Genomic DNA, 53,575 nt, shown 5'->3' with positions numbered 1-53,575 from the left:
GAGTCACGTTGTAGTGACCTGACTCTGGGAAACGGGGCATCCCCTGGGAATTGGCGGTTGAAATACAAAATGGCTGGCGCCTTTGTCTCTTAGTAACGTATGAATTATTTTACAAAATTCAGTAATTTAGAGAAATTAGTCTTCATTCAAGTTGTATTCATACATATTCAATAGTATTTCTGTTTAAAGTATCAAGAGTATCCTAAATTGTCAGGATAATGAGTAAGTCACCATCAGTCGTCACGTCACTAGCGGGACTAGTCTCAGCCGCGGAACCATTTGGGCGACCTTAGGTCACAAGGGTCAAAGCTCCATATTTCTGGTATTTCTCAAAGGTCAAATAGCCATTTTGTAATCGGAAATAGCTCTTCCCCAAGGTGCCTGTGTAATTACCTTCAGTAAAAGAATCCAACCAGCTGGGTCGTTCAGTACAACATTAGTTGGTCAACTTAAACCCTACGAGTAAACTTAGTATGCCAGGTGTAGGGATACCCATCTGGGCGACTGTGTAGAGCAGAGCAAGGGAAGAGCAGTGTGGAGAAGGCAACGGCTCGGGAAGGTGACCACTCCACTCGTCCCGAAACCAGCACGACACCAGCTGGTCAGCTATAAGAGGTAGAGTTGCTGTAAGTTTGGTATAGGCAATTAATTCATTTCATGCCTTAAGACGGAGTGTTCAGCCAGGGAGTGCTTTGAATTAGATTTTGTTTTAGTTTTTGAATAAATCAGTAAATTGCCTTTACTAATTTCCATTTTATGTTTTTTATTTATTGTCCTGGACACGTGGCTCCCACGAGGCCGAGTTTCGTTGGGCCGCAGAGCCTAACGCCGATTAAGAATTCAGTATCCCTTTGATAATATTTCCACACTTAACAGATTCAACCATTCATCCCTCCTATTCCAACTAACTGGGGATCAAGCTCCAAGGTTTATTGAGAGCATAATCGATCCAGACCTCTGTTATTGCTCCCAGAGTTAATGGTCTGGTGGTGGCAGCGTAAAGAGATTCTAGAGTGTGCTAGGAGCCTAACTCCACGTCATAACAGCTGTAGAATCTTAGTCGGTCAAAACGGTTAAGACCCGTGGCGTGGGATTCGGCTTGAGTAGCTGCTCTGGGGTCCCTTGGTTTGAAGAGAGTTAAATCAGGATACAGGTCGAGAACAGAGTCTAGTGTCGGCAAAAGTAGGTTATAATGGAAAAGAAATTGCCCAAGATTTTTATGAAATGGATTCACAATTCTAGCCTATGTGGTAAGGATCATGGAAAAAGTGGGAATTTTCTTGGCAAGACCCTTCAGGTGGGGGCAACTAGTGATACCCATCCTAATAATGAAGGGGTAGCAGCACCAGCAAGAGACAGGGAGGCACAGCAAGGGGCAACAGAGTGTAATGGAGATACAGTTAACCCTATGGACTCTATTGGTAGTAATTCAGAAGAATGTTTCCCAGAATTAACAGGTAGGGACTCGAGAAAATCAGGAAGAGTCATACGACCGCCCGATAAACTCTACCCCTACAGGTTAAGTCTAATTAAAAGGGGGAGGAATTTTGGGATTGAGTACTACAGATGTTGGAGGTAGCATGTTTGGAGCAGCTGCTCTTGTTTATGATCTTGTAAATAGTAATTCATGTACCTGATAGTTTTTTTGTTGTTGGTCGAGAAAAAAAAACCATGTGGACAAAGAGTGTTTCTCTTCAGCCTTCAACCATAAGTTCTTACATTCATGTACAGACACTAGCACGCATTGCATTTCGGGCAAGTCCTTAATTCTATGTTCCACGGAATACGACTGCCAAATCTTTCAACAAACAGGTACCCATTTTACTGTTGGGTAAACAGAGGCTACAGGCAAGGTTTGACACTTAGTAAATCTTCCCCGGCCAGAATACTGTATCAGAAAGCAGTACTAAATATAGTAGAAAAGTCTCCGGCCTTCAATATCCGAGGCCATGCTCACCAGATACTACTACACCAATGGCCAGCACCCATCTATAGACCCCGTCAAGCCTAGAGAAACTACTCCAATACCGGCAAGCACCTGCTCCCCTCACCGATCGTGAGACCTGCAGGTCAACCAGCGCCAGGACGTGACCCAGGAAGGTCAACACCGGCCCCAGACCACTCTTGTACAATGGAAACTACAGATAATGAAACCACAACCTTGGAAGACAACTTCGTTACCGCCTACCTAGTCAACAAACCCTAGAATGAAGATCTCGCGTACCCTATGGATCACATTTGCCTGTCAGGGGGAGTGGACAGCGCTTCAGGTTAGTAGTCCTGAGGTTCTGGGTTCGATCCCCAGTGGAGGCGGAGACAAATGGGCAAAAAGCTTTTCACCCTGAAGCCCGTGTTACCTAGCAGAAAATAGGTACCCGAGAGAGAGCTGCTATTGGCTGCTTCCTTGGCGTGTGTAACAAAAAAGAGGCCTGGCCGAGGACTAGGCCGCGGGGACGCTAAGCCCCGAAATCATGATAACCAAGATATACCCACGACGGATAAGACGACATCCCATCCGGAAGGAAGTATTACCATAAACGTCGACGCAGAATCATTTAAACAAGGGATACATGCGTGAACTGCAGACCTCTCAGATTCTTACTCCACAACCCAAGTCACCCAGCCTTGCCAATGACATGTGATAGCATATGTCATGTTCATAGCAAATGGCACCATCCGTTTGTATGGGCTGCGTTTCATACGCCACTTAGGTAAACAGAGCGTACAGGACACCCGCCAAGCTTGGACTCTGCTAGTCATGTATCATTATAAATATTGAAGTCTGTGATTGATGAAGATTAAGCCACCCAAAAGATGGCACAGACATGAATAGCCCGTAAGTGGTGGCCCTTTGGAGTCATTAGCAGTATCAATAGCTGATACTGGAGATCTGTGGAGGTGCGACTGCACCCTCCGGAGAGGTCGTGACCTCTGGGTTTGAAGTCAGTAACGAAGCAATGGATTTATATGAAACCTACAACCAAGACTTCCCAAGCAACAAAACCACAGCCCACACTATAACCGAGAAACACGGAGACGGCAGCAAGACTAACCAGCGTCGTCTACATCGACCTACAAGTTGTGGCGGCGGCTAGCAACTACCTACTCGGTCCACCAAGCAACCCAAGCAAAAAGTCCAAGTTGTATCAAGACCTACTCCAGCAGTCTGCCAAACCAGAACCAACTGAAGGCAGCCGCCTTCACCGTCCCCTCTTTATAGGGATGGTGACCTAATTTTGCCACTTTGTAATTATATATTATATATATATATATATTATATATATATATATATATATATATATATATATACACACAGCTAGTGAAACTGAATTGACAGACACTGAATATGCCCTTAAAGAAGCACAGAAGGAACAACTGGATAATCCATTTGAGGAATATAGCTCTGGTACTGATGAAGAGTTTTGTATTCTTGATGATGCACCTGGCACAGGAATAAAGTCTCCATCTGGTGAACCTCAGGTGCGTATCATGACTCAGGATCCTGTTGTCATTATTGACAACCACTTCACTGTTCCTCTTGGCAAAGTTGATCAACTCGGGGCTCCTAAACACTTTCCTGCTGCATCAATGAAGTATACTCTTCAAGAGTTAACAGTCGTGTGGCACATGTACTTGTGGCACTTGTTTTTAATTAATTAATTAATAACAAGTGTTATTAATTAATAACAATAATTGAATAATTGAATTAAATAATTAAATAATCAAATATATATATATATAATATATATATATAGATATATATATATATATATATATATATATATATATATATATATATATATAATATTACACACACACACACACAGTCCTAACATTATTTTAGTCACTAGCACGCATAGCGTTACGGGCAGGTCATTAATCCTAATATTCCCTGGATTACGACCCGCCAAATCTTTTAACAAGCAGGTAACCATTTTACGGTTTGGTAAACAGAAGCTACGGTTAAGGATTGGCAGCCAGTAAATCTTCGCCAGCCAGGATACGAACCCAGGCCAAAGCGCTCGCGAAACCCCAGGTGTGTTACCACTCGCCAATTGGTGAAAGCCATATCCGCCTTCGTAAAACCGACATGGCTATTCTTCAGCTATACACACTTCCCCGTTCACCCAAAGGGTATCTTGTCCTATATCTCTCATTCAGGCTCCCTCCGGACCTCACCCCCTAACAATGTACACACTACTAACTTACGTTTACTTGAATAATGAAATTTCTCCACCTTAACTGCTTAGGTCTTTACCGCTTTACTGCATCTGACGTTATTGATAACTTGCTACCAAGTACCTCATACTTGCCGCTGTAGTACAGTTAACTCAATCTAATCTTTATCCAGGTGATCCGGACCCCTTCAGGAACAGTAAGTGGTTTATACTTTTTGAAGAAGCTTTAGTAATACGTTCCGAGACATAGTCCATGCTCACGGCTTTTGAAGAAATCTAGGCAAAATATTCCCCCCTCCCAGGCAAAACCCCCGGGCCCTTGACCAATAGAAATTTTATTTTACAAATTTCTCAAAAAAGTATACATTGTAAATCGTGAACCCAGGATGAACCGATATTTGATGAACTTCGTACATGTTACACTTTTGTTTTTAATTAAATATACTTTGTTACATGCAGTTTGAAAGTTTCATCCTCACAACGACTGCACGCGCTTATTATCCTTATTCGAAAGGCCCGCTCGATCCCAGAGAGAGTACGGCCAAAGCCGTCAGTCTTGAACATTAAAGAACTTACTCTAGCAGCAAGTTCCACGAAGACGGGATCTAACATGGAGAGGACACTCCAATACTCATTAGAGTATGATCATTCACACTGTAAAATGCACTAAACTAACCTGTTGCCCATGGTGTGCCGGCTATCACCACCCCAAGTAAATTCCTTGCCTGTTTGTGCATCCTGGAGATAATTCTGCACAGCCCAGGTGAAATCTTATGTTGCAGATGCAACACTTGACGCCTACAATACGTCTTCCCAGTACACCCGAACACTCGCCACACCTCTCCATTGTCTGATGTATTGCATTTGTGCTTCACTGTATGGATCACTTGTTGATGTCAGTCATATTACTCTTTATAAAATTATACGTATATTTGTACACCTCGCTTCCTTGACACACTCGTGACTGCGTCCGTCCCCTGTAGTGCGAGACTGAACACTGAGAGCCAGCCGCTTCCCTCCCCGACTGTATACACACTTGTCCACCAATCACCAGAATTCAAATTATTCCACCAGCCAATAGCAACTTGCCATATCAACCGCCAGCGAATCAGATTTCAGTTCATACCCAGTCCAAATTACAGACGTCGTCTTCCAACAATAACAATCACTCAATAGCGTAGGACTGTTGTTTCAGCAGTTATCATTTTCCATTAAAAAAAATACTTTTTACTCACGAAAGTATTTTAAAAATCTTATGTCACTATGCATGTATTTGCAATTGTAAATGAACATAATACATACACTATGTATGTATTTTAAAACTGCAAATGAGCATCATACATTAGTAGGCTCAGCAGCGAGTATCGGTGTTGTTATTGTAACTATGTTTTGTTTAGAATAATATACGAAAGTTTTGTTCTTCAATAATTATGTATACCCCATACTGATCTTGTGGACGGTATTGGACCCCATACCCATCCTGTGCATATTATTGGACCCCCTCCCATACCCACTCTGTGGATAGCATTGGACCCCATATCCACTCTGTAAACAGCACTGGACCCCATACCCACTCTGTGGATAGCATTGGACCCCATACCCATTCTGTGGATAGCATTGGACCTCATATCCACTCTGTGAATAGCATTGGACCCCATACCAACACTGTGGATAGCATTAGACCTCATACCCACTCTGTAGACAGCATTGAACCCTATACCCACTCTGTGGACAGCATTGTACCCCATACCCACTCTGTGGACAGCATTGTACCCCATACCCACTCTGTAGACAGCATTGGACCCCATACCCACTCTGTAGACAGCATTAAACCCCATACCCACTCTGTGGACAGAATTGGACCCCCATATCCACTCTGTAGACAGCATTGAACCCCATACCCACTCTGTAGACAGCATTGGACCCCATACCCACTCTGTAGATAGCATTGAACCCCATACCCACTCTGTGGACAGAATTGGACCTCCATATCCACTCTGTAGACAGCATTGACCCCCATACCCACTCTGTAGACAGCATTGGACCCCATACCCACTCTGTAGACAGCATTGAACCCCATACCCACTCTGTAGACAGCATTGGACCCCATACCCACTCTGTAGACAGCATTGGGTCCCATACCCACTCTGTAGACAGCATTGGACCCCATACCCACTCTGTAGACAGCATTGAACCCCATATCCACTCTGTGGACAGAATTGGACCCCCATAGGCGGTAGTGGAATGGTTACTCCACACTTACTATCTACAGTTAGCAAACTGTGAGTATTGGGCTAAAATTCCTCCTAGTGGATCATTGTGAATGAAATATTTGCACAGTTGCTGTAAATTTGTTTTAAATCTGTTTCTAAATTCACGTATTTTTTCGCACTCCATGACATAGTGACGGAGAGTGTGTGAATATTTTGCGTGATTTGATAAAATGCTATGCCCAAGATAACCATCCGAGTGCCGGCGGGGAAGTGGTTCAAATAGCTTCGGCTATCACTTTTTATGTCCGGTCGTGATGGTCAAGCGGATTAAGGCGTCCTGTAGATACCAGTTGCGTTGCTCCTGGCAGTATGGGTTCGAGTCACTTCTGGGGTGTGAGTTTTCAGTCATATATATATATATATATATATATATATATATATATATACTATATATATATATGTCGTACCTAGTAGCTAGAACGCACTTCTCAGCCTACTATGCAAGGCCCGATTTGCCTAATAAGCCAAGTTTTCATGAATTAATATATTTTCTCTAATTTTTTCTTATGAAATGATAAATCTACCCATTTCATTATGTATGAGGTCAATTTTTTTTTTATTAGAGTTAAAATTAACGTAGATATATGACTGAACCTAACCAACCCTACCTAACCTAACCTAACCTATCTATATAGGTTAGGTTAGGTTAGGTAGCCGAAAAAGTTAGGTTACTTTAGGTTAGTTAGGTTAGGTAGTCGAAAAACAATTAATTCATGAAAACTTGGCTTATTAGGCAAATTGGGCCTTGCATAGTAGGCTGAGAAGTGCGTTCTGGCTACTAGGTACGACATATATATATATATATATATATATATATATATATATATATATATATATTATATATATATATATATATATATATACATATATATATATATATATATATATACATATGTCGACCGTGCTCTCAGCCACAGCTCAGAATGGAAGCATGTCGACGAAGAACTCTGTAGGGTAAGGCAGGTCCTAGTCAATAACGGCTTCTCCAATGGTTTCGTCGAAGACATCATAAGAAGGAAAGTGAAAAGCCATGCAACCTCTGAAGAGACAACTAACACAACACCTATACCCCCTATTAGACTATTTTACAGGAACTTCTTTTCCACAGCTCAGAAAACGGAGGAAAGGGTCCTGAAAGATATTGTTAATAGAAACGTTATCCCTATAGACAAAAATCAGAGGATACAACTGACGATTTACTATAAAACCAGAAAAACGGCCAGCCTACTCATGAGAAACTCTCCAGACACAAAACAGAACGCTTTAAAAGAGACTAACGTCGTCTATGCCTTCAAATGCCCTCTTGGGGACTGTAAGCTCCAAAAAACCCAGTATATAGGCAAGACAACAACATCTCTTTCTAGGCGTTTAAAGATGCATAAGCAACAGGGCCCATTAAGGAACATATAATCTCGTCCCACAACCAAACCATCGCCAGAGAAATCCTAGTAAACAACACAGAAATCATCGATAGATACAGCGATAGCAGGCGGCTTGACGTTTGCGAGGCACTACACATCAAGAAGTCAACACCAGCAATCAACAGCCAATTATTGCACAACTATATTCTACCCACCTCAAGACTCCGCTCCAATATAGAAGCATCAAGAAATATGGACCAATAGGCTTTCTACAAACACTTCTATTCAATATCCATTGTTTCGTGTTCTGTCTTGTGTTGATGAAATTAATACCCTATTAATACTCTTGTTCTGTCTTGTGTTGATGAAATTAATACCCTATTAATACCACATCTTGTTCTGTCTTGTGTTAATGCCACATCACCCCTTCCACCTCACTCAAATGTAGATATAAAATCGGAGATGCGTAAGTTCTATTCAGTTGTGTATTTGTGAACTAAAGTCTTTGAAAATGTAATAAGTTTTACGAAACGCGCTCGTGTTGCGTCAGACTAGAAATAAAAATGAATTTTGGAGAATTGATTTTTGATTTACCTCCAACAGTGAAAAGAAAAGTACGAAAGATTGAGAAAATTCGTGTTAGAATTATTAATCTTACTTTTTCGGTCATATTTAATAATATATGTCTACAGGAAAGACTGCTACCAAAATATACTAATATATATATATATATATATATATATATATATATATATATATATATATATATATATATATATAATATATATATATATATATATATATATATAATATATATACCCTATATATATATATATAATGGGTATATATATGAAACAATGGGTATTGAATAGAAGTGATTGTAGAAAGCCTATTGGTCCATATTTCTTGATGCTTCTATATTGGAGCGGAGTCTTGAGGTGGGTAGAATATAGTTGTGCATTAATTGGCTGTTGATTGCTGGTGTTGACTTCTTGATGTGTAGTGCCTCGCAAACGTCAAGCCGCCTGCTATCGCTGTATCTATCGATGATTTCTGTGTTGTTTACTAGATTTCTCTGGCGATGGTTTGGTTGTGGGAAGAGATTATATGTTCCTTAATGGAGCCCTGTTGCTTATGCATCGTTAAACGCCTAGAAAGAGATGTTGTTGTCTTGCCTATATACTGGGTTTTTTGGAGCTTACAGTCCCCAAGAGGGCATTTGAAGGCATAGACGACGTTAGTCTCTTTTAAAGCGTTCTGTTTTGTGTCTGGAGAGTTTCTCATGAGTAGGCTGGCCGTTTTTCTGGTTTTATAGTAAATTGTCAGTTGTATCTTCTGATTTTTGTCTGTAGGGATAACGTTTCTATTAACAATATCTTTCAGGACCCTTTCCTCCATTTTATTTGCTGTGGAAAAGAAGTTCCTGTAAAATAGTCTAATAGGGGTATAGGTGTTGTGTTAGTTGTCTCTTCAGAGGTTGCATGGCGTTTCACTTTCCTTCTTATGATGTCTTCCACGAAACCATTGGAGAAGCCGTTGTTGACTAGGACCTGCCTTACCCTACAGAGTTCTTCGTCGACTTGCTTCCATTCTGAGCTGTGGCTGAGAGCACGGTCGACATATGCATTAACAACACTCCTCTTGTACCTGTCTGGGCAGTCGCTGTTGGCATTTAGGCACATTCCTATGTTCGTTTCCTTAGTGTAGACTGCAGTGTGGAAACCTCCGCTCTTTTCCATGACTGTTACATCTAGAAAGGGCAGCTTCCCATCCTTTTCCATCTCGTAAGTGAAACGCAGCACGGAACTCTGCTCAAATGCCTCCTTCAGCTCCTGCAGATGTCTGACATCAGGTACCTGTGTAAAAATGTCGTCAACATACCTGCAGTATATGGCCGGTTTCAAGTTCATGTCGACTAAGACTTTTTGCTCGATGGTACCCATGTAGAAGTTTGCAAACAGGACACCTAGGGAGAACCCATGGCGACCCCATCTACTTGCTTATACATGTGCCCATCCGGGCTCAAGAAGGGTGCCTCTTTAGTACAAGCTTGGAGTAGTTTCCTCAGAATATTTTTCTGGCATGTCAAGAGGAGTACAGGCTGGATCACGATACACTCTGTCGGCTATCATCCCGATTGTCTCGTCCACAGGTACGTTGGTAAACAGCGATTCTACGTCCAACGAGGCTCTTATCCCTGTGGCCCGTGTGCCCCGCAGTAAGTCAACAAATTCCTTTGGAGACTTCAGGCTGAAGGCGCAAGGAACATAAGGAGTCAGCAGGCCGTTGAGTCGCTTCACCAGTCTGTACGTGGGTGTGGGTATCTGGCTAATGATTTGCCGAAGTGGGTTTCCAGGCTTGTGTGTCTTGACATTTTCATACGCATATCCAGGTTTATATTCCCCAATGATCTTTGGCAGGTGGAGTCCGGATTTCTTGGCGTTCACAGTTTCGATCAGTTTGTTGACCTTTGCTTTTAATTCGGCTGTAGTGTCCTTCGTTACCCTTTGGAACTTAGTTTGGTCAGAGAGTATGATGTTCATTTTCGCCAGATATTCGTCTTTTTTAAGAATGGACATATATTGGCGACTTGTCACCTCTCCTGACAACTATCTCCTTGTTCTCACGAAGGCTTTTAGCTGCCGCTTTGAGCTCGGGGGACAGTATGGTGCTTCTGTAATTGCCTCGATTCTTTCCTCCTTCTGCAATAAGTTCTGCTTGTAAGGTATCTTTGGTAGTGCAGCAGAACTTACACTGTTCTGTTAGACAACCGAGATTGTTACTCTCCCCATGCAAGTGTTTTATTTGACACACTTCATTGTGTCAAACAACAGACCTATTGCTAGTTCATGTTTGTACTCTTTATATGATGCTGTTGGATCTTGGATTTATCCCAGCGTAGCTAGTCCGGTTTAACCTGTCATTAGAGAGATGAGACTAGGAGGGGGAGATGAGAAGAAATGAGACTGCGAGAGAGAGATGAGTAAGAGAGTGAGAGCTAGATAATTAAGGGAGGGAGAGATAAGTAAGGGAGGTTCAGAGAAGAATGAATCTTCTTGATTCACAAACCATATGTGTTCGCTGAAGTGTTTCCTTTGTGGTGCTCCCACAGTGAGAGATAAGTCTTGCCCCTCCCACCAATGACAGTACGCCCCCTCCCCATGCAACACCCCGGCCCTCCCCCACCGGGGTAGAGTGCCAGGCCAGTATATAACCATGCACGACACTGACCTCAGCACCACACCAGCCCTCAGAAGCCACCGTTCACCCCTCCAGCACCTGTGGAGTCCAGGTGGGTCTGCTTAGTGTCCAGGTGGGTCTGCTTATAGTGTCCAGGTGAGTCTGCTTATAGTGTCCAGGTGGGTCTGCTTATAGTGTAGCTATAAGCTACTGACTCAGTAGCTACAACTGAGCTACTGAGCCAGCCTTAAAAATGGAAGGATCCCAAGGCAACTAACCGCTACCCAATGGAACATGCCCTTCCCGGAGCATCCACTTGAGCACTGGAAAATTAGGTGATCCACGCCCTGAGTCATATGAACTGTTTACCACACTAACTATGGATGTAACGGGGAGGATTTACTGGGCCCCAATCCTTAACTGTAGCCTCTGTTCATCCAGGTTGTGAATAGGTACCTGGTTGTTAAACGATTTGGCGGGTCGTATTCCAGGGAAAATTAGGATTAAGGTCCTGTCCGAAACGCTATGCGTGCTAGTGACTGTACAAGAATGTAAGAACTCTTGTTTATATAAATAAATAAAATATAAATAAATAAATAAAACATTTCACATGCGGCTCCTAATGCCCAAGGTGAATAAAATCACGTCACCCCTCCCTCTATACCCACTCATGTCTACCCTCCTCACACTTCCTCTACCTGGTCCAGTCACACTCACTATTTTTTGTTTTACCTCCCTTCACGTATAAGTATGTATACTGGTGTATAATTGTCAACATGTGTGGTGAACAAGTGTATATACTCGGGTCTGTATTGTCATACAGCATATCACTCATACTCAGATATAGCCACAACAATCCTCTACGTCCCCTCCCCCCCCCCCCAAGACACAGCTTTTGCATAGATTATGTTGTCATAAGGAATTGGTACAGTGGTTGTTTCCTGCATTCAGATACATTGTGTGGTTGCGTGTCGCGGTGGAGGTTCAGTATGGCGCCAACTGCAGCCCCGGATTCTTTGTGTGGTGTTGCCTGCGTCTTGGATCAAGTTCAAGTTCAAAAAAATTCAAATGTTTATTCAGGTAAAGTACATACATACATTGATACAAATACAAATATTGATGAATTTACAAATATTGGTGATACAAATATTGATGAATTTACAGATAGAGCTAATACATACAATGCCTAAAGCCACTATTACGCAAAGCGTTTCGGGCCGCTCAGTTTCAGGTTTCGTTAAGTATGTCTATTGAAACAAGAACAACTACATTTCAAAGGGATAGAGTAGCTTAGGCTATTTCTCCCCCCCCCCTGTCCTGGATCTTTTCTCCTGAGAAGCGGCGCAGTGGAACACTTTGTTATGCGCGTGAAGATGCGCACAATATCGTACATGTTAACTAAACAGATTTCTCAATCGTAACCAATAGCTTGAACGTGGGTTATTATATGTCGTCCGGTATCATACGCTCCTACAGCTGTATTTGGTCAACTGCGTAGTCAACCCTGAGTCATACCGAATGGTTATTATCCCTGTGGTTGTGACCTTTGAGCTGTGGTTTATGACCTGAGCAGTCATAAACTGGTATTATCCCCCACGGTAGTCAGTGATTATCAAAACAAGGCACCAAGGCGGGGGAATTATGTAGCCCCTCCCCCCCCCCTCCCATCTTAGTGACCAAGAGTCATACCTAAAATCATTGGTAGACATTGACATTGGTAGACCTATTAAACATTGATAGACGCGTTCAATTCAACTCTTGTAACAATGCATTTCGTGTACTCTGATCCAAACTAAATTAGCAGCCTGACCTATACCCAGTATAAGCCAATATTCCTCGATACTACCTAAGTAAAATTTGACTGATATTAAATAATAACTTTAGTAATCATTCAAAAAATCCCCAATGACTCAGCGAATGAAGAAATAGCTTAGCCTACTCGGCCACGGCGACCCTTGCTTACTGAAACCATGTTATACGGCTTAACTAAACCATGCCGGACGACTCAACCAAACCATGTGTGACAGCTCTGTCTAAACCCTGTGTGACAGCTCTGTCAAAACTCTGTGTGACAGCTCTGTCTAAACCCTGTCTGACGGCTCTGTCTAAACCCTGTGTGACAGCTCTGTCTAAACCATGTGTGACAGCTCTGTCTAAACCCTGTGTGACAGCTCTGTCTAAACCATGTGTGACAGCTCTGTCTAAACCCTGTGTGACAGCTCTGTCTAAACCCTGTGTGACAGCTCTGTCTAAACCCTGTGTGACAGCTCTGTCTAAACCCTGTGTGACAGCTCTCTCTAAACCCTGTGTGACAGCTCTGTCTAAACCATGTGTGACAGCTCTGTCTAAACCATGTGTGACAGCTGTGTCTAAACCATGTCAGACGGTTCTACCCAAAACGTATGACGGACACACATCAGAAAATAATGGAAATGGTGTCACGGTCCGCCCTGAACCATTATAAAGTCGTTTACAGAAAGAGCGGCAGAGAAAGGCAGCAGAGTGAGGTGAAGGGCGAGAGGTTCACGAACTGAAAATTGTATTTAATGCCATTTAGATAAAGTATTATGGATGATAACCTCTGGTTGACAATAGGTTGAACAAACTGGCACTTAAATGCCTGCTTTGAATGGCTTTAGCTTAATGTTAAGCTCAGTGAAATAGTCTGGCTTTGCTAAAACAGCTTTTATTGTTATGTTGTGGGTTCGATATCTGCCCTACAAGGGGTAAAGTGCCTGGTGATGTTCAGTCTGCACACAATTGGGAATAAGTTGTATAACCAATTTTATACAGTTTAAACAATTTAAAAATAATTTAAGATTGTACTTGTGATAAGTGTTGTCATTACCACACGAGAAGTGGGCAGCTGTGTTGTGTTGGACGTGGCTGTGAGGAACCAGGTGGTGGTGCTGCAGACGAACGCAAGTCGCAGCCTACACAACACGGTTCACTCACGGATTTTAAAACACGAGAACTTACCAAACCTAACTCAACCTAACTCAACTCAACTTAGCCTAACCCAGTCTAACCTAGCCTAACACAACCTAAACTAATCCAACCTAACCTACCTTAACCCATCCTAATATAGCCAAGCCTACACAAGTCAAACCTAACCTAGCCTAACCTAACGTAAAATTTACGTAAGTTAACGAAACCTAACCGTCCCTACGATAGCCTAAGCTAATGTATCCAAACCGAACGGTTTTGACCATCAGAAAACGGATGTTGTCGAAACGTCTTGTGGATAGACCTTGATCATATTCCTAGACCTGTCTTAGGGAGGAGAGATATAACTCAGTACCTCCAGTGCCGAGAGGCAGGATAACGAGAGGCTTTCACTATCAAACCAGTCACAGACCAGTCACAGGTTATAAGCATCACCAGAGGGGTAACGCGCATATCGTAAGATAATATTTCCAAGTGCTTCACACTGAAAACAAACGTGAAAATGCAGGCGATGAGTCACAATAACGTGGCTAAAGTAGATCATATCACTTTTTCACTTTCAAACGTGAAAAATTTAATTAACAAAAACTTGTCAAAATGTATAAAGTATATCTGGACCGCTCCTAGCTATTATATACTGCTCTTAGTTAAACAAGCCTTCATCATCAATAGAGAAGTTATCAAAATTTCCTTAAAATTTGATGTCTATGATAATGCGTATCTACATAGGAGATGAAACGAAAATAATCCGAGCGCTTTCGTGATTTAACTCATTTTCAAGGAGAACATGAGAGGGATTGTAGAAGGGTGTAGGTGTGTATAACACCTACTCCTGAGTAGACTAAGAAACACAAACAAAACATAAGGAAGTGACATGTAAAATGAATAATGGGAACAGGTAAACTGCATTTTAAAATCATACTTAAAGTCACAGGGGTCATGTAAGCCCACACCCAAGTATTACCCATCTACGGTCCGTCTAATTACCAAAAACTACCACATGCTACACACGCTTCAGAAAACTTCCTGGCAATACGTTAGTAATGAATAAATATGATATATTTACTCATTACAATGTTGGTGCTGAACATACAACATGAAAAAACATAATTTTAATCCGAAAAAGTATCTTTTTATAAAGAAATTAGACGAAAATAAAAAGCTGGTGACGCCAAATCAAGTCGATGATCCAAGCTTCGGTTAGGTTAGGTTAGGTTTGGTTAAGTTAGGTTAGGTTAGGTTAGGTTACGTTACGTTACGTTAGGTTAGGATAGGTTAGGATAGGTTAGGTTAGGTTAGGTCAGCCTAACTTAATATATCATATTTATTCATTACTAACGTATTGCCAGGAAGTTTTCTGAAGCGTGTGTAGTATGTGGTAGTTTTTGGTAATTAGACGGACCCTCTATCTACTGCACTCCTTGAAACGCGAAATTAAAATCGTTAAATCGCGAAAGCGCTCAGATTTTTTTTTCATTTTTCTCTTCTGATACTTACGCATAACTGATCACGTGTTTTTTGTGATTATTCTTGTATCTATAATAATAAAGCGAATATTTACAGTCTTTGAACGATATGTAATTCATTTTCCCGTTTTCTTTATTCTGGATGAAGATGTGGCACGTAACAAGTTTGGTGTTTCTTACGGTGTTGACGATGTCGTGGGCTGCTGCCGATGTCGACGAGGACGACGACTTTCTCGGAGATTTCGAACCAAGACGTTCAGGTGATTACCGTACCCAGTCCAATCCCCTACGTGGGTTGGACTGGGTCCGTAAAGGCTACGGATACCACACCAGGAAGTTCCGAAGCCCTCACCGACGCGTCAACAAAATACGCAATGGGCGGGACGTCTAGAGCAACCCTTACGACGAGATTATCTTCCTGTTACCTGCTGTTGAACAACTAAACTTACATCCTAAGGCGGGACCTAAGGTACTAATTACAGATGAAACACGAGGCTTCCCTATCCCTGGAGCGGAGCGCCTCTGTCGTTATCTTGGACATTATTACAGTGGAGTACAATACCACTGTACCCACCCATATCCCAGGCATGGGTACCACGACCCTGGACGCTGCTGTTATGTGGCAGGTACGTCTCCAAGCCAGAGGTTGTGCCTTCAACCTCTTATATGATGGCCATCTTTAACCACAGCTTCACGACTCATCTAGCGACCAAAACATGGCAGACTTAACAGAGCACCAGAGATATACTCTGAATATTTACTAAGTGGCATGGAGTGTACGGCAGGTGTGGTGGGAAGTGCAGATGTCTGCTCAGTAGAAGGATCCACCGCCCAGCTGTGACGAAGTGCTTCACTCCACCCTGAAGCCACTCAAATTTTCTACTCATGTTGATCTTGTTTGCTGGGATTTTTGGGGGGCCAAAATTTTTTAAAAAACATCTATTCGTTAATAATTTTTTGCATTATTGTACATGTAAAAATAAAAGTTATAACCGTCTCCTTATTTATTGTTTTTTGTTCTTTAAACAGGTCAAAATGCACTCACGGAAGTAAAAAATCAAATTCACAATAATAAGTATATATAAAATTCATAACAAAAATTATCGCATCAGGGGGACGAATACACCGAGAAGTGCGTCCCGTTTCTCCTTGTATATACAGTGAGAGTTTAGTTTAGTCCTGGACACTGTATGGGACTAAAGTATACTGGCTGCTTGGTCAGTAGGCTGTTGTAGTCGCCTTAATAACCCTCCAGAGGATGATAGGCTTTAAGCCTAACACCAGTGCAAGCTGACAGTAATATATATACACGAGAGGGGCTGTATACCATTTATCGAAGTATATATATAGTCTACAGTTTACATTAGTAAACCACATCATAGGTAGCTCGTAAAGACTTCAGTCATTGTTTACAGAAAACTAGTAAGTAATTATCAAAAATAGTCGCCAAGCAGGGGTGACTATGTAATAAGAGAACTAGTAAAACTAACTTGACCACATACACCTAGTTAACCAAACATGAGCCATTAGGAGATAGGTTGCGTCATATAAATCCAGCTTTTGTTATATGAGGACAATGAGTCACAATAACGTGTCAAGGTTGATGATATTCTTGAGAGATATAAGAATTTTGCACTAAGACTGTAATTTTTTGTTGAATTATCTGCATGTCTCTTGCAAATTGTCTATTCAGTATACCTAGGTCATAAAAGTATTTGTGTGTACGACTGATACCATACTACTTGTGAAGGAGGAAATGTATATGTTTATCTCTCAGAATGTTTGGTAATATGTTTATTGCTAGTGATGTGTGTATATGTATGTATTAACACCATGTACTGAACGGGGTGAGAATAGCTTGAGCTACCTCATCAAATTGTGTGTATTTTACCTCAATAAACTTATTTAAATTTCAATTTCAATAACGTGACTGATGATATGATGACCACACCACACACCTGAAGTTAGAGAAACGGCGACATTTAGGTCCGTCCTGGACCGTTATCAAGTTGTGGGTAACTTGATAATGGTCCAGAACGGACCGAAACGTCGTCGTTTCTCCATCTTGTGATGTGTGGTTTGGTCATCGTACGTCATCTGACGTTCTTGGTTCATCTTAGAGTTTCTTAGATAAAGGACCTACCCGAAACGCTGCGCGTACTAGTGGCTTTACAAGAATGTAATTACTATGCTATGTATACTGACAATCCCAATGTACCTTCTTGTATATAAATAAATAAATAAATAAATCTGGGATGAATCCGGCTTACGGCAATGACTTTTTTCATAATATAATTTTAAGGAAATTGGATTTTGTTTATAAAATCATACAATTACCAAGATTTTACATCTCTAGATACATAAAAAGTTAAGAACCTTAGTAAGAAATTATTTATTGGAAAAACATTGGAAAACGTTCCACTATTGCATCCATTTTTTGTCGTTATTAATATAAAGAATATAAAGTTAGAGACCATTGAAGCTCAAGTTCAAGTTCGTTTATTGAGACCATAAAAAACATCTCAAAAGGATAGAGTAACTTAGGCTATTTCTACCCTCCGTTAAAGACATTTTGCTCTATACCTTGTGATGATTTCGTGGCTCAACGTCCCCGCGGCCCGGTTCTCGATCAGGCCTCCTATTTACTGTTGTTTCATGAGTCTTACAATCAAAGAGAACATCAACCAAAAGTGTAACTCATTATCTAAATTTCCAAATCTGAAATTATTTTTTTTTATTATTTGTTAAAACTTTTAACCTCTCATTTGCAAAGAACATAGGACAAGAAAATATGAATATTTTAATAACTATACTTAGTAGTGACCTAGAGCTAAGGGAATTGCGCAGTCCAAGCGTTACGCATGTTGAACTCTAAGTTTTTGGGGCCCACACACAAGGTTCAGATTACCTCTAGGATGTGTAGAGCGGCGCTACAGTCACTGGCAACCCAGTGACTGATGACTGGCTGAACCCTACTAGCTATAAACGACTGACTGAACCCTAATAGACATAAACGACTGGCTGAACCCTACTAGACATAAACGACTGACTGAACCCTACTAGACATAAACGACTGGCTGAACCCTACTAGACATAAATGACTGGCTGAACCCTACTAGACATAAACGACTGGCTGAACCCTACTAGACATAAACGACTGGCTGAACCCTACTAGACATAAACGACTGGCTAAACCTTACTAGACATAAACGACTGGCTGAACCCTACTAGAGATAAACGACTGGCTGAACCCTACTAGACATAAACGACTGGCTGAACCCTACTAGACATAAACGACTGGCTGAACCCTACTAGACATAAACGACTGGCTGAACCCTACTAGACAATAACGACTGGCTGAACCCTACTAGACAATAACGACTGGCTGAACCTTACTAGACATAAACGACTGACTGAACCTTACTAGACATAAACAACTGGCTGAACCCTACTAGACATAAACGACTGACTGAACCTTACTAGACATAAACGACTGGCTGAACCCTACTCTATATGCGGACTGTTTTACTGTCTGTGCATCACGAGGAGTCAATAAGTTCTGTTCTATATAGCTGCGCTTAATATAATTCGTAGTGGAGTAGGGTCTATGACCTGTGAGAATTCCATACTCCCTTTACGTCATCGCTACACTATAAAGGTTATAGTATAACAAACCCAATCTAACCTAACTTTGGCCATTCATAACTCGTTACGATCACAACTTTGTCACACATAACGGGACAAGGCCACAACTTGGTCAGTATATAACGGCGGGCAAATTCAAATGTAAAATTTAAGTGTGTAATGGCGTAGTTGATCATCGGGTTCATCAGCTTAAGTGGCTTCGCTGCCGGTGCCATTGCTAGATGGCCGCACACGGATTTGTTCCCGGAAAAACTCATGATTCTGAGCACCCATCAGCTCAATTCAACGCGGTTTTGTGAGGAAGAATACATCAGTACTCCAAGACCCAGACAATATCTTGTTTTGAAGGAAACAATTCCGCTTTCTTCTACAATTGACAGAGAAACAACGTTGTTGATTACCTGCTGTCCAGCTGACTGGTATTCTGCGCAACCCAGTACGCAGGCGACCCAAACTCTCGTACCGCACTTTTTTTTTAGGACCGTATCACTGACCGGGTCACTTAGAGTCTTACCCTGAAGGCCGAGGCGATATCCCACGGGCATTGCCACAAGAGAGCACCTTAGAAGGTGTACTGAGCCTGACAGAGAAAGGTAGACCAAACAGCTCATTTAGGTGTTAGGTATCCCTGATTCCACCTGGGGGAATCATTCTACGACCTCCGTTGGAGGAGAATGAATTTCTCCAGGCCTAGGAGTGTCTCAGGCATTAGGTAGGGCAGTGAGTCGGTCCTCACTACGTGGAGAGAGTCATGGGGAAGGCTAAGAGTAAGAGGAAATGGAGGCAGCTTTCAGACGAGGAGGAACGGTGGACCGAAGTGCAGCAGGCACCGAAGAAAACTGCTATCGAGGCTTCACCACTTGCTTCTACCAGCAAGACAGCAGACGTAATGGACCTAGAGAGGACAGCATCAGTCTCACATCAGCCAGTGTCAATGCTTCTCTGTCCACAACACAGCCACAGGACGACAGTATGAGACAGTAGAGGACACCACCAGTCTCACACCAGCCAGTGTCAGACAATGTACCTCTCTCCACAACACAGCCACAGGACAACAGTATGAGACAGGAGAGGACACCACCATTCTCACACCAGACATCGCCAGACTCTGCACATCTTCCAAAATTCAAGAAAATGCAGACAGACCACTTTCCTACAGCATATGGAGGTGTAACGGCAATGGAAAAAGAACAACCAGAGCTCAAACTTTCCATTACAGTCAACCTGAAAGGAGAAATAATAATGACACCACAAGACCAACAGACTGCAAATTACTTAGAAAAAGTAAGAGTCCTGCAAGAGAAACCTGTATGCTTGGAAAAGTTGGACCCTTCAGAAAGACGCACACGAGTCGTGCTTTTGGGATACCCAATCGAATTTCCCCTGGATCCAATACTAGAACACAAGCAAATCCTGAATGCGGAACGATGCAGCACAAAAGTAGACAAGACAGCGACACGTCAGGTTCTGGTGACCGTCATGGGACATGTGCCAGAAACATTCAGTCTTGGAAATTGGGGAACATACCGACAGAGACCATACGTCCCAGAACCCCTGCGCTGCTTCAGGTGTCAGAAATACGGCCACCATCAATCACGCTGCACCGGACAGGAGAGATGCGGAGTGTGCAGCCTGAGACATCTAACCAAAGACTGTATAGACAAGCACAAGGCAAACCAGGCCACAACAGCCAAATGTCCAAATTGTAGAGGCAAACATCATGTCTGGAGCACAACCTGCTCTGCACGGAAAGAAAAAGTGCAGACAGCTCAGGCCAGGATAAACACACAGACCAGCACTACATATACCAACACCAACGTCTGGAACACTCGTGCACAGCCACAACAGACACACACTCTCACAGAGCAAAATTTCCCGAATCTATTAATTCCAAATCAGAAAATACACAAAATTGCTCCAACTTTTGTGGTTGGAGCACTCCAACAACTCCAAGTGGTTCCAACAGCAAAAGAAACAGCCACGAGCAATAAATGCAGTCCGACATGCAGCAATACCAACAACAAATTGATGGAGCACAGTTATGCACAGATTCCAACAATGCCGGGGAGCAATGCAATCACGAGCAATCAATGCAGTCTGATTTGCATCGACACGACATGCGAGGTGGAGAATATAGAGATCGATTCCGAAGAGGGAGTTCTACTAGAACAGGCAACACCAACCGAAACCGTCGTCTGGCCATTACTGTTACAAACCAAAATTACTCGCCCGAGCACGAAGCCGTGAAGTCCACGCCATCTGTGAGTCCGCTCTCAAAAATCCCACAACATGGACAACGCCATCTAGTGATGACGGGAGATGCCGGCAATAAGTGCTGGATGCCTGTCCTAGTCGGCTTGTGACGTAGCTGCTGCTGACCTCTGGTGAGGTGGCGCTTAGACAGTGAACGCCATCTATGGAGCGAAGAGGTGGACGTTTGTGTCTAAGCTAGTAAGTGATGTTTCCTAGTGGTCCCATGTAGTGTCCCAGTACTGATGACGTGTCTGCTTTCACAGAGTCAACCTAGGACGGCTGTGATGAACGGTGAATCAGTCTACCCAAGGCACCCAAGGTCTCTTCACCAGTCTGCCTTGTAGAAGCTGTGAGCCACCCCCGGACGAACTCTGCTGAGTGTGTGATTGCCTGCAACCATTGGTCCAGGCGAGGCAGGTACTGTGTAGTCAACCATTGGTCCAGGCGAGGCAGGTACTGTGTAGTCAACCATTTGTCCAGGCGAGGCAGGTACTGTGTAGTCAACCATTGGTCCAGGCGAGGCAGGTACTGTGTAGTCAACCATTGGTCCAGGCGAGGCAGGTACTGTGTAGTCAACCATTGGTCCAGGCGAGGCAGGTACTGTGTAGTCAACCATTTGTCCAGGCGAGGCAGGTACTGTGTAGTCAACCATTGGTCCAGGCGAGGCAGGTACTGTGTAGTCAACCATTGGTCCAGGCGAGGGAGTTGATATCACACGGGTTACACACAGGAATCACAATAGCGCGATACATCAAATGAACAAATCCACAAGATTCGAACCTTCATCACGGCCCTTGTGGATTTGTCCATCACACGGTTTGATATGATATGGAGGTTTTGTAGCCTCACCAGTCACACTGCAACATTTAATGAGGCTAGCCAATACGTTGGACAGAGGCAGACATCCTATATTATAGATATAGATTTCTGTGCACGCAAATTAAATTGGTTTAGGATAATCTGTGTGTATCCTGTGCAGCTGTTTGTATTGAGTAATAATAATGTTTGTTAATGTTTTGCCCGAAACGCTGTGCGTATTAATGCCTTTAGGGATAGCATTTACTAACTCTATCTAGAAATCCAACATTCTGTTTCTAACTCATTTTGTATGTATGCACTTTTATCTGAATAATTATTATTATTATTATTATTATGAGTGTGTATTGACAGCTGTGGTGTACCCAGTGGTGTCACACTGGGCCTGATCAGACGCTGGCTGGCTCAAAGCTGAAGCCTATCAGGAATTTGCTGGTTCAGGCGTCGTCCACCTCACAGGGGGCGTGGCAACTCTCGTCGGGGCTGTAATTCTTGGGCCCAGAATTGGTCGCTTCGGACCCAACAGCAAGGGGATATGCGGCCACTCCGTCCCGGTTGGTTCCTATCATACAGTTTTAGAATATTAGATCATCAAGAAATTCTGGTACTATTTGACAGGAACTTTCACGACCAAAGATCACATTCACTCCAAAAAAATATGCCATTTACGGGCTACTCATGCCCGTGCCACCTCTTATATGGCTTAAGCTTCATCAGTCAATGGTCGGGAACTAATTGCACACAGTAATGAAGCCTAGTGGTCTTTGTCTATTATTGTTTACTTCTGAAAAAATATATTCTTTTCTTGCAAAACGTGTTCCATATTAAAGGGAAATCTAAAAAAAGTAAATTATAATTTATAATATTATAATTTTTGTGTGTATTAGCATCAAAAGTGAGTAGATATCAATTCATTAACAAATACATATTTAAATCTCCACATTATTTGAATAATAAATTATTTAAATGGTTTGGTGCTGAGCCTAAGGCCTATCATCCTCTGGAGGATTACTAAGGCCACCACAATAACTTATCCCCTTCAAACATATGTGCAAAATCTGGATGTAACGCCAGGGCTTACTTTACAGCTGGCAGCTGTGGGAGGCTTCATCCTGCTCTTCGGGTTCCTGGCCTTCAACGGAGGGTCCCAAGCGTCCATCAGCCACGAGGGTGACGCTGTAGCTGTTGCCAAGTCCGTGGTGAACACCGTGATCTCTGGGTGTTCAGGAGGCATCACTGTGCTCTTGGTCTACCGCTCCGGGATGTGTTGTCGGCCCTCAAGCTGGTCCTTCCTTATGGCTCTTAATGGTTCTCTCACTGGGATGGTGAGCACCCCTCTGGCCGTTGTCACTTGTTTACAACCCAAGCGCTGATAGTGACGTCTAAAGTCTTTATCACACTCAGCACTATGAGAATTTCGACCAAAATGTTAAAAACATTTTGCATAATTGGAATGAATACATAGTTATTATAGGAATTATTATGTAAATAGTATTGGTCGCTTATAATTTATACTCATTCTTAATGCATATTTTGTATGAGGGAAGTCAAACTATGCAACACTACATGTATGCGAGTCAAAACAATCATTTCACCAATGGTAAAAGGAGAAATGCTTGGAGTGACTCTGTACACATGCGGCTCAGGCTTATCTTGAGATGATTTCGGGGCTTAGCGTCCCCGCGGCCCGGTCCTCGACCAGGCCTCCTTTTTATTATACATCCCACAGGAAGCAGCCCGTAGCAGCTGTCAAACTCCCAGGTACCTATTTACTGCTAGGTAACAGGGGCATCAGGGTGAAAGAAACATCTTGCCATTTGTCTCCACCGGGGATCGAACCCGGAACCTCAGGACTACGAATCTGAAGCGCTGTCCACTCACCTGTCAGGTGCTCGGCTTTGGTACAAAAAAATATTACCTGGGAATATGGAATAGGTATTAATGATGATGAAATTAAGTGTATACTATGTGGTACCTGGTTGATGGGGTTCTGGGAGTTCTTCTACTCTCAAAGCTCGGCCCGAGGCCAGGCTTGACTTGAGTGTGTGGTCCACCAGGCTGTTGCTTGGAGCGGCCCGCAGGCCCACATACCCACCACAGCCCGGTTGGTCCGGCACCCCTTGGAGGAATGTTAAGGTCTCACACCCTCACCCATTATGTTCTTGACTGTCCGTTGATTAATGCATATATAAATAATGAGAGATAAGGACCGTTCCTGAACAAATAGTCTGGATGTGTCACAACGACAAGATTGATGATATTCTGTAAAGATATAAGAGTTTTGCACCAAGAGTTTGCGAACATTCAAGCTTGTTCGCATTTTGTTGTTCACGTGGCCCCACAATGTGAGGTGATTCCATGAAATATCTATGCCCAAGCTTACCACCAAGTGCTGTCGGGTTGTTGGGGATATAGCTTCGGCTACCAATGACTTTTGTACAGTCACAGTGGTCGAGTGGTTAAGGAACCAGGTACGCCAAGGTGCATAGTGCTCCTGGCTGCTCCATATATATATATATATATTATTATATATATATATATTATATATATATTATATATATATTATATATATAATATATATAATATATATAATATATATATATAATGTATATAATGTATATAATGTATATAATGTATATAATGTATAATATGTGTGTATAATATGTGTGTATAATATATGTATATTCCTTCTAATTTTTCTTGAAGGAGGCCGGCCTCCGGTGAAAGAGGGTTGTGACGATCTCTGTCAGGAACCCGTAGGTGCGGGACCGGGACGTCCACCTCCCCGGGGTCGTGCGGCCCAGCTCTGCTTCAGGAGGCTGGGGTCGTTCATACCCTTGCTGGGGTGGTTCTTCTCCGGCCCCGACCACGGCGGTCTCCGGGTTTGGAGTCCCTGTGCCTTTTTTCACCAACTTCGAGGTCATCCCCGGAACTCACACTTCCTGCGACGGCGCTGGAACCAATCGCATTGGCGTTTGCCTTTCCATTGGAGGCTTTCAGCGCCGTGGAGAGGGGGGACCTGCTGCCTGGGTAACAGCTTCTCCTCCGTATTAACCTACCCTGGCTTTGTGCCCTCATGAGGCCTCTCCAGACCAGAGCGCAACCCCATAGTCTTCTGAGACTGATGGATGCCTACTACTACTATATATTGTACCTAATAGCCAGAATGCACTACTTGGTCTACTATGCAAACCCTGGTTTGTCTAATAAGCAGAGGTTTTCCTAAAGATCTTATGAAATAATATAGCTTTCCATTATTTTTTATATGATTAAACGTATTTTTAATTTGAAACTAACATAGATATACGACCAAACTTACCTAACCTATCATAACCTAAATTAACATAACTAAGTCAGTATTTCATGTTCTTTATTAATATGATATATTAATATTATATTAAGAATATAATTTATTATATTAAGAACTATATTATCTTAATATAATATAGTAATATTATATTAAGAACATAAGAAATGTTCTTATTAGGTTAACCAAACATAAGTCAGTAATTCGTGTACTAAATATTATATAATATTTGGAATAAACCAATTTGGAAAGAAATATTTGAAAATAACGAAAATCACTCTGCATTTTAGGCGAAAATCGTGCGGTGCGACATATATATATATATATATATATATATTTTCCAAGGAAGGGTGGAGTGAAGAAGTTCTATAGACCCAGACAACCATCTCTCCCCGATATATTTGGAAAGGGTCATTGATGCCGAGTCCTTTTTAATGGGATTAGAGGAGATAGACCCCGACGCTCCCACTCTGGGCGCATAGCCAACATTACTCACCCTTCAACGCTGGATGAGGCTAGGTCCAATCGTCTGCCCCCCCCCCAACCCCCCACCCCTTGAGCAGAAAAAAACATTCTCTCTTAAATACATATATTTATTTCATTCAACATAATTGATTTGACTCAAAATGTGATATATCTCTTGTGCGACACCACAGGGTTGTTCAACACCAACGTGGCTACGTATCTTAACAGCAGACGATTTTCGATGGACAAGTGCAGCCTGATGGAGGCCATCCAGTACGAGCCCGAGTGTCTGGTGGTGGTGGGCCTCACGAAGCACACGGGCGCCCCACAGCCCATGGTACAGGTCCCTCAACGTCGCCCTCCTCAATGTTATATGGAAGATTGTCTCTGGTGGATGATGAATCTGGTTGGTGATGATTCTGGTGGATGATGTGTCTGGTGAGTGATGATTTTGGTGGGTGATGTGTGGTGAGTGATGAGTCTGGTGGATGATGTGTCTGGTGGATGGTGATGTGTGGTGAGTGATGTGTCTGGTGGGTGATGAGTCTGGTGGATGATGTGTCTGGTGAGTAATGATTCTGGAGGGTGATGAGTCTGGTGGATGATGTGTCTGGTGAGTGATGATTCTGGTGGATGATGTGTCTGGTGAGTAATGATTCTGGAGGGTGATGATACTGGTGGATCATGTGTCTGATGGGTGATGATTCTGGTGGATAATGTGTCTGGTGGGTGATGATACTGGTGGATCATGTGTCTGGTGGGTGATGTGTCTGGTAGGTGATGATACTGGTGGATCATGTGTCTGGTGGGTGATGATTCTGGTGGATGATGACTCTGGTGGATGATGTGTCTGGTGGGTGATGATACTAGTGGATGATGTGTCTGGTGGGTGATGATTCTGGTGAATGATGACTGGTGGATGATATGTCTGGTGGGTGATGATTCTGGTGGATGATGGGTGATGATTCTGGTGGATGATGTGTCTGGTGGGTGATGATACTGGTGGATCATGTGTCTGGTGGTTGATGATTCTGGTGGATGATGTGTCTGATGGATGATGTGTCTGGCAGGTAATGTCTCTGGCGGGTGATGTTTCCGTTGGGGAAATGTCTCCACTTTATAATTCCTTTTTGTTTTCCTTACTCCTTTCAAACATGTTAAAATCATTTCTTATGTTATCTTAAATCCAGTTAGGTAGTAATCCACCGCAATTCTATTATCTTATGGGCCATCAAATCATCACGACCAGACAACAGGAAGTAATTATCCGAGAATAGGAAACTTATTGATAGTTAAACACTTGAATACAACCCATTAAGAACAATGCAAATGTAAAAAAAATGCACAATTAAAGTGCATAAGCGATGGCAGTTCTTGGAAGACTGTCGGGCGAAGGTATGTGGCTAGGCACATACTTCAAGTCCCTCCATACTTCATACTTCATTCCAGTCCCTACTTTAAGTCGTAAAATATGATCGCCATCTTTCTCTGTCAACATCCTTTACCTTAACGTAATTCTTGTTAAACCTTTAGTTTATCAGATTTCTTACTAAGTTCACCGAAGAAAAAAATATATATACAAAAATATATATAATATATTTCATGTAATTAGTGCAGAAAAATAATATAAATTAATTAAGTCAATTTACCGAATCAATACAGGCAAGCTTTAATGTCGAAGAACGAACAGAGAATCTCAGAGTTTTGTGGTTTCATAAGTAATGACAAACACACACACTCTCATAAGTAATGACAAACATACACCCACTTTCATAAATAATGACAACATACACATACTTTCATAAGTAATGACAACATACAAATACTTTCATAAGTAATGACAAATAAAAGATAATCTTAAAGCTTTGTGGTTTCGTCAAAAGCCTCATTGGTGTAAAAATGAGCATCTTGAACACGTTGATCTCTGGGTTCAACGAGGACTCGCAGATCATGGTCTCCCAGTCGGACTGTGAAGCCAGCTTCAGAGACACTATTGTTGGAGTTCAAGTGGTTAGCTTCGTGGTTGTTGAGAGACACGACGGGTGAGAGGTGGAATGGGACTGGTCCTGCACGACTCCAGTATACAAGGTGTCCAGGGACTGGAGCTGGGTCCTGGGAATTAGTCAAGCCAAATTCTTCCGGGGCAGACATGTTGGGTGGAAGATCTGGAAAATAATGGATTAGATGAATAGTGGAAAATGTTGATGACAAAACTGTATGAATTTCTATGATGCATTTCATTAATATCAAATAAATAAACATCACACACAAAACTTTAAAAGCAACTTAGTTTACAACTTACTTGAATTCCTCTTGTTCTCCTGAGTGTTTACGGATCCATCGTACTGGCTCTCCAGCCAAGCGTCAGCTGGGTAGGCTGGCTCCCCGTGCTTCAAGATGTCCATTCCTGGCGTCCAGATATTGTTAGAGATATAGAACATATACAATGTATAATGAATGCGTTCATAACACTAAAAATATAACAATTATCAATTATATAATACAAAAGTGAAAACTTTATGTATTATCTTCACTTGCCTGCAATTTCCATTTCTGGAGGCACCCTCAAGAGGCCGAGCAGCCTGAGGGAACCAAACATAACTAAACAGAGACCACCAGACCAGGCCACTATGGCCAGCGCCCCCACTATGTTCCAGGCGAGGACCTCCGCGCTGCCCCCGTACACAATGCCACCATCCTGGAAGAGGGCCACTGCAACCAGCCCCCACAACCCACCTCCCATGTGCACAGCCACAGCAACAAGTGGGTCGTCAACTGTGGAAGAAATATTTATTAACTTTACATCCACACCCTCAACAGTCCCAATATGCACGTACGCTTCCCAATAATTTAAAATTTTATAAATATTATTATTTAAGTATATGCCATCTACAGAACATAACGTTAAAGTTAAAATATTTCAAACTCAAGTTAGATAAAGCCGGCTACTTGTTGCCTTCTTGAGACAAAGTTAAGAAAACTGAGCGGCGAGAGAATCAGTAACGTACCCTTCAACTTGGGCAGAAGGGTGTGGATGGCGAAGAACACTGATCCACCCACTTTGCCAATGACACAGGCACTCCACGGCCGCACAACGTTGCACCCGGCACTGATATTTATAAATTTTTATAAAATCAACAAATAGACTTTGGACTAAAATGTCTACTAGATTCTGTAGAAGCACAAACCCTACATATAAGGTGTAATTTGCATGTAAATTGATTAATAAATGAAAGCTCTGAAGTAATTTGAAGGTGTAAATTACTTTCCAGAGTAAAATAAAGATCCAAGTTCGGCCACCTGTAGCTGAGCTTGCCTTCAACAGATTTCGTTCATTATTGGTACCCTTGCAGATAGGCATCCATTGAGCAAGGTGTCCAAGATTCATGCAAATCCCTTGATAACAAACGAGAAAAAAATATTGGCCAAAAAAACAAATAAAAAAAAAAAATAAACAAAAAAATTAAATATAAATATATTGCACATACATATTACAATTATTACAAGAGTTTGTGCTTCTACAGCACATAGTAGACATTTTAGTTGACACATGTGTTCCCTGAGATTATTTGAGAATGTTGAACATTCGTTGCATAATACGTTGTGTATTTTTTTTCTCCTTTTCTGTTTAGGGTGTGATGGTGAAACTTGGACCAGTTGCAGCCCTTTCTATATCCATTTCATAAAAAAATTTATAAGCAAATTGAACAAGTTTTAATTTATAAAGAATTAGAATGATATGCCCCCTTAACCATTGTTGTCGCTGTGGATTTTGCATTTATTTTATTTATTTGATTTATATACAAGAGTTCTTATATTCTTGTACAGTCACTAGCACGCATAGCTTTTCGGGCAGGACCTTAATTAATCCTAATTTTCCCCCGGAATACGACCCACCAAATCATTTAACAACCAGGTACCTATTCACTGATGGTAAACAGAGGCTACAGTTAAGGATTGGCGCCAAATAAATCCTTCCCGGCCAGAATATGAACCTAGGCCAAAGTGCTCGCGAAATGCCAGGCGAGTGTGTTACCACTTCGCCACGGGGCCCATAGATTTAATGCAGCTGCTCCAGGTGGTTGAATGTTGAGTTTGATATGAAGGGCTTCAGTTGCTTCACATTATAGTAAGTGATGCAATAGTGGCATTTCTACACCTGTTCCACATATATGACACCCTTTACCTATTGGGTTTATTACCTCCCAGCAGCACTTGTAGCCAAGTCTTAGTTTGTGTATGGCTACTGCAATGTCCCTGTATAGCTTTTATCCAGGCTTGAAAGAGGATTGATTGATTCATGAAGATTAAGCCACCCAAAAGGTGGCACTCGCATGAATAGCCCGTAAGTGGTGGCCCTTTTGAGCCATTACCAGTATCAAGATCTGATACTATGTACACGATCTGATACTAGAGATCTGTGGAGGTGCAAGTGCACCCTGCGTGACGGGAGATGTCTGCCGGGTTGAAAGAGGATTACCCAGTGGCTTTGTACCACATCGCGGTGGGTCTGCCTTCCGTTACTTTGGCTCTGTGGCAACTTTTGACAGTCAGGAATATTTTCTTCTTGATTTGCTCCTTAATCTGTGAGAAACTTGACGGTATTTTTACCTGTACCCATGGTGGTGTTAATTGTTTCTCATATAACAAAACACACTCATTAGCGTCCCCTGCACTCATTAACCTAATTGGAGAATAAATATTTACCTCAGAAATTATCCCTAATACTCTGTAAGTGTAGTTCCTTCCTCATTACCTCAATCAGAATTTCTCTGGAATCCTAAGATTAGTTTCAGGGCTTTTTTTCGCAACTTCTCTAACTAAATCAACAGCTCTGTGTTCCATTCGGGTTTGGAACGGGTTCTTGGGTTATGGAACAAATTATCAGGTAACCTAGTAGTCGTTGGATCACTAGATTGTTTCAAGAGTAGGTTAGACACAGATATGAGTGAGTTTGGGTGGGCATAAATAGGAGGATGGGGGAATTAGGGTCTCGACCCCGAGTCCTTTGCCCCTACCTGGATAAGGTCCTGTCATCTTCGTTCAGGTCGGTGTTCTATCCCCGACCGTCTAAGTAGTTAGGAAATGTCTATGTTTATCTCTCAGAATGTTCGGTAATACGTTTATTGCTTGTGATGTGTGTCTATGTACGTATTAACACGATGTACTGAACGGGGTGAGAATAGCTTGAGCTACCTCATCCCTTTGTGTGTATTTTACCTCAATAAACTTATTTCAATTTCAATTTTAATTTCCAAGTAGTTGGGCACCATTCCTTCCCTCCGTCCTATCCTAAATCTTAATCCCTTCCAAAGGTTATATTGTCCTAATGGCTTAGCGCTTTCTCCTGATAATTACTTTACCTCTCCTTATCCCCAAGTGTGACCTGAGAACGTAGACTACTCTGCTGTTTCACAAGGGATCAGGGTATATTATTTGTTCGTTGAGTTTCAATATATTCCTTTATATACATGCGTTAACCAGCGTATGTTGTTACATATTTATGTTTAAAACTGTTCAATCTTTCAATAACCAATTTGCTCAATGACTCGTCAATCATTGTGTGACCGTTCCACCTGTCCAACCTTGTTACTGTTTAACGTACTTCTTAACGTAATTCTTATGGTGTTTACGGGTTATTCATGCCCGTGCCACCTCTTGGATGCCTTAATCTTTATCAATCAATATCCACAATATCCAGGATTGGCTTTGGCTCGAAGTCGAATCGATGTTGATGACGTTACTTTAACGTTGAATATGCGTTGCTCTTGGATAATTGTTCCCACTGGGGTGGGTTCATTACAACGAGGTCATTACATTACCATAAACTACCGCTTCAGAGCGATATATGAACCTTCATTTGTTTCATTTGATTGACTGATTGATGAAGATTAAGCCACCCAAGAGGTGGCACGGGCATGAATAGCAAGTAAGTGGTGGCCCTTTTGAGCCATTACCAGTATTAATAGATGATACTGGAGATCTGTGGAGGTGCGACTACACCCTGCGTGACGGAAGATGTCTCCCGTGATTTAAACAGATTGAATTGATTGATGAAGATTAAGCCACCCAAGAGGTGGCACGGGCATGAATAGCCCGTAAGTGGTACAATTTTTTTTTCTCAGTATTCTGAGGTTGCATTTAACCATCAAGCTGTTATCGCGGGGGAGGATGCTGCTTCACAGTCTTTATGAGGGTGTCCAGCTGCTGGACACCTTTGTTGACCAGGAGAGTGGCTGTGTTGATGGCTTCAGGGTGGCCACTGCATGATTCAGGAACTCTTAAAGCTCTTCTAAGGTCATTGGTTGCTTCACATTCCAGAAGATAGTGAAGTAATGGCTTTTCTGTGACAGTTTGGCAGAAGATGCACTCTCTCTGTCGGGGTTCACCAATCTCCCAGTTGCATCTGTAACCTAGACGTAGTCCATATAACCTAACTGCTATTTCCCTGTGGATTCCTTTTGGGATATTTAACCTTTCTAATTTGGTTGCCAGAAGATACCATGTTGCAGATGGCGAACCTTCAGCTGTTCTCTGGTGTAGGTAGGCTTTGTTGAGATGTGAGATGATGTTTTTTATGTTCTCTAGGCTGGGTTCATTAAACAGTTCGAAGTGTTATATGAACAAGTCGTCAGCTGTCCTGGAAGCTTCCGTGTAGTGTCATTAATCAGCCATTATCCCCAACCACTTGGGCTGGACGGTACAGCGAGTTTTTTTTTTTTTTTTGTTTTTTTGAGATATATACAATGCCTCTGCATTAGTGCAGCTACCCTAGACTATATGAAAGAGCACGAGAGACATCTCCCGTCACGCAGGGTGCAGTCGGAGATCTGTGGAGGTGCAGTCGCACCTCCACAGATCTCCAGTATCATCTACTGATACTGGTGATGGCTCAAAAGGGCCACCACTTACGGGCTATTCATGCCCGTACCACCTTTTGGGTGGCTTAATCTTCATCAATCAATATGAAGGGGGAGTACAGCTGCCCTAGACTATATGAAGGGGAGTACACCTGCCCTAGACTATATGAAGGGGAGTACACCTGCCCTAGACTATATGAAGGGGAGTACAGCTGCCCTAGACTATATGAAGGGAAGTACAGCTGCCCTAGACTATATGAAGGGGAGTACAGCTGCCCTAGACTATATGAAGGAGAGTACAGCTGCCCTAGACTATATGAAGGGTAGTACAGCTGCCCTAGACTATATGAAGGGGAGTACAGCTACCCAAGACTATATGAAGGGGAGTACAGCTGCCCTAGACTATATGAAGGGGAGTACAGCTGCACTAGACTATATGAAGGGGAGTACAGCTACCCTAGACTATATGAAGGGGAGTACAGCTGCCCTAGACTATATGAAGGAGAGTACAGCTGCCCTAGACTATATGAAGGGGGAGTACAGCTGCCCTAGGCTATATGAAGGGGAGTACAACTGCCCTAGACTATATGAAGGGGAGTACACCTGCCCTAGACTATATGAAGGGGGAGTACAGCTGCACTAGACTATATGAAGGGGAGTACACCTGCCCAAGACTATATGAAGGAGAGTACAGCTGCCCTAGACTATATGAAGGGGGAGTACAGCTGCCCTAGACTATATGAAGGGGAGTACAACTGCCCTAGACTATATGAAGGGGGAGTACAGCTGCCCTAGACTATATGAAGGGGAGTACAACTGCCCTAGACTATATGAAGGGGAGTACAGCTGTCCTAGACTATATGAAATGGAGTACAGCTGCCCTAGACTATATGAAGGGGAGTACAGCTGCCCTAGACTATATGAAGGGGACTACAGCTGCCGTAGACTATATGAAGGGGAGTACAGCTGCCCTAGACTATATGAAGGGGACTACAGCTGCCGTAGACTATATGAAGGGGAGTACAGCTGCCCTAGACTATATGAAGGGGAGTACACCTGCCCTAGACTATATGAAGGGGGAGTACACCTGCCCTAGACTATATGAAGGGGGAGTACACCTGCCCTAGACTATATGAAGGGGAGTACAGCTGCCCTAGACTATATGAAGGGGAGTACACCTGCCCTAGACTATATGAAGGGGGAGTACAGCTGCCCTAGACTATATGAAGGGGAGTACCGCTGCCCTAGACTATATGAAGGGGGAGTACAGCTGCCCTAGACTATATGAAGGGGAGTACAACTGCCCTAGACTATATGAAGGGAAGTACAGCTGCCCTAGACTATATGAAGGGGGAGTACACCTGCCATAGACTATATGAAGGGGCAGTACACCTGCCCTAGACTATATGAAGGGAAGTACAGCTTCCCTAGACTATATGATGGGGGAGTACAGCTGCCCTAGACTATATGAAGGGAAGTACAGCTGCCCTGGACTATATGAAGGGGAGTATAGTGTGTCAAAACGCTAGCTCCGTGATGCTAAAAATCCCCATCACACAGGAAATTGAAATTAAAATTGAAATAAGTTTATAGAGGTAAAATACACACAAAGGGACGAGGTAGCTCAAGCTATTCTCACCCCGTTCAGTACGTCGTGTTAATACATACATATAAACACATCACAAACAAATCACACAAGATGGTTAGTCATACAGAGGCATATGATAAGTAGTCTGAACTGACAGACTCCGGATGCATTATGAGGATATCATGAACACAAGAGTGAACAAGGTAGCAGTGATACTAAAAATCCCCATCACACATGATGGTTAGTCATACAGAGCCATATGTTCAGTAGCCTGCACTGGCAAATTTTGGGTGCACTATGAGGTTATCTTCAAGAACACGAGAGTGAATAAAGTAATTGCAAAGCTCCAGGTATCTCATGCCAACTGGTCTGAAAGGTCTAATAACTGGGCTCGGTGGTGTAGTGTGGGAGATCATGCCGCAGTTCCTGCTCACAGAGTTTGTACCTGGAGTGCTCAGGATTGGGAGATCCGTCACCTGCAGCCACCTGCCACAGGTAACGGTAACCCAACCTAATCCTGGCAACCACTGTGTCGCACAGTCCTTTGGACGTTTTGTGTTGCTCATTTTATATATATATATATATATATATATATATATATATATATATATATATATATATATATATATATATATATATATATATATATATATATATATATATATATATATACAAGAGTTGTTACATTCTTGTACAGCCAATAGTACGCGTAGCGTTTCGGGCAGGTCCCTGGAATACGATCCCCGCCGCGAAGAATCGTTGTTACAACCAAGTACCCATTTTACTGTTGAGTTAAACAGAGGCTACAGTTAAGGATTTGCGCCCAGTAAATCATCCCCGGCCAGGATACGAACACATGACAAGCGCTCGCGGAACGCCAGGCGAGTGTCTTACCACTACACCACGGAGACTAGATATATAGATATAGGTTTCAGATCTGAACAAATCATAGCTTATTATACCAGTGCTTTCAGGTCGTTGGGAGTCAGTAATTTGTTTCCTATCAGACCTGAGTGTTTGGAACAATATAGTTTTGACGGTAGAGATGGGGATACCTAGTTCTAATTCAACTTCATCTTTGTTAAACGCTAATTTGGCTGCAATGTCTGCCTCATTATGACGGGTTATATTTATCTTTGCATCTTTTTGAATCTCCTTTGTATGGATACCATCACAGCGACGGTCTCGCTTCATGCAGGTCGGCGTTCAAACCCACCGACCGTCCATGTGGTAGGGTACCTTCCTTCCCATCCCAAATCCTGATCCTGGGCTCTTTCCCCCGATAATTCCCTTTCCCCCTTCAACCACCGTGGCATCAGTGGGAATTAGCTGTAAAAATCACCAATCAGCATCTCATCTGGTCGCCTATAAATACCGCAGTGCTCCCCGAAAACAGCCCATTTGGTCACCACTTGGTCCGGGAGACATCTCCCGTCACGCAGGGTGCAGTTGCACCTCCACAGATCTCCAGTATCAGCTCTTGATACTGGTAATGGCTCAAAAGGGCCACCACTTACGGGCTATTCATGCCCGTGCCACCTTTTCGATGGTTTAATCGTCATCTTGGACACATTCATGGGAGACATCTCCCGTCACGCTGAGTGCACTTGCACCTCCACAGATCTCCAGTATCAGCTCTTGATACTGGTGATGGCTCGAAAGGGCCACCACTTACGAGCTATTCATGCCCGTGCCATCTTTTGGGTGGCTTCATCTTCATCTTCTTCATCTGTTTAAAACACGGGAGACATCTCCCGTCACGCTCGGTGCAGTCGCACCTCCACAGATCTCCAGTATCATCTATTGATACTGGTGATGGCTCAAAAGGGCCACCACTTACCAATTCATGCCCGTGCCACCTATTGGGTGGCTTCATCTTCATCTTAACACATTCACAAGGGAGACATCTCCCATCATGCAGGGTGCATTCGCACCTCCACAGATCTCCAGTATCAGCTCTTGATACTGGTAATGGCTTAAAATGGCCATCACTTACGGGCTATTCATGCCCGTGCCACCTTTTGGGTGGCTTAATCTTCATCATCATCATCCGAAAACAGCACCATTTGGTCACCACTTGGTCCGGGAGACATCTCCCGTCACGCAGGGTGCAGTTGCGCCTCCACAGATCTCCAGTATCATCTTTTGATACTGGTAATGGCTCGAAAGGGCCACCACTTACGGGCTATTCATGCCCGTGCCACCTCTTGGGTGGCTTAATCTTCATCAATCAATCAATCCGAAAACAGTGTCCCACCATTTGGTCACCACTTGGTCCGGGAGACATCTCCCGTCACGCAGGGTGCAGTTGCGCCTCCACAGATCTCCAGTATCATCTTTTGATACTGGTAATGGCTCGAAAGGGCCACCACTTACGGGCTATTCATGCCCGTGCCACCTCTTGGGTGGCTTAATCTTCATCAATCAATCCGAAAACAGCACCATTTGGTCACCACTTGGTCCGGGAGACATCTCCCGTCACGCAGGGTGCAGTTACGCCTCCACAGATCTCCAGTATCATCTTTTGATACTGGTAATGGCTCGAAAGGGCCACCACTTACGGGCTATTCATGCCCGTGCCACCTCTTGGGTGGCTTAATCTTCATCAATCTACTCATCCACGGGAGACATTTCCCGTCACGCAGGGTGCAGTCGCACCTCCACAGATCTCCAGTATCAGCTCTTGATACTGGTGATGGCTCAAAAGGGCCACCACTTACGGGCTATTCATGCCCGTGCCACCTTTTGGGTGGCTTCATCTTCATTTTAACACATTCTCACGGGAGACATCTCCCGTCACGCAGGGTGCAGTCGCACCTCCACAGATCTGTAGTATCATCTATTGATACTGGTGATGGCTCAAAAGGGTCACCTCTTACGGGCTATTCATGCCCGAGCCACCTTTTGGGTGGCTTCATCTTCATCTTCTGTTTAAAACACGGGAGACATCTCCCGTCACGCTGGGTGCAGTCGCACCTCCACAGATCTCCAGTATCATCTATTGATACTGGTGATGGCCCAAAAGGGCCACCACTTACCAATTCATGCCCGTGCCACCTTTTGGGTGGCTTCATCTTCATCTTAACACATTCACAAGGGAGGTATCTCCCATCATGCAGGGTGCATTCGCACCTCCACAGATCTCCAGTATCAGCTCTTGATACTGGGAATGGCTTAAAACCACTTACGGGCTATTCATGCCCGTGCCACCTTTTGGGTGGCTTAATCTTCATCAATCAATCAATCAACCGAAAACAGACAGTAGTTGGAGGAGCTTGAGAGTGAGAAGGTGTACCCCATTTCGTCTTCAGTTGACTAGGATATTTTCCTTGCGATTTTGAGAGATCCAACTATGGATTCCGGCCAAGATATAACCTGGTTAATGTCTGCCGAAGACCCGCCGTCAGCGACGCTGTCTTCAGTCGTCCGGGAGGAACGTGACCTGCTGGCTCCCTCGCTGACTGACCAGGACATGTTCTTCCTCATTCTGACCGGAATCCTAATATTCAGTGAGTATCAACGTTAATGTTATTTCCTATCATTAGCGGCACGTTTCTAATTAACAGTGTCCTCTTGAAAGCACCACTTTTAAAAGTATATAAACAGATATACAGATCACGGTATCTTCATATACATTACTTTGGGAGGGAGAATACTAGGCTGCGACCGGGTCTATCTTTCCCATCCCCGCTCTCTCAATTACTCCTCTCTCTCTCTCTCCCCCTTTCAGTTATCTCTTTCCGTATTCTCCCCTCTCTTCTGCTCTGTCCTATCTCACCCCTCTTCCCCAACATCCACCCTTTCTCACCTTTCCTGCCCTCTGTCCCCACCCCCCTTTCCCTTCGATCTCTATCGCAGAAAATGTAATACTGAATTCGCTTTCACCGTCTGCATCACTACATATTTCCTACATACTATCTTCATTTTTGTAAGCTTCTTCACTACTCATTATCTTACCGTCTTTATTTAAGGCATCTCACCGTCTTTATTGACGGGCATCATCACTTACCGTCTTTATTTCACCCAATCTTCCTCGCTGTAAATACCTTAACTACTCACAGCCATCATCACTATAACCATCTTCACTACACACAGCCTCCAACACTGTAACAATTTACATTACAAATAACCATGCTCATCCCTGTAACCATCTTCACTAAATACTGTCTTTACTAAAACTTATTTAGTGGATACTAACCATCCACTAAATACGTGGATGAATGTAGAAAATAGAGAACTATTAGCTGAATATCAAATAAATGGATTTATTCACACAGATAGATATATTAGACGAGGAGGGGGAGTAGCCATATATGTTAGGGACAATTTGAAATGTAGTCTCAAAGAGGGAATCAAAACTGAACCACACACAGAAACTATATGGATAGAATTTAACGAAAAAGCAAATCTTATAATAGGAGCTATATACAGGCCACCAAACTTAGACGGGATGGAAGCAAAGCACCTATGGGATGAAATATCTAGAGCATCTGGGTCTAACAGTATTTGTGCCATGGATGACTTTAATTTTAGTGGAATAAATTGGTTTACCAGAACAGTTAATAATGAAGTAAGTAAGTAAGTAATTATCAAAAGAAGGCACCAAACCGGGAAGGCTATGTAGCACCATCAAATACGCAAAATAATCAGAGGGCGCTAAATATCACCAAGGATGCCAATACGAGAACAAAAACGCATAAGGCGAACGATATCAAAAGTATCCGAGTCACCAAGAATTCTATCGAGGGACAGGTGACCGCGAGGGGCGGTAGGGAATGATGAAGCAGAAGATTTATAGAATTAATTGACGATTGCTTTGTTACGCAACACATTGGAACCAACGCGGGAAAATAATATTTTAGATTTAGTGTTAACTAGCAGGGGAAACACAAATTAATGACATCGAAATAGGGAGTGAGCTAGGGAACAGTGATCACAGAGAAATCAGATTTAGCATAGAATGAAATAGATCTGTAGGAGAAAATTCTGTTAAAGTGCCAGATTTTCGAAAAGCTGATTTTAATAGCCTAAGAAATGTTTTGGGTCAAATAGATTGGAAAGTCTTGGGCATGAGGGTTGGCCGGTCTTGGAGCGAGATATGAACCCAGCGATTGGTGCCTAAGAATTTTTTGGTCAAATAGATTGGAGTCTTGGGCATGGGGGTTTGGCAGTCTTGGAGCGAGATGTAAACCCAGCGATAGGTGACGTAAAAAAGGGATTTCGATGTGGATTTAAAATATAACTGATTTAAAAATATTCTATGCAAAGCATAGGAACGTAGTATTCCATACAAATTGAATAGATCGAATACCAATGACCCCAAGTGGATAACAAAGTATCTGAAGAACCTTATAGGTAGAAAGAGAGCTTGGTACAACAGGATTAAGAATGGGGAAGTCAGTTTAGAACAGAAATTCGTACAACTGGTTAGAAATGTTAAAAAGAGATAAGGAGGGCAAAAAGAAACTATGAAGTTCGCATAGCAGGGCAAGCAAAGACAAATTCTAAAGTTTTTTTCAGTTTATATCGAACAGACTAGGGAAAGTATAGGTCCATTAAAAACAGACATGTCAGATAACGGATAATGACGAGGAGATGAGTAGTATTTTTAATAAATATTTTATCTCTGTATTTACTAAAATGGAACTTAACACCATGCCTTCAGCCGAACAAGTCTATGTGGGTGAGGACGTGGACAGGTTGACTAGTTTAGCAGTTACCAGGGAGGATGTTATTAAACAAACAGTAAAACTCAAACCAAACAAATCCCCAGGGCCGGTTGAAGTGTTTGCCAAGGTGCTTAAAGAATGCAAAGAGGAGCTTTGGGAGGCACTGTCTACCATATTTAATAAATCAATAGAGTCAGGCAGAGTGCCAGAGTCATGGAAGGTTGCTAATGTGGTACCAATTTTTAAGAAAGGAGATAGATCACTTGCATCAAACTATCGGCTAAAGGACTAGGAGACCGACATGCATTCTGTTATATATAGAAATCAAGTATTTATTCAGTAATAAAATACAGGTATTCTCTATTCTGGAAATAATTTTAACATGCTTTAAATGAATTTGATATACAATTTGTATTTTTTCCAACAGTGTTGCAGACGGGGTTCACGTTGCTTGAGGCAGGATACGTAAGGTCCAAGAACACTGCCAACATTCTTTTCAAGAACTTACACATTATTGGTAAGTAATCAAACACCCGCCTTCGTTTTTAATATGTGAAGTTCTCGCCCATTTCTTGAGAAATATATATTTGGTTTTCCAAACCCAAGTCTGCAGGTGTTATGCATAATTTTGAAATTATAAAAATTCTACTACCATATAGTCCTCTTTAATCCCTCCCTGACCCGCCTTAATTACTTCTTTCCAGTACTGTCTCCATCACTTCTTTTAGTGCTTATTCCTGTACTAAACATCTACCTTATCGCTCTCTCCAGTCATAAGTGCCATAGCGTACTTGCTGGTAGGGTTCCAGCTGGCATTTGGAAGAGGAAACAGCTTCTCTGGCATGGGCGATTGGACATACGGGCTGGCGAACGAGCGCCTGGTCTTTTGGTTGTTCCAGTTCGCGTTCGCTGCCACAGCTGCCACCATAGTCTCCGGGTCGATGGCTGAGCGGTGTGCCTTCAACGCCTACCTCATCTGCTCCGTCATGCTGTCTGGTGGGTGGAAGGTGATTGATTGATTGATGAAGATTAAGCCACCCAAAAGGTGGCACGGGCATAAATAGCCCGTAAGTGGAGGCCTTTTTAAGCCATTACCAGTATCAAGAGCTGATACTGAAGATCTGTGGAGGTGCGAATGCACCCTGCATGACGGGAGATGTCTCCCTTGTGAATGTGTTAAGATGAAGATGAAGCTACCCAAAAGGTGGCACGGGCATGAATAGCTCGTAAGTGGTGGTCCTTTCGAGCCATTACCAGTATCAAAAGATGATACTGGAGATCTGTGGAGGCGCAACTGCACCCTGCGTGACGGGAGATGTCTCCCGGACCAAGTGGTGACCAAATGGTGTTCTCTGGGTATGATGATGATGATGATGAAGATTAAGCCACCCAAAAGGTGGCACGGGCATGAATAGCCCGTAAGTGGTGGCCATTTTAAGCCATTACCAGTATCAAGAGCTGATACTGGAGATCTGTGGAGGTGCGAATGCACCCTGCATGATGGGAGATGTCTCCCTTGTGAATGTGTTAAGATGAAGATGAAGCCACCCAAAAGGTGGCACGGCCATGAATTGGTAAGTGGTGGCCCTTTTGAGCCATCACCAGTATCAATAGATGATACTGGAGATCTGTGGAGGTGCGTCTGCACCCAGCGTGACGGGAGATGTTTCCCGTGTTTTAAACAGATGAAGAAGATGAAGATGAAGCCACCCAAAAGATGGCACGGGCATGAATAGCTCGTAAGTGGTGGCCCTTTCGAGCCATCACCAGTATCAAGAGCTGATACTGGAGATCTGTGGAGGTGCAAGTGCACTCTGCGTGACGGGAGATGTCTCCCATGAATGTGTCCAAGATGACGATTAAGCCATCCAAAAGGTGGCACGGGCATGAATAGCCCGTAAGTGGTGGCCCTTTTGAGCCATCACCAGTATCAATAGATGATACTGGAGATCTGTGGAGGTGCGACTGCACCCTGCGTGACGGGAGATGTCTCCCGGACCAAGTGGTGACCAAATGGTGGGGTGGAAGGAATCCGATTCTCTTTATATCTTTGTTTCTGTGTCTCAAAATTCATAAGAGAGGAGACTGTCTAACATTTGCACAGCTGGCATATGTAAGACAGCCCCAATGGTGTACCTGGATATGACAATGTTTGTGTGTTGGTACAGCTGTGGTGTACCTGGTTATGATAATATTTGTGTTTGTACAGGTGTGGTGTACCCTGTGGTGTCACACTGGACCTGGTCAGACGTTGGCTGGCTCAAGACTCAACACTACCAGGACTTCGGTGGCTCCGGCGTCGTCCACCTCACAGGGGGCGTTGCAGCTCTTGTTGGGGCTGTAATTCTTGGACCCAGAATCGGTCGCTTCGGACCCAAGGGCAAGGAGATACGTGGACACTCTGTGACGGTATGTTCATAGAGCATTAGTAATATGTGTTATTATATGAAGTCATGAAGCAAGATATAATTTTAGTGGAATATCATGTTTAATACAAATATTATACGTCAAGATGAAGGTGTAAAGTTGTGTTTGAACTTCCAGCTGGCAGCTCAGGGATTCTTAATTCTGCTCTTCGGGTTCCTGGCCTTCAACGGAGGGTTCCAAGCGTCCATCAGCCACGAGGTTGATGCTGTAGCCATTGCCAAGGTTGTCTTCAACACTGCGATATCGGCCTCTTCAGGAGGCATCGCTGTGCTCTTGATGAATCATTCTAGGAGGGAGTCCCTCTGGTCCTTCCTAATGGCCCTTAATGGTTCTCTCGCTGGCATGGTAAGTACCACTCTGCACTGTGTGGCCGGGAGTCCATCTGGTGCTAGTGTGACGGACTCTGCTAGCTGTTAATTTTCATGGATGGACATTTAATTTAAACTTAATTTAGTATTATGATAACTAATTTCTTATCAAAATACCGTTACTTGCAATTTGTATGTGAGTTTGTTTATCCAATGCTTAAGGACATATTTCCATGACAGGTGTCAATCAGTGTCGGGTGCAACGTTGTCCAGCCGTGGAGTGCCTGTGTCATTGGTACAGTGGGTGGATCAGTGTTCCTCGCCATCCACACCCTTCTGCCCGAGTTGAAGGGTACGTTACTGCTTCTCTCACCGCTCAGTTTTCTTAACAACTTTGTCTTAGATAAAACTGGCTACTTGTGGTTTTCTTAACTTGAATTTTAAATATTTAACTCTAATGTTATGTTCTGTAGATGTAAAGAAAATACTTAAATATTATTCTCTTTTTATATTACTTCAAAATGTACGTGCATATTGGGACTCTTGAGTTTGTGAGTGTAAAGTTAATTAATATTTCTTCCACAGTTGACGACCCACTTGATGCTGTGGCTGTACACATGGGAGGTGGGTTGTGGGGGCTGGTTGCTGTGGCCCTCTTCCAGGATGGTGGCATTGTGTACGGGGGCAGCGCGGAGGTCCTCGCCTGAAACATAGTGGGGGCGCTGGCCATAGTGGCCTGGTCTGGTGGTCTTTGTTTGGTTATGTTTGGTTCCCTCAGGCTGCTCGGCGTCTTGAGGGTGCCTCCAGAAATGGAAATTGCAGGCAAGTGAAGATAATACATAAAGTTTTCACTTTTGTATTATATAATTGATAATTGTATTATAATTGTTATGTTTTTAGTGTTATGAACGCATTCATTATACATTGTATATGTTTTATATCTCTAACAATATCTGGACGCCAGGAATGGACCTCTTGAAGCACGGGGAGCCAGCTGACGCTTGGCTGGAGAGCCAGTACGATGGATCCATAAATGCACAGGAGGAGAGTAAGAGGAATTCAGGTAAGATGTCAACCAAGTTGCTTTTAAAGTTTAGTGTGTGTGATGTTTGTCTATATATAATGGGCCCTATGCACCCTCTTCACAAAGTCGGTGGATGTATGTGTTGGAGACCAGGATGGTGTACTAGGAGTGATGGGGAGGGTGTATGTGGGGGAAGACTGCGAGGGTGGTATAGAGGGAGATAGTGAGGGTATGTATGAGGAATAGATAGGTAGGGAATGTAAGGGGGTGATGGGCAGGGTGTGCATAGATTGAGGGAGGGATTTATTATTATTAACATCTTTATTGACAAAATTAATTACAATTTTTCCTTATCTGAGGATTTCGATTAAGTCTTACTGAAGTGAGGATAATGCTGGAATCCTCTGTCACGCAGGACAGAGGGTCATACACAAGACAATAGGTCTAAACTGTAGGCGGAAGTACATATACATCATGGTTACAACCAATGTTTTAATGTATGGATGTGTGAAAAAGAGGGAGGGTGTACAGTTGGAATGGAGATGGTGTGAAGATGTTTATAATTATTACGACAGTGCATATTGAAAATAGTTACAAGAATGGTAAAAATTTATGTAAGTGAAAAAGGGGGCATGGGATAGGGGTTAGGGAGAGACCTGGCCACCAAGTCATCCTAGTCATCGTCGTAGACCCCATCTAGTATGTGTGTGTGTAAAATAATATCTATCCATCAATCTTCTATAATGATCCATTATTTTTCCAGATCTTCTAGCCAACATGTCTGCCCCAGAGAAATGTGGTTGTACCAATTTCCAGGACCCAATTCCACCCAAAGATGGTCAAAAGTGTGCGAATCGTTCATCGTGTTCAGTATGTTGTTCGCCCATGTACCCCGGCGTCCCTGAAGCTAGTCACTTCAACCCCCACAATGACGGTGAAGGTAACTGAGCATTTGACAAACTTTTCCAACATTCTTTTTCTTTATTCGTTTGCACACACACGCAATTTAATTATTGATATATATATCCATCATTCACTTAATGATCCCATTGCTTTCCAGATTTCCTGGATCTTCAACCTTCGAACCCGGAAGTTAGTGAATGCAACCCGGAAGTAAGTGAATGCAACCTGGAAGTTAGTGGATGCAACCCGGAAGTTAATGGATGCATCCCCGAAGTTTGTGAATGCAATCAAGAAGTTTGTGAATGCAATCAAGAAGTTTGTGAATGCAATCAAGAAGTTTGTGAATGCAATCAAGAAGTTTGTGAATGCAATCAAGAAGTTTGTGAATGCAATCAAGAAGTTTGTGAATGCAATCAAGAAGTTTGTGAATGCAATCAAGAAGTTTGTGAATGCAATCAAGAAGTTTGGGAATGCAATCAAGAAGTTTGGGAATGCAATCAAGAAGTTTGTGAATGCAATCAAGAAGTTTGTGAATGCAATCAAGAAGTTTGTGAATGCAATCAAGAAGTTTGTGAATGCAATCAAGAAGTTTGTGAATGCAATCAAGAAGTTTGTGAATGCAATCAAGAAGTTTGTGAATGCAATCAAGAAGTTTGGGAATGCAATCAAGAAGTTTGGGAATGCAATCAAGAAGTTTGTGAATGCAATCAAGAAGTTTGTGAATGCAGTCAAGAAGTTGCCTACGACCTCCCACCTCCAGCAGCAGCCTACGATCTCCCATTTCCAGCAGCAGCCTACGATCACTGACCCTCCAATGACCTGCCATGTTCATAATTTGTAATTAATTTATACGATTATCATTACCGTAATTAATTTATACGATTATCATTACCGTAAAAATTATAATTAATGTGATAAATACTTTGTGTTTAGAATTTAGTTTATTACTATGTGTACTGTGGGACAGTGATGTGTGGTGTGGGACAGTGATGTGTAGTGTGAGACAGGGATGTGTGGTGTGGAACAGTGATGTGAATGCAATTGTGAGACAGGGATGTGTAGGGTGAGACATAGATGTGTAGGGTGAGACAGGGATGTACACTGTTAAAGAGTTTTAATATTTCAAGAACTTTTGTTTAAAATTTAGCCATAATAAATCAATAAAACTCCAGCACATGTTGTATTCTGTTTAGCATTGGGCCTCCTTAACCACCGGCAGAGATGAAAGTTCCTTGTATATCTTCTGCTTTAGCCCTTACACTGCTACAGCCTGGGCTGTAAATGAGGGTATAAGCTAGGGCTGGGCGAAAATATATATGAATTATGTGAAAATTAATATTAAATGTTAAAAATTTTCCAACTTATTGGCTTCAGCATCATGAAAACCTCATCCCAATATTTTCATAAATGAAATTTAGACAATTTTTTTTTAAAGAAGAACGTTTTGTTGATAGGAGAATAGTTCCTATTACCTGGGACTGAGGGATAATGCAGTAATAAAGAGATGCAAACATCTGTCCGCGGCACAAAGAATAGTGGCAAGAAGTGTCCACAAAGTGGATATGCAGCTGGTGCCTTTATTGCATTGCTGAGAAATACATAATAACACAAATAATAATGAGTAAGTATGTTATTATGCTCTATTTTGTTATATATCACACAAATACATTGTCTAATGGTATTATCTGTGACTTTCATCAATGTCCTCAATTTTTTGGGGGGAGGAGGGAGATTATTTTTCTGATTTTGTTGTAACCTCTACATCCTGGAGAATGCATACCCGTCCCTACCTATGTGAAGATAGAATAAAATTGGTGAATAAATCAGTCATAACTGGCAAAAACTTGTGACTGAATTTTTTTGGGCTTATTTTTTCACAGATTTTAAACTATTTTTCTTGTTTCTTTAGATTGTTTTGATGATTAGGAACCTGATTAGGGCTTTTTGATTTATAAAAAATATACGCTAAATATATCCCCTAAATCAGTATAATTATCCCTATATTGTGTGTTTGGGGGTTATTTTTTCTTGACTTTATTTCAACACATATTGACCTACAACTTTCACATTTCGAGTATGAATGCCAAATCATGTTTATTAAAACATACAAGTAAATTAATTAGAACTATCGTATACATTGAAATTGAAATTGAAATAAGTTTATTGAGGTAAAATACACACAAAGGGATGAGGTAGCTCAAGCTATTCTCACCCCGTTCAGTACAACGTGTTAATATATACATAGACACACATCACAAATAAACACATTACCAAACATTCTGAGAGGTAAAAATATACATTTCCTCCCTCACAAGTAGTATGTTATCAGACGTACACACAAATACTTTAATGACCTAGGTATACTGTATAGACAATTTGCAAGACACCTGCAGATAATTCAACAAAATATTACAATCTTGGTGCAAAATTCTTATATCTCTCAAGAATATCATCAACCTTTCCGTTGTGACACATCCAGGCTATTTGTTCAGGAACAGTCCTTATCTCAGTGTTTCTATATACATTAATCAACGGACAATCAAGAACATAATGGGCCAGGGTGTGAGACCTTAACATACCACATAGTTTACACTTCGTGTCATTACCATGAACATCTATCCCATATTCCCAGTAATATTTGTACCCAAGCCTGAGCCGCATGTACACAGAGTCACTCCAAGCATTTCTCCTTTTACCATAAGTGAAATGGGTGTTTTGACTCACATACATGTAGTGTTGCATGGTTTGACTACTCTCATACATTATCTCTCTCCTCTCCACTCCCGCCTGTGCCTGAATATTTCTGATTTTGCTTCTTATTTGTCTCATTGTGAATTCACATTCAATGTCAACTTGTGGTTTTGATGTGGCACGTTTGGCCAAGTCATCCGCCACCTCGTTGAGCACTATTCCAACATGAGATGGAATCCACATGAATTTCACACTATAACCTTTCAGCTGTATCTCAGTTATTCTTCTCTTACAGTCCTCCACTATAGACATGAAGACTGGGTTTCGACTGTTTAAGGACTCCAGTGCTCCTCGGCTATCGACAAATACAAAAACATTTTTGTCGTCATGACGTACTTCCTCCAAACACGCCAGAATGGCCTGCAGTTCAGCTTGTGTGGATGATATATAATTACTAAGCCGGAGTTCAATTATCCTGTCCACAGTCCCAAACTCCGTATAATCCCTTATTAGGACACCACACCCTGCCCTGCCATCTTCCGCCACCGACCCGTCGCAATATACATGTAAACTGTTGCCTCTTGGTAACCGAGATATCATGCTTCCATACAAACACCGTAATTGTCCCGGTTCATGATGAATCTTTTTCACCTTGAGGGGTACAATTTCGACGTCTATTTTCTGTACTTTCCAGGGAGCAGACATATTACACTGTCGAGAGGGTTTACAGCAGTCAAGTACGTCGTATTCCCTGAGGTCATGAGCTAATCCTCTCGTATAGCGTGTCTCCCTCAGTTTCCTGGAAGTGTGTACGTCACTCAAGCAGGTCTGAACGCTCTCAAACAGCTTATCCCCTCCTTTACTCCGCATGAAACGAATAGATACTCTAATGTTAATGTCACGGACTCTATCACACACACTCTGTAAATTTAATTCCATTCTCATTATTTCAATCATTGCATTTCTTTGACATCCAAGAATAATCCTCATAGCCTCGTTCTGTATCAGCTCTATTTTTTGAATTCTGCCTTGGCCTGTGTAAGACAATACGGGTGCTGCGTAGTCTATCAGGGACCGAACAGTGCTTATGTATAACATCCGCAAGATAGGTACCCCAACACCTTTACCAGAAAAAGCCAGTGCTTTTAGAGGATGCAGACGGGCTTTACATAAGGTGCTGATATGATTTATTTCAGCATTTTTACTCTCACATGTGTATCCAACATACATGCCCAGATACTTGTACTTCTGTACACGGCTCAGTTCCACACCATTTAGAGTAAGTGTTATATTTCTTCGTTTCCTATACTCGTATTTGGTTTTATCTGCATTTATAACTAAGCCTAACTTGTGACAGGTTGTACCAAGTATGTTAAGAGCATCTTGAATTTTGTTCCCAGAAGTGCCTTGTATAAGAATGTCATCAGCATATATGATCGTCGTGACCCCTGGAGGATACATCTCTGATGCTAATCTGTTCATTAATACATTGAATAAGGTGGGACTTAATACTCCCCCTTGTGGGGTACCTAACTGAAACCTCCGTTCCTCAGACACGTATCCCTGGTAATACACTTGACCTTTTCTGCCTTGTAGATAATCCCTTATCCAGTGTAGCAATCTCCCTGTTATTCCCAGATTGGCTAATTCGTATAAGATTACTTCCCCATTGGCTTTATCAAATGCTCTTTGTAGATCAACAAAAACTCTACAATTGTCATCCACATTAGACAAACACTTTAAGAGACAATCCGCAGTACTTTTGCCTTTGAAAAACCAAAGAGATTACTGGACATGTTATCACCTACAAGGTAGAGTAGCCTATTTAACCAAATCCTTTCCATCATTTTACAAAAGCAGGATATTAAGGAGACAGGTCTGTAGCCACCGTTTGACTTAGGGATAGGAATGATGACTGCCTCTTTCCATTTTCTTGGTAACTTTCCCTCTCTATAACTCATATTAAACAAATCAAGTAAGGGACTAGGTTTCATACCGGCTAAATAATTAAGTATGTCATACGTTACTCCATCTTTTCCCGGAGCAGTGGAGCTGCCACTTTTTATAGCATCCAGTAGCTCATCGTGGGTTATCTCAGTGCATGTTATAGATCTTGTATTTAAGGCACATAAGTTACTCCATTTCTAATATTTTCCCATGACTCAATGGTGACTCTCGTGTCTGCAGGTAAGGACTCCATACCAGCAGCACTTGCCCATTTATCTACTAACTCATTAGCAACTTTCCCTGGATCTGAGTGAGCAATGAATTTGGTCTTACAACCCCTGATTTTGTTTACTGCTCTCCATATGTCTTTAAGGTTCTTAGTATTACCAATGGACTGAGCAAATTCTTGCCAGTATCTGTCCCGCGCCTCCTTCCTCACCTGACTGCATTCCCTAGCCACTTCCAACATTGTATTTTTCTCTTCATCCCTCATTCCACTTTTTAACCATGCTTTATGCGCACTCCGTAGCATTCTCTCCCATCCCTTGACTTGCTGATCATTGGAATATTTAAATTTCTTAGGTCCGTGCGTCTTGCTTCCCCTGCCCCCGTTATTTTCCCTCTGTACTAATTTCTCTTTGTTCTCGACCATGTCCTCGTAAAAACTATCAACGCAGAGCGGCGTGTAATGTTGATACTAATCTCCCATATTTTGAATAAAATAATTTTTCATATCTTTCTTAATATTTAGCCTTTTCTTTTGAAAGTGGACTTGTTTTTTCCCCAGTGGTAATTCAACGTTCAAGGCAAAGTGGTCACTAAGTAGTTCCCGAACAACCCGAGCCTCCCCCATAATCCCCTGAGAGTTTAAAACGCAGGCAAAGTCAAGCCGTCCTCCCCTGATGTGAGTTGGTTCATTGTTTCCCAAGAGACAGGTATCTGGATGATCTTGTAGAAACTGTAACCACTTGACCCCATTAGCATTAATACTACCCACTGTCCCAAGGCTTGTGTGCCGAGCATTAAGGTCCCCAATGACCAGTGAAGGATTAGTATAAATGCAGTCAGGTAAATAGTTAGCGTCGAAGCAGTTCCTGGATACATACAAATTAACTACAATAAATTCCCCTTCCCTTAATGATAATTTAACACAGACACTCTATTTATTATAATTTTACTTTATTTATAATCTACTTCAGGGGTAGTAGTGGGATTGATGACTACGACCGGCTATTTTCATTTTTTCCAAAGCCGGTCGTAGCTTCAGGGGTTTTTGATAGCTACGACCGGCTTTTTTCATTTTTTCCAAAGCCGGTCGTAGCTTCAGGGGTTTTTCCTGTTTTTTTCCTATGCCGGTCGTAGCTTCAGGGGTTTTTCTGAATTTTTTTGTTCCTATGCCGGTCGTAGCATCATAGTTTTTTGTTCCTAGGGATTAAAAAGCTGGTCCCTGGCATCCCCAAATTTCGTTGGCTCAGTGACCCTGCACAGACATTGCTAATGGTCAATGACGTCACCAGGTAGCCGCTCAGCATTCCTGCACCGGCATGTTCGAGGGGATTAAAAGCCTGTCGTAGCATCATGGGTTTTGCGATACAACAGTGTCCTTGAAACCTAATATAAAATACCATCATCCCTAGTCTATTTTTAATTTCATATTTACTTCCAACCATCGCCCATTACATTTATCAAAGGGGATCATGTATGTTAGAGTGTCTGTGTTAAATTATAGATTATTTTTTTTATTACTTTATTTTTTATTATTAGGGTTATTTTTTCTTTACTTTATTTCAACACATTGACCTACAACTTTCACATTTCGAGTATGAATGCCAAATCATGTTTATTAAAACATACAAGTAAATTAATTAGAACTATCGTATACATTGTCGATAACTTCAACTTCAATTATCTCTAAAAGTAAAGTTTCAACATTGAGTCGGCTTAATAAAATCCAGTTTCTGACCGATATCATCATTTTTACATATAGTGTGCGCCGCTAACTGTTCTACAATCCTATTAGAATGGATTTTTCATAAACTCTAAACGTTTTGAGTTATAAATTTTGTTTTCTGAATTTGGTGCATATTTCAAATGCCATATTGACGATTTTTTTACAGTAAACTAAACTGAAAATCTATTTTTTAAATCTATTAAAATGAAAATTATATACTATTCTAATAGCATAATAACACAAAATGAACAATTGGCGATATTTAATATTTTGCAGCTGATTTGGAAATCTGAAATTTTCAATAATATATTTTATAATAATTTTGATTTTTGTTGTTTTTCGAGTTATGTTGGTGATTATTTAGACAAAGTTGGAGTGTTTGCCTAGTAGATTATGCACAAAAAATTGGAAAGTGTTAGAACAAGTTTAAAAACATTAAGCTTAAGGTACCATTAGGTCCTATTGTATATATACGCCATGCGCAGTTTAATGGTTAGGGGACTCAGCAGTCCCCTAAATTTATTAAAAATGTGTCTATGATAATTTATAATCGTCGATCTATAATCTACGATCCTCAACAGGTCGTAGCGTTGTTGGAAGAGTCGTGTGTAAAGGCTGCTCTGACTAGGTATTCCTTAATGGATTTTTCTATTTTCCATGCTAGCCATTTCCATAGGTGGTCTTTGTGGGAAAAGTCGATCAGGCCGGGTGGTCTCTATAGGTTTCTTGGAGTCATTACAATACTTCTCATATTCTGTTGAAGGTGCTTTGCCAATCCTGGGAAGTATAGTGTGGGTGATATCCATAGGTTCCCTTCTCCTGGTCTTCTTCTTTTTGATAGTAGGTGCACTTTGCCTGAAGGGCATATCCTCCTGATGACTGCACCAGGACAGATATTAGGAGACGCGTGTATGTGAAGAATGAGAAGGGGTCAAAAGTCACTAGCAGCCGTAGACAGAGGAGCGGCGACGAAAACAAAGGCGGACGGGGGAGGGAGACATGTCGCACCAGAGGGCGGCACTCTGTGTCCATGACGTCGACTAATATTTTCCAGGGAACTCCCGCATCGGAAATCGCAAGGAATATGCTTCCCACAGCAGTATGTGGGCAAAGGGCACCCGGCCACCAGGCGGCGCCGTTTGCGGAGGCATCCTATCTGGCACCCCATAAACAAACTCCTTCACCCTCGTCACCCAGATAGTGGAAGAGCACCATGGGACCGGAAGCATCTGGACATCCTGAGAAAAGCCCAATACCCGACCCCCCACGGGTCGTGGCCCCGGCAGTCTGGACTAGGCTCCCCCAGATTGGGGCAACGAAGGAGGGGGAGCCGCAGGGGACGCAAACGCGGCATTGTTCCCTCCACTGGGCACAGGAGCTGAAGCCCCCAGCGCACATACTTCTTTAGCAACACGACGAGGTCCCGATCACCAGGGGGCAACCCCCCATCGCAGGGATCGCAGGGAGGTTCGGGGGGGGGGGGCACAGGAAAGTAACTGGAGCCCCTCTGCTCCGCCACCGACGGTGGAGGAGTCCGGAGCACCATACTCCCCCCCACCTTCACAGTCACACAAGTCGTAGAACCCGCCACGACAGGCAGAACAGCTGACAGGCAATTAGGCGCCTCTGGTACAGAACCCACACCGTCCTCAGAACCGCCTGAATGCAACAGGGGCGGAAAATCCTCCGCACGAAAAATATGCACCCTACCAGTCGCTCCTCTTTCGTGCACTGCAGCCAGATGACCCTCGTGACCGCACCTATAACAGGTGCGTGGTTGCCCCCGATAGAGGCAGCGGGGCGTGTAACCCAACACAGACACTGACGACGGTACACTACACTACAACATCAGGATGCGGGAGCCGTCAAGCATACCAACACAGTGCCCGGCAAGGACCTTGTTCCATCGAACTTAACACAGTCCCAAACCGTTCAAAACAGGTTAAAAGATTGTCCTTAAATTCGAAGGGGGGTGTTATGTCATGGGGTGTGTGTCAAAAACTTTTGTCATAGCTGTGTCTCAGAGGCCTGTTAAGAATTTAGTGGTGGTGGACCTTTAAATGTTGTCTAGGGGAATAGATGATTGTACTTGAGCCTAGGGCAAATCAAGGAGTAAGGTAAACAGCCTAGTACAAGGACACAAAGTTATATGTATAAATCACACGATATTACACATATGAAATGTTGTTCCTTACAACACAAGGTCATTATGACGTGATATAACCCTCCAAGCGGGCTCTAGATACCCTAAGGCTCTCCGTCCCAAACCTGGAACAGTGCACACAGCCACCACAGCTATCCACCGATGACATATTTA

At 42.6% G+C, this 53,575-nt stretch overlaps 1 protein-coding gene across 1 annotated transcript; it reads left to right on the top strand.

Moving 5' to 3' along the window:
- Window positions 1-37,690: 37,690 nt before the first annotated feature.
- On the top strand, window positions 37,691-43,449 carry LOC123758196 (putative ammonium transporter 1). Its single transcript, XM_069322873.1, has 8 exons — window positions 37,691-37,847; window positions 38,757-38,912; window positions 40,435-40,524; window positions 40,779-41,003; window positions 42,217-42,416; window positions 42,552-42,779; window positions 42,983-43,094; window positions 43,328-43,449. The coding sequence occupies exons 1-8, from the start codon at window positions 37,691-37,693 to the stop codon at window positions 43,447-43,449; spliced, it is 1,290 nt and encodes a 429-aa protein (XP_069178974.1).
- Window positions 43,450-53,575: the final 10,126 nt, after the last annotated feature.

The sequence above is a fragment of the Procambarus clarkii genome, chromosome 11 (assembly GCF_040958095.1).
Source record: "Procambarus clarkii isolate CNS0578487 chromosome 11, FALCON_Pclarkii_2.0, whole genome shotgun sequence".
Classification (NCBI taxonomy): Eukaryota; Metazoa; Arthropoda; class Malacostraca; order Decapoda; family Cambaridae; genus Procambarus; species Procambarus clarkii.
Note: the sequence above shows the minus strand (reverse complement) of the source record. Positions and strands in the feature narration are given on the sequence as shown.

Coding starts and splice junctions, on each gene's coding strand:
- LOC123758196 (XM_069322873.1), top strand. CDS start 37,691: ATGGATTCCGGCCAAGATATAACCTGGTTAATGTCTGCCGAAGACCCG. Junction 37,848..38,756: donor GACCGGAATCCTAATATTCA/GTGAGTATCAAC, acceptor ATCTTATAATAG/GAGCTATATACAGGCCACCA. Junction 38,913..40,434: donor AACAGTTAATAATGAAGTAA/GTAAGTAAGTAA, acceptor TTTTTCCAACAG/TGTTGCAGACGGGGTTCACG.